Below are 60,948 nucleotides of genomic sequence, written 5' to 3'. Positions count from 1 at the left end.
AGCAGCATGCCGAAAACCAGCCCAGCCTCACACATTCAATTCGCGCATATATGTACAAAATGTATTTCAACAGAATTCGTGCGCTTTTGTTTATTTTTGTGTGGTTCAATTCGTTCAAAAATACACGAATTTATGTGCTACTTAATTCGTGCGAAAAAAACACGAATTTCACCAGTAGGCGACACACAAGCCTTTGCAACAACCGTACCTTTCAAAGCACCAAAATAACAAGGGTTACAAAAGCATCTCTCTCCACTGAATACAGGCGGTTGACGTCAACAACCCTTATTGAATATTCAAAAAACGATTACAATAATGACGTAACACCAATATAAAGAAATGATAGACTGGAGATGGATAGACAGCCGCTGTGCTGCTTTGCGGACATCGACTCCCATTGTTAGGGCAGAGAGACGTGTTCCTTGTCAATATATCCATAATCTTTGGTTTACCCTCTGATCATATCTGCTGTGGATTTTCTTTTTTCAATAGTTAAATGACTAGACAGACTGGACCATCGTAGAATTGTGTGCAAAAAGGTTTGTATTTTAGCCTTACTTTTCACTTAGCAGTTTTAAAATTTTGTTAGATTTTTCCGTTTGTATAGACTAGTAGGCGTAAATAGTTTTAAATGACTGTTTTGTATTGTCTGGAAACTCACTTAGAATTCGCTTGCAGTAGGTCTCTTACAAAAGAGAAGCCGTTAAACAGAGGTGCCTAGTTCTTCTTCTTTTGTTGATATCAAGTAACGTGCAACCTAACCCTGGCCCTGATATGCAATGTATCCAAACCCCCTCTGATTTTAAATCAAGATCTGGTTTTGGTATTTTTCATTTAAATGTACGCAGCCTGTTGTCAAATTGATGGGGTTAGGATTTTGGCTAAATCAACTATTGCAATTGTGTTTTCTGAAACCTGGCTGAGCAAGTCTGTTTTTGATAAGGATATTTGTATAAATGGTTACAATGTTTATCGCACTGATCGAGTTAAGAAAGGTGGGGGTGTGGCTATATATGTAAAAACTAAATTCCCTGTAAGTGTGGCAAAGTGTGAAACTATTTGTAAACAATTAGAATTTCTTGCTTTGAATATTGAGGTTTCAAATAGTCTCTCTATAACTGTGATTGGCTGTCTGACGTCTCTGTTCTCGGTGATGCATTTTCTTCTTTGACGCACCTTATGTCTAAATTTCTTTACAGTGAAATGATCTTGATTGGTGATCTCAACTGGTGTTGGTTAAAGCCGGTGTCTGATGATTTAAAAATGTTTTGTAATTCTATGAATCTTACCCAGTTGATTAACTCACCCACTCGCCCAAATCTTAAATGCCCAGATAAATCTACTCTGATTGATTTGATATTGACAAATGTTCCACAGTGACCAATGTGCTGTTGTTGCTGTTAGAGATACTACGGTTCCTAAAACAAACCCACGTTTTATTCGTAAGAGAAATTTGAAGTGTTTTAATGAGCAGGCTTTCTTTCATGATTTGTTTTATTTTGACTGGAGGAAGATTGAGTTTATCCCTGATGTGGAAACTGCCTGGAAATTCTTTCATGATGTTTTTTTCCAAATAGTAAACAAACATAACATTGAACCTGCGGAATGGGGTAAAGGGCGGGATAATCCATGGTTTTCTTCTGAGCTGTCTTGTATTATTCACGACCGTAATGTAGCCTGGGCTAAAGCAAGGAAATCATGTTCTGATGCTGATTGGCTTATTTTTAGGCAGTTACGAAACAAGTATTTTCTTCTCAGGAAGGCCAAGTCTGAATATTTTATGCCTGTTACCACTGATAACCTGAATGACCCTAGAGAGTTTTGGAAGGCTATTAAGTCTATTTCTGGTAACAGTAATGTTAATGAATTACCTTCATGTGTTTTGAAGGACTCTGTTGCTATATATGACAACTGAAATGCTGAATTGTTTCAATGAGCACTTTGTTTCATCTGGTAGGCTGCTTGATTCAGTGTCCTCTGTCTCTGTACAACCCTGTGTGGATGAAACAGTGAGAGCTGGTCAAACTTTTAGTTTTTTGCCATTCTCAGTGCAGGTGATACATAAAAGCCCTGAAATCCTTAGATCAGAGAGCCTGCAGGTCCTTATCTTTTGGATCCCTGCTTTTTAAATCTGGCAGTTGATTTCATAGCTGAACCACTTACATATCTGTTCAATATAACCCTGGAATGTAATGATATTCTGGAAATCAGCATTTGTCCTACCACTTTTAAAAGGGGGAGATCCAACTCTTTTAAATAATTATAGGCCAATCTCAAAGCTGTCACCACTGGTGAAAATACTTTAAACCCTTGTGAGTGAACAGCTAAAATAGTTTTTATTTACTAACTCTTTTATCAATAATCCAAGATGGCGTAGCAGTCAGACGTCTTTGTCCTGTCGTGTCCCTTGTATATATTGTTTTACATATTTTTCGTCACATATCCTTTAAAATATTTTGCTAAACCTCAACTTCTAAATACTCTCCTGCAACCCGCCTCACCCAATGTGGTGTGGATCTTTTTTCTAAAGTATTTATATTTACTTCGGATCTGGAATCCCTCAACTGAAGCTAGCCAGCTGACTACCAGCTATCAGTCAGCAAATCATTGCCAGCGGTCATCAGCTAACCTTCAGCTCGGAAAGCTCTGGCCAGTTCGAACAACGTGACTCTAACCAGAGCATAACGGACCTATTATTTTTATCCCCGGATTCCTACCGCAAACTGAACATTTTCATCTGGATCTTCACAACTAGCTGACCGCAATCCCGGATGACTACTCCTGGCTAGCGTTTCCATCCCAGAGCAAACACCAATTAGCTTGAAGCTAGCCCGGCCAGGGCTCCTGTGCTACCACCGAAGCATACTCCTGGACTACAATATCCGGACCCCTTCTACAGCCTGTACGGGGCATGGAACCCCACAGATCCCCTACGACTGGAATACCGACATAATCTGCCCGAGGACTCCAACAGGCCCCTCAGACGCGACGCCCGCTGAAGGCCCATTAGGCCTGCTAGCTACCTAGAGCTACTTGGAACCCTACTAATTCCACGACTGGTCTATCGACGTCACCGCACGAAGAGGCAAAAGAAAAACAGACTTACCCCCATCGCGACGTCCCCCAAAGGCTAACTTTTGAGCCCCTGCTATCTGCTTGCTTGCTAACCCGGTCTGCTAGCTGCTAGCTTGCCAGGCCCGGTCTGCTAACTGCTAGCTTGCCTGTCCGGTCTGCTAACTGCTAGCCCCTGCTAACTGCTTGCTTGCTAACCCGGCCTGCTAACTGCTAGCCTGCCCCGGTCTACACTCTGCCAACCCAGATGTCTTAGCCGTGTCTGAGACTTGGCTTAGGAAAACTACCAAAAACCCTGAAATAGCCCCCGTGATATGCAACTTTTCAGTGAAGTTAGGAACAAATATACACAGGCAGTTAGAAAAGCTAAGGCAAGCTTTTTTAAACAGACATTTTCATCCTGTAATAATAACTCAAAAAAAGTTCTGGGGCACTGTAAAGTCCATGGAGAATAAGTGCACCTCCTCCCAGCTGCCCACTGCTCTGAGGCTAGGAAACACTGTCACCACCGATAAATCCACCATAATTGAGAATTTCAATAAGCATTTCTCTACGGCTGGCCATGCTTTCCACATGGCTACCTCTACCCCGGTCAACTGCCCTGCACCCTCCACAGTAACCCGCCAAAGACCCCACCATTTCTCCTTTACCGAAATCCAGGTAGCTGATGTTCTGAAAGAGCTGCAAAATCTGGACCCCTACAAATCAGCCGCGCTAGACAATCTGGACCCTCTCTTTCTAAAATTATCTACCGAAATTGTTGCAACTCCTATTACTAGCCTGTTCAACCTCTCTTTCGTATCGTCTGAGATTCCCAAAGATTGGAAAGCTGCTGCGGTCATCCCCCTCTTCAAAGGGGGTGACACTCTAGACCCAAACTACTACAGACCTATATCTATCCTACCCTGTCTTTCTAAGGTCTTCGAAAGCCAAGTTAACAAACAGATTACTGACCATTTCGAATCCCACCATACCTTCTCCGCTATGCAATCTGGTTTCAGAGCTGGTCATGGGTGCACCTCAGCCACGCTCAAGGTTATAAACAACATCATAACCGCCATTGATAAGCGACATTACTGTGCAGCCGTATTCATCGACCTGGCCAAGGCTTTCGACTCTGTCAATCACAACATTCTTATTGGCAGACTCGACAGCGTTGGTTTCTCAAATGATTGCCTCGCCTGGTTTACCAACTACTCCTCTGATAGAGTTCAGTGTGTCAAATCGGAGGGCCAGTTGTCCGGACCTCTTACAGTCTCTATGGGGGTGCCACAGGGTTCAATTCTCGGGCCGACTCTCTTTTCTGTATACATCAATGATGTTGCTCTTGCTGCTGGTGATTCTCTGATCCACCTCTACGCAGACGACACCATTCTGTATACTTCTGGCCCCTCTTTGGACACTGTGTTAACTAACCTCCAGACGAGCTTCAATGCCATACAACTCTCCTTCTGTGGCCTCCAACTGCTCTTAAACGCAAGTAAAACTAAATGCATGCTATTCAATCGATCACTGCCCGCACCTGCTCGCCCATCCAGCATCACTACTCTGGACGGCTCTGACTTAGAATACGTGGACAACTACAAATACCTGGGTGTCTGGCTAGACTGTAAACTCTCCTTCCAGACTCACATTAAGCATCTCCAATCCAAAATTAAATCTACAATTGGCTTCCTATATCGCAACAAAGCATCCTTCACTCATGCTGCCAAACATACCCTCGTAAAACTGACCATCCTACCGATCCTTGACTTCGGTGATGTCATTTACAAAATAGCCTCCAACACTCTACTCAGCAAACTGGATGCAGTCTATCACAGTGCCATCCGTTTTGTCACCAAAGCCCCATACACTCCCACCATTGCGACCTGTACGCTCTCGTTGGTTGGCCCTCGCTTCATACTCGTCGCCAAACCCACTGGTTATCTACAAGTCTCTGCTAGGTAAAGCCCCGCCTTATCTCAGCTCACCATAGCAGCACCCACTCGTAGCATGCGCTCCAGCAGGTATATCTCACTGGTCACCCCCAAAGCCAATTCCTCCTTTGGTTGTCTTTCCTTCCAGTTCTCTGCTGCCCATGACTGGAACGAATTGCAAAAATCTCTGAAGCTGGAGACTCACATCTCCCTCACTTGCTTTAAGCACCAGCTGTCAGAACAGTTTACAGATCACTGCACCAGTACATAGCCCATCTGTAAACAGCCCATCTATCTACCTACCTACCTCATCCCCATACTGGTATTTAATTATTTATTTTGCTCCTTTGCACCCCAGTATCTGTACCTGCACATTCATCTTCTGCCGATCTACAATTGCAGTGTTTAATTGCTACAGTGCATTGCAAAAGTATTCGGCCCCCTTGAACTTTGCGACCTTTTGCCACATTTCAGGCTTCAAACATAAAGATATAAAACTGTATTTTTTTGTGAAGAATCAACAACAAGTGGGACACAATCATGAAGTGGAACGACATTTATTGGATATTTCAAACTTTTTTAACAAATCAAAAACTGAAAAATTGGGCGTGCAAAATTATTCAGCCCCTTTACTTTCAGTGCAGCAAACTCTCTCCAGAAGTTCAGTGAGGATCTCTGAATGATCCAATGTTGACCTAAATGACTAATGATGATAAATACAATCCACCTGTGTGTAATCAAGTCTCCGTATAAATGCACCTGCACTGTGATAGTCTCAGAGGTCCGTTAAAAGCGCAGAGAGCATCATGAAGAACAAGGAACACACCAGGCAGGTCCGAGATACTGTTGTGAAGAAGTTTAAAGCCGGATTTGGATACAAAAAGATTTCCCAAGTTTTAAACATCCCAATGAGCACTGTGCAAGCGATAATATTGAAATGGAAGGAGTATCAGACCACTGCAAATCTACCAAGACCTGGCCGTCCCTCTAAACTTTCAGCTCATACAAGGAGAAGACTGATCAGAGATGCAGCCAAGAGGCCCATGATCACTCTGGATGAACTGCAGAGATCTACAGCTGAGGTGGGAGACTCTGTCCATAGGACAACAATCAGTTGTATATTGCACAAATATGGCCTTTATGGAAGAGTGGTAAGAAGAAAGCCATTTCTTAAAGATATCCATAAAAAGTGTCGTTTAAAGTTTGCCACAAGCCACCTGGGAGACACACCAAACATGTGGAAGAAGGTGCTCTGGTCAGATGAAACCAAAATTGAACTTTTTGGCAACAATGCAAAACGTTATGTTTGGCGTAAAAGCAACACAGCTCATCACTCTGAACACACCATCCCCACTGTCAAACATGGTGGTGGCAGAATCATGGTTTGGGCCTGCTTTTCTTCAGCAGGGACAGGGAAGATGGTTAAAATTGATGGGAAGATGGATGGAGCCAAATACAGGACCATTCTGGAAGAGAACCTGATGGAGTCTGCAAAAGACCTGAGACTGGGACGGAGATTTGTCTTCCAACAAGACAATGATCCAAAACATAAAGCAAAATCTACAATGGAATGGTTCAAAAATAAACATATCCAGGTGTTAGAATGGCCATGTCAAAGTCCAGACCTGAATCCAATCGAGAATCTGTGGAAAGAACTGAAAACTGCTGTTCACAAATGCTCTCCATCCAACCTCACTGAGCTCAAGCTGTTTTGCAAGGAGGAATGGGAAAAAATGTCAGTCTCTCGATGTGCAAAACTGATAGAGACATACCCCAAGCGACTTACAGCTGTAATCGCAGCAAAAGGTGGCGCTACAAAGTATTAACTTAAGGGGGCTGAATAATTTTGCACGCCCAATTTTTCAGTTTTTGATTTGTTAAAAAAGTTTGAAATATCCAATAAATGTCGTTCCACTTCATGATTGTGTCCCACTTGTTGTTGATTCTTCACAAAAAAATACAGTTTTATATCTTTATGTTTGAAGCCTGAAATGTGGCAAAAGGTCGCAAAGTTCAAGGGGGCCGAATACTTTCGCAAGGCACTGTATATTGTAATTACTTCGCCACCATGGCCTATTTATTTCCTTAACTTACCTCATTTGCACTCACTGTACATAGACTTTTTGTTTTATTTTGTTCTACTGTATTATTGATAGAATGTTTTGTTTATTCCATGTGTAACTCTGTGTTGCATGTGTCGAATTGCTACGCTTTATCTTGGCCAGGTCGCAGTTGCAAATGAGAACTTGTTCTCAACTAGCTTACCTGGTTAAATAAAGGTGAAATAAAAATAAAAATGTACCAATCGGGCTTCAGGAAGAAGCATAGCACAATTACAGCAGCCATGAAGGTTTTAAATGATATCACTGAAGCCCTTGACAAAAAACAGCACTGTGTCTCACTTTTTATTTGTCTCTAGGGCTTTTGTTACAGTTGATCATGCTATACTAATGCAGAGATTGTCGAGTGTAGGTCTTTCAGAGCATGCAGTTGCATGGTTTGCTAACTATATGTCAGATAGAACTCAGTGCACTCAATTTGATGGGCTTATGTCTGTTAAATTGTCTGTTTAATGGTGTGCCCCAAGGCTCTGTACTTGGTCCTCTCTTATTCACAATTTATATAAATGATTTAGAAAAATGTTAAATGCGCAACTTCATTTTTATGCTGATGATACTGTTATTTACTGTTGTGCCTCGTCTCTTACAAAAGCTTTCCTGAACTTGTAAACAGCTTTTTATACTGTTCAACATATCTTGTGTCAATTGAAGCTTATCCTCAATACTGACAACTAAACTAATGATGTTTTCTAAAGCAAGAAATAGACCTCTGAACCTTTCACCTATTACTACCTGTCAGGGCAAGGAGATTGAGGTTGTAACCTCATAATAATATATTGGAATTTTAATTGATGACGGCCTCTCGTTTAAATTGTATATTCAACAATTTACAAAAAAATTTAAGCTGAAATTGGGATTTTATTTTAGGAATAAGGCCTGTTTTTCTTTTGAAGTCAGAAGGAGGCTAGTATCAGCTACATTTATGCCTTTACTAGACTATGGGGATATTTTACAGTGCCTTGCGACAGTATTCGGCCCCCTTGAACTTTGCAACCTTTTGCCACATTTCAGGCTTCAAACATAAAGATATAAAACTGTATTTTTTTGTGAAGAATCAACAACAAATGGGACACAATCATGAAGTGGAACAACATTTATTGGATATTTCAAACTTTTTTAACAAATCAAAAACTGAAAAATTGGACGTGCAAAATTATTCAGCCCCTTTACTTTCAGTGCAGCAAACTCTCTCCAGAAGTTCAGTGAGGATCTCTGAATGATCCAATGTTGACCTAAATGACTAATGATGATAAATACAATCCACCTGTGTGTAATCAAGTCTCCGTATAAATGCACCTGCACCCAGGGTCTGGGTGGGCATCTGTCCGCGGTGGCGGCTCTGGTGCTGGACGTGGCCCCCACTTCACCGTAGTCTTAGTCCCCCACCTTGTCCGCTTCCGTGGCCTCCTCACCATGGCAACTCTTCTCAATGGACAGAGGGGCGGCGGCTCGGGACAGAGGGGCAGGGGCTCTTGGCTGAGGGGCAGGGGCTCTTGGCTGAGGGGCTCTGGGCTGAGGGGCACTGGCGGCCCCTGGCTGACTGGCGGCACTGGCGGCCCCTGGCTGACTGGCGGCCCCTGGCTGACTGGCGGCACTGGCGGCCCCTGGCTGACTGGCGGCACTGGCGGCCCCTGGCTGACTGGCGGCAGTGGCGGCCCCTGGCTGACTGGCGGCACTGGCGGCCCCTGGCTGACTGGCGGCACTGGCGGCCCCTGGGCGGCGCTGGCGGCCCCTGGGCAGACGGGCGGCGCTGGGCAGACGGGCGGCGCTGGGCAGACGGGCGGCTCAGGCGGCGCTGGGCAGACGGGCGGCTCAGGCGGCGCTGGGCAGACGGGTGACTACGGCGACGCGGACAGACACCCACCCAGACCCTCCCCTATAGGTTAAGGTTCAAAGATCCCGGATGAGCCCCCACTTGTCCTAGACCCTGCGTCCCAAATTGACACAGCCACTGCGTCCCAAATTGACACAGCCTCTGCGTCCCAAATTGATGAGGGGTTATGTGTTCACACCTGCCTCTGATTGAGAACCATATCAGGCCAAACATAGAACTAGACAAACTAGACATGTAACATAGAATGCCCACTCAGATCACACCCTGACCAACCGAAACATACAAAGCAAACTATGGTCAGGGTGTGACAGTACCCCCCCCCCCCCCCCCCCCCCCCAAGGTGCGGACTCCGGCTGCAAAACCTGAACCTATAGGGGAGGGTCTGGGTGGGCATCTGTCCGCGGTGGCGGCTCTGGTGCTGGACGTGGCCCCCACTTCACCGTAGTCTTAGTCCCCCACCTTGTCCGCTTCTGTGGCCTCCTCACCATGGCAACTGTTCTCAATGGACAGAGGGGCGGCAGCTCTGGACAGAGGGGCGGCAGCTCTGGACAGAGGGGCGGCAGCTCTGGACAGAGGGGCGGCAGCTCTGGACAGAGGGGCGGCAGCTCTGGACAGAGGGGCGGCAGCTCTGGACAGAGGGGCGGCTCAGGCGGCGCTGGGCAGACGGGTGGCTACGGCGACGCGGACAGACGCCCACCCAGACCCTCCCCTATAGGTTAAAGTTCAAAGATCCCGGATGAGCCCCCACTTGTCCAAGCCCTGCGTCCCAAATTGACACAGCCTCTGCGTCCCAAATTGATGAGGGGTTATGTGTTCACACCTCCACCAACCAACCTCCTCCCCAGACCTCAGCAAACTTTGCGCATAGGAAGCAATATTTAACACACTGCATTATCGCATTCATGCAAAACACTCACTTACACTACTGATTACACACACCATTGTATATTTTCCTTAGTTGCTTTAGTTAATAAATATGTATTTTGTTACTCCTTATCTCCACGTTGTCTCCCTTTGTTACGGGCTTTGAGCCAGTTCGTGACACGACTATATCCCTGACAATAGGTGTAACCAGACCTCGCCTTCTTGTTTAAAAACTCAACCATAATTTAACTAGGCAAGTCAGTTAAGAACAAGTTCTTATTTATAATTAAGGCCTACTCGGGACAAACCCTATGTCATTTGCGCAACGCCCGTTTTGTGGTAATTTTACCTGATATGCAGCAACTATTGATATAATAACATCATATTAAACATGGAGTCACGCGATGGCATTGCGTGGTACCCCTAATATGACTCAGGAAAGCATGCAGTTTATTAGGCTACAGGTCAAATATGTTATGAACTTCACAGGGTGGTGAAAATGATGTGATGGGTTTCATACTACAATAAATATCGAGGGTCTTATTCTGGTGAAATCATGATGCAGTGCCTTTAACCACTGTGACACTCGGGAGCTACCCTTGAGGAATGTTTATCTCGTTACAATATCCCTGTCAATAGGTGTAACCAGACCTCACCTTTTTTTAAATGCAACCTTAATTTAACTTGGCAAGTCAGTTAAGAACAAGTTCTTATTTACAATGACGGCCTACTCGGGCCGAAACCTAACGACGCTGGGCCAATTGTGCGCTGCCCTTATGGGACTCCCAATCACGGCCGGATGTCATACAGTCTGGATTCAGTCTGGACCAATAACATTTGATTTGGTAGCATACAATTATAGTCCTACAAAGCTTTCCAGTTTCAATGACTCACCCAATGATGTGTAGCTCACTCACTGACCGTAGCCGACGCGCTCCTGCCAAAAGCCTATCTTTCTCGTTCTGTGTAGTTCGTAAAAAACAATGTTCGCACAATAGGCCTATTTGGACGTCTCTAAATTATTTTCGTTGCCTACAGACAGAAGTCTTTTTTAAATGTTTTATTATTGAAACTTTATTTAACTAGGCAAGTCAGTTAATAACAAATTCATATTTACAATGACAGCCTACCAAAAGGCAAAAGGCCTCATGCGGGCACCGGGATGGGATAAAAAATAAATGATATTAAAATATGGGACAAAACACACATCACGACAAGAGACAACACTACATAAAGAGAGACCTAAGACAACAACATGTCATGTTGTGTTGTTTAACATGCTAACAACATAGTAGCAACACAACATGGCAACACCACAAAACAGAGTGTAAACATGATTGGGCACAGACAACAGCACAAAGGGCAAGAATTTAGAGACAACACCATACATTAATGCAAAGCAGCCACAGCAGTCAGTAAGTGTCCATGATTGAGTCTTTGAATGAAGAAATGGAGATAAAACTGTCTAGTTTTAGTGTTTTCATGCAGCTTGTTCCAGTAGCTAGCTGCAGCGAACTGAAAAGACAGGTGACCCAGGGATGCGTGTGATTCAGGCCACCAGAGGTACCGAATCCTGGAAAATAGGTTCCGCAACGAAACAGTCCAAAACTGAAATTTATTTCGATATGATTACTATTATATCAATATTTCCGCATAAAGCCGTTTCCACCGCCATTTCTTGCATAATTACTTTTACAGACACACACAGATCCCACCATGTCAACGAACAAATTCGGTCGGCATTTATAAAATTGTACCGAAACTTCCTGTTTTCATCACAGCTGTCATTACTTTTTTTTAAATATATGGTATGCCTTTATTTGCATAAAAACTGTGGTTGGAAACGTGATTGAAACTTTTGGCAAAACAATTAATAATAAGCTGCTACTTTAACTTCACTTTTGTTTTTCATGACCCTGTCATTCAAAGATAATTCGTAAAAATCCAAATAACTTCAGATGTAATGGTTTTCTGTATAGGAAAGAGAGTCGGACCAAAATGCGGCGTGGCTATTGAGATTCATGTTTAATAAAACAAAGTAAACACGAATCAATACAAAAACAATAAACGTAACGTGAAAACCGAAACAGCCTAAACTGGTGCAAACTAACACAGCGACAGAACAAGGACAATCACCCCCAACACCAAACAGGCTACCTAAATATGGTTCCCAATCTGAGACAATGACGAACACCTGCCTCTGATTGAGAACCATATCAGGCCAAACATAGAACTAGACAAACTAGACATGTAACATAGAATGCCCACTCAGATCACACCCTGACCAACCGAAACATACAAAGCAAACTATGGTCAGGGTGTGACAGTACCCCCCCCCCCCCCCCCCCCCAAGGTGCGGACTCCGGCTGCAAAACCTGAACCTATAGGGGAGGGTCTGGGTGGGCATCTGTCCGCGGTGGCGGCTCTGGTGCTGGACGTGGCCCCCACTTCACCGTAGTCTTAGTCCCCCACCTTGTCCGCTTCTGTGGCCTCCTCACCATGGCAACTGTTCTCAATGGACAGAGGGGCGGCAGCTCTGGACAGAGGGGCGGCTCAGGCGGCGCTGGGCAGACGGGTGGCTACGGCGACGCGGACAGACGCCCACCCAGACCCTCCCCTATAGGTTAAAGTTCAAAGATCCCGGATGAGCCCCCACTTGTCCAAGCCCTGCGTCCCAAATTGACACAGCCTCTGCGTCCCAAATTGATGAGGGGTTATGTGTTCACACCTCCACCAACCAACCTCCTCCCCAGACCTCAGCAAACTTTGCGCATAGGAAGCAATATTTAACACACTGCATTATCGCATTCGTGCAAAACACTCACTTACACTACTGATTACATACACCATTGTATATTTTCCTTAGTTGCTTTAGTTAATAAATATGTATTTTGTTACTCCTTATCTCCACGTTGTCTCCCTTTGTTACGGGCTTTGAGCCAGTTCGTGACACGACTATATCCCTGACAATAGGTGTAACCAGACCTCGCCTTCTTGTTTAAAAACTCAACCATAATTTAACTAGGCAAGTCAGTTAAGAACAAGTTCTTATTTTTAATTAAGGCCTACTCGGGACAAACCCTATGTCATTTGTGCAACGCCCGTTTTGTGGTAATTTTACCTGATATGCAGCAACTATTGATATAATAACATCATATTAAACATGGAGTCACGCGATGGCATTGCGTGGTACCCCTAATATGACTCAGGAAAGCATGCAGTTTATTAGGCTACAGGTCAAATATGTTATGAACTTCACAGGGTGGTGAAAATGATGTGATGGGTTTCATACTACAATAAATATCGAGGGTCTTATTCTGGTGAAATCATGATGCAGTGCCTTTAACCACTGTGACACTCGGGAGCTACCCTTGAGGAATGTTTATCTCGTTACAATATCCCTGTCAATAGGTGTAACCAGACCTCACCTTTTTTAAAATGCAACCTTAATTTAACTTGGCAAGTCAGTTAAGAACAAGTTCTTATTTACAATGACGGCCTACTCGGGCCGAAACCTAACGACGCTGGGCCAATTGTGCGCTGCCCTTATGGGACTCCCAATCACGGCCGGATGTCATACAGTCTGGATTCAGTCTGGACCAATAACATTTGATTTGGTAGGATACAATTATAGTCCTACAAAGCTTTCCAGTTTCAATGACTCACCCAATGATGTGTAGCTCACTCACTGACCGTAGCCGACGCGCTCCTGCCAAAAGCCTATCTTTCTCGTTCTGTGTAGTTCGTAAAAAACAATGTTCGCACAATAGGCCTATTTGGACGTCTCTAAATTATTTTCGTTGCCTACAGACAGAAGTCTTTTTTAAATGTTTTATTATTGAAACTTTATTTAACTAGGCAAGTCAGTTAACAAATTCATATTTACAATGACAGCCTACCAAAAGGCAAAAGGCCTCATGCGGGCACCGGGATGGGATAAAAAATAAATGATATTAAAATATGGGACAAAACACACATCACGACAAGAGACAACACTACATAAAGAGAGACCTAAGACAACAACATGTCATGTTGTGTTGTTTAACATGCTAACAACATAGTAGCAACACAACATGGCAACACCACAAAACAGAGTGTAAACATGATTGGGCACAGACAACAGCACAAAGGGCAAGAATTTAGAGACAACACCATACATTAATGCAAAGCAGCCACAGCAGTCAGTAAGTGTCCATGATTGAGTCTTTGAATGAAGAAACGGAGATAAAACTGTCTAGTTTTAGTGTTTTCATGCAGCTTGTTCCAGTAGCTAGCTGCAGCGAACTGAAAAGACAGGTGACCCAGGGATGCGTGTGATTCAGGCCACCAGAGGTACCGAATCCTGGAAAATAGGTTCCGCAACGAAACAGTCCAAAACTGAAATTTATTTCGATATGATTACTATTATATCAATATTTCCGCATAAAGCCGTTTCCACCGCCATTTCTTGCATAATTACTTTTACAGACACACACAGATCCCACCATGTCAACGAACAAATTCGGTCGGCATTTATAAAATTGTACCGAAACTTCCTGTTTTCATCACAGCTGTCATTACTTTTTTTTAAATATATGGTATGCCTTTATTTGCATAAAAACTGTGGTTGGAAACGTGATTGAAACTTTTGGCAAAACAATTAATAATAAGCTGCTACTTTAACTTCACTTTTGTTTTTCATGACCCTGTCATTCAAAGATAATTCGTAAAAATCCAAATAACTTCAGATGTAATGGTTTTCTGTATAGGAAAGAGAGTCGGACCAAAATGCGGCGTGGCTATTGAGATTCATGTTTAATAAAACAAAGTAAACACGAATCAATACAAAAACAATAAACGTAACGTGAAAACCGAAACAGCCTAAACTGGTGCAAACTAACACAGCGACAGAACAAGGACAATCACCCCCAACACCAAACAGGCTACCTAAATATGGTTCCCAATCTGAGACAATGACGAACACCTGCCTCTGATTGAGAACCATATCAGACCAAACATAGAACTAGACAAACTAGACATGTAACATAGAATGCCCACTCAGATCACACCCTGACCAACCGAAACATACAAAGCAAACTATGGTCAGGGTGTGACAGTACCCCCCCCAAGGTGCGGACTCCGGCTGCAAAACCTGAACCTATAGGGGAGGGTCTGGGTGGGCATCTGTCCGCGGTGGCGGCTCTGGTGCTGGACGTGGCCCCCACTTCACCGTAGTCTTAGTCCCCCACCTTGTCCGCTTCTGTGGCCTCCTCACCATGGCAACTGTTCTCAATGGACAGAGGGGCGGCAGCTCTGGACAGAGGGGCGGCTCAGGCGGCGCTGGGCAGACGGGTGGCTACGGCGACGCGGACAGACGCCCACCCAGACCCTCCCCTATAGGTTAAAGTTCAAAGATCCCGGATGAGCCCCCACTTGTCCAAGCCCTGCGTCCCAAATTGACACAGCCTCTGCGTCCCAAATTGATGAGGGGTTATGTGTTCACACCTCCACCAACCAACCTCCTCCCCAGACCTCAGCAAACTTTGCGCATAGGAAGCAATATTTAACACACTGCATTATCGCATTCATGCAAAACACTCACTTACACTACTGATTACACACACCATTGTATATTTTCCTTAGTTGCTTTAGTTAATAAATATGTATTTTGTTACTCCTTATCTCCACGTTGTCTCCCTTTGTTACGGGCTTTGAGCCAGTTCGTGACACGACTATATCCCTGACAATAGGTGTAACCAGACCTCGCCTTCTTGTTTAAAAACTCAACCATAATTTAACTAGGCAAGTCAGTTAAGAACAAGTTCTTATTTATAATTAAGGCCTACTCGGGACAAACCCTATGTCATTTGCGCAACGCCCGTTTTGTGGTAATTTTACCTGATATGCAGCAACTATTGATATAATAACATCATATTAAACATGGAGTCACGCGATGGCATTGCGTGGTACCCCTAATATGACTCAGGAAAGCATGCAGTTTATTAGGCTACAGGTCAAATATGTTATGAACTTCACAGGGTGGTGAAAATGATGTGATGGGTTTCATACTACAATAAATATCGAGGGTCTTATTCTGGTGAAATCATGATGCAGTGCCTTTAACCACTGTGACACTCGGGAGCTACCCTTGAGGAATGTTTATCTCGTTACAATATCCCTGTCAATAGGTGTAACCAGACCTCACCTTTTTTTAAATGCAACCTTAATTTAACTTGTCAAGTCAGTTAAGAACAAGTTCTTATTTACAATGACGGCCTACTCGGGCCGAAACCTAACGACGCTGGGCCAATTGTGCGCTGCCCTTATGGGACTCCCAATCACGGCCGGATGTCATACAGTCTGGATTCAGTCTGGACCAATAACATTTGATTTGGTAGCATACAATTATAGTCCTACAAAGCTTTCCAGTTTCAATGACTCACCCAATGATGTGTAGCTCACTCACTGACCGTAGCCGACGCGCTCCTGCCAAAAGCCTATCTTTCTCGTTCTGTGTAGTTCGTAAAAAACAATGTTCGCACAATAGGCCTATTTGGACGTCTCTAAATTATTTTCGTTGCCTACAGACAGAAGTCTTTTTTAAATGTTTTATTATTGAAACTTTATTTAACTAGGCAAGTCAGTTAATAACAAATTCATATTTACAATGACAGCCTACCAAAAGGCAAAAGGCCTCATGCGGGCACCGGGATGGGATAAAAAATAAATGATATTAAAATATGGGACAAAACACACATCACGACAAGAGACAACACTACATAAAGAGAGACCTAAGACAACAACATGTCATGATGTTGTGTTGTTTAACATGCTAACAACATAGTAGCAACACAACATGGCAACACCACAAAACAGAGTGTAAACATGATTGGGCACAGACAACAGCACAAAGGGCAAGAATTTAGAGACAACACCATACATTAATGCAAAGCAGCCACAGCAGTCAGTAAGTGTCCATGATTGAGTCTTTGAATGAAGAAATGGAGATAAAACTGTCTAGTTTTAGTGTTTTCATGCAGCTTGTTCCAGTAGCTAGCTGCAGCGAACTGAAAAGACAGGTGACCCAGGGATGCGTGTGATTCAGGCCACCAGAGGTACCGAATCCTGGAAAATAGGTTCCACAACGAAACAGTCCAAAACTGAAATTTATTTCGATATGATTACTATTATATCAATATTTCCGCATAAAGCCGTTTCCACCGCCATTTCTTGCATAATTACAAACTAGACATGTAACATAGAATGCCCACTCAGATCACACCCTGACCAACCAAAACATAGAAACATACAAAGCAAACTATGGTCAGGGTGTGACAGTAAAACCTGCAAAACCTGAACCTATAGGGGAGGGTCTGGGTGGGACTCTGTCCGCGGTGGCGGCTCTGGTGCTGGACGTGGCCCCCACTTCACCGTAGTCTTAGTCCCCCACCTTGTCTGCTTCTGTGGCCTCCTCACCATGGAAACTCTTCTCAATGGACAGAGGGGCGGCAGCTCGGGACAGAGGGGCGGCAGCTCGGGACAGAGGGGCGGCAGCTCGGGACAGAGGGGCGGCAGCTCGGGACAGAGGGGCGGCAGCTCGGGACAGAGGGGCGGCAGCTCGGGACAGAGGGGCGGCAGCTCGGGACAGAGGGGCGGCAGCTCGGGACAGAGGGGCGGCAGCTCGGGACAGGGGCGGTAGCTCGGGACAGACGGGCAGTAGCTCGGGACAGACGGGCGGCAGCTCGGGACAGAGGGGCGGCAGCTCGGGACAGAGGGCCAGGGGCTCTTGGCTGAGGGGCTCTTGGCTGAGGGGCTCTGGCGGCCCCTGGCTTACTGGCGGCACTGGCGGCCCCTGGCTGACTGGCGGCACTGGCGGCCCCTGGCTGACTGGCGGCACTGGCGGCCCCTGGCTGACTGGCGGCACTGGCGGCCCCTGGCTGACTGGCGGCACTGGCGGCCCCTGGCTGACTGGAGGCACTGGCGGCCCCTGGCTGACTGGCGGCACTGGCGGCCCCTGGCTGACTGGCGGCCCCTGGCTGACTGGAGGCACTGGCGGCCCCTGGCGGCACTGGCGGCCCCTGGGCAGACGGGCGGCACTGGCGGCGCTGGGCAGACGGGCGGCACTGGCGGCGCTGGGCAGACGGGCGGCTCAGGCGGCGCTGGGCAGACGGGCGGCTCAGGCGGCGCTGGGCAGACGGGCGGCTACGGCGACGCAGACAGACGCCCACCCAGACCCTCCCCAATAGGTTAAGGTTTTGCGGCCGGAGTCCGCACCTTTGGGGGGGGGGGGGGGGGTGGGGGGGGGTACTGTCACGTTCTGACCTGTATTTCCTTTGTTTTGTATTTATTTAGTATGGTCAGGGCGTGAGTTGGGTGGGCAGTCTATGTTTGTTTTTCTATGTTTTGGGTTATTTCTATGTTTCGGCCTAGTATGGTTCTCAATCAGAGGCAGGTGTCATTAGTTGTCTCTGATTGAGAATCATGCTTAGGTAGCTTGGGTTTCACTGTGTGTTTGTGGGTGATTGTCCTTGTTCCTGTCTCTGTGTTACTTTGCACCGGTATTAGGCTGTTTCGGTTTTCGTGTTACGTTTATTGTTTTTGTATTTGATTCGTGTTTACTTTGTTTCATTAAACATGTATCGCAATAGCCACACCACATTTTGGTCTGACTCTCTTTCCCATACAGAAAACCGTGATAACAGATCTTCATTGTAAAGGGTTTAAACACTGTTTCCCATGCTTGTTCAATGAACCAAACAATTAATGAACATGAACCTGTGGAACGGTCATTAAGAAAGTAACAGCTTACAGATGGTAGGCAATTAAGGTTACAGTAATGAAAACTTAGGACACTAAAAGAGGCCTTTCTACTGACTCTGAAAAACACCAAAAGAAAGATGCCCAGGATCCCTGCTCATCTGCGTGAACATGCCTTAGGCATGCTGCAAGGAAGCATGAGGACTGCAGATGTGGCCAGGGCAGTCAATTGCAATGTCCGTACTGTAAGACAGAGCTATAGGGAGACAGGATGGACAGCTGATCGTCCTCGCAGTGGCAGACCACGTGTAACAACACCTGCACAGGATCGGTACATCCGCACATCACACCTGCGGGACAGGTACAGGATGGTAACAATAACTGCCCGAGTTACACCAGGAACGCACAATCCCTCCATCAGTGCTCAGACTGTCCGCAAAAAGCGGAGAGAGGCTGGACAGAGGGCTTGTAGGCCTGTTGTAAGGCAGGTCCTCACCAGACAACACCGGCAACAACGTCGCCTATGGGCACAAACCCACCGTCGCTGGACCAGACAGGACTGGCAAAGAGTGCTCTTCACTGACGATTTGTGGTTTTGTCTCACCAGGGTTGATGGTCGGATTCGCGTTTATCGTCGAAGGAATGAGCGTTACACCGAGGCCTGTACTCTGGAGCGGGATCGATTTGGAGGTGGAGGCTCCGTCATGGTCTGGGGCGGTGTGTCCCAGCATCATCAGACTGAGCTTGTTGTCAATGCAGGCAATCTCAATGCTGTGCATTACAGGGAAGACATCCTCCTCCCTCATGTGGTACCCTTCCTGCAGGCTCATCCTGACATGACCTTCCAGCATGACAATGCCACCAGCCATACTGCTCATTCTGTGCTTGATTTCCTGCATGACAGGAATGTCAGTGTTCTGCCATGGCCAGTGAAGAGCCCAGATCTCAATCCCATTGAGTACGTCTGGGACATGTTGGATCGGAGGGTGAGGGCTAGGGCCATTCCCTACAGAAATGTCAGGGAACCTGCAGGTTGGTGGAAGAGTGGGGTAACATCTCACAGCAAGAACGGGCAAATCTGGTGCAGTCCATGAGGAGGAGATGCACTGCGATACTTAATGCAGCTGGTGGCCACACCAGATACTGACTGTTACTTTTTATTTTGACCCCACCTTTTTAATGCAGCTGGTGGCCATACCAGATACTGACTGTTACTTTTGATTTTGTCTTCTACAGATGGGCAGTCTTCGACAGATGGGTAGAGGCGCGCAGATACTTGTCCTAGCTATTTTCTGTCTGTCAGCATCAGTGATGTACTCCTTCATATTCCACTATAGCACAACAGAGGAAGACACAGATCAATTAGTTCCTCAGCAAATAAGGTACATTTTTATTTTTCAGCAACTGTTTGTTTGAGCTAAGTTATCGTGAAGGCTGAAATCACTTAGACATTTCAAAATGTAAAGGTACAACATACTTGTCTTTAAGACAGTTCTGCCATCGTGAAAATCAATAAAGTACTATACCAGTTTTAAAATTGTATATATTCAGCAATGGAACCTGTCCAGTTCTTATAGATCATGTTCTATTTGTCCCTCTGAATCAATAGAGCCTTACCATCCAGCAGTCCCAGACAACCCAATTGCATCTGTCAGGGAAGCGGAGTGTTTGTACTGAAAGATCATATTCCAAAAGACCAGTATGATGACATAGCCCAACGAAGAGCTGAGGAGTACAGGAAGCATCATATCAGGTGGGTAAAATACTACAAATGTAACCTGGTGTTATGGAAATCAAGTAGCTTGATTAGCGAGTAACCCTTTTCACCCCGATTCGGCTCATACCAGGCTCGAACTCGGGACCTCTGCTTCGCAACACTCGTGACCGCCCTCCTTAATAACAACATTTCAAGCTAACTGTGGAGTTTGTTTATTGCACTTCTTAATGACGTTACACTGGCAACCAGGTCATTTCTGGACATGATATTCTTCCAGTTCAAGAAGAATATCCACTAAGTTGATTGTTATGTCTTAAATATGCACATGCATGCTGTCCTCAGGAAACATGTATGGGACCATTTGATCTTCTCCTAGGACAAGCTCCAGTCTGAACAGGCTTATCTTTGCTCCATCCAACTCCCCTCTTCAGTATCCAATCCAGGGGTTCACTGTTGTCCCACTTCGGAAGACATTGATACCAGGTAGTCAATGCAAGGACCGCTTGTTTACGCAGCCTCCATCATCAATAAAGAAAAACTGTATACAGTATGTTCTCTGCAAAGTAGTTACACAATAGATTAGTAACTCAATATTTAAATTGTGCTATAAAAAATATTATTTCAGGTTTAGCTCTCCATGCAGCAAAAAGACAAAATTACAAGGTTGGTTCGAAACGCTTTGAATGTATAATGGACTTGAGGGTCTTATGTTCTCCATGTTGTAATGAACAACTGTTTGTTGGTGTTTGATTGGAATCTTTGGTAAGCCTTTACAGTAAGGGTAAGGGCAGGACACAAACAATGTCAATTTTACCCTTAATGTTAAGAGTTACCTGCTCTTTTTGGTGGTGGTTCTTTACATCAGGTGTCATATCTATCATTTTCTGCTTAGCTTTTACTTCATGTAGGGAGGAACCGGGATGAAAGTAACACTTCGTTTTTTCCTATTTACTCAGAGATCGATAGTGCTAGAGAAACCATATTTTATGATAAGCAACTTACAGTATCCTCTACCATTAGCAACTGTAATTAAATGTCTAGGACTAATCACTTTTAACTACAGAACGAAACTAGCATAATGCTACTTTTGTACTAGCCAGGCGGGTCTAAACTAAAAACAGGTTTGGGTCAAAATTAACAGCTGGCCAAAGTGCACAATATCTGTCTTATTTAAATTGTTCTGGTTTGCAATGCCCCTTACTTTCAACAAAGGTACTATCAGCCATAGGTTCTTGTTTGTGTCGATTCAATAAATAAGTACATGGGTTCGAAATTCATTCAAATTAACCATGCGTCAACATCACAATGTTGCGCAAGCACTATTTTCATTTATTTAGCCTATTAATCGGACTAAAATTATCATATAATAGCAATATTAGCCATAATTTCTTTAATGGAAACGTTCAATTACTATTCATGTTTATCCCTACAAATCATGACTAAATGTTTAGCGCTACAAATCAATTGTCTTTGTCAAGTGTGCTCCTCGTGTCTTGATATAAATGTATATTCTATTCTCTTCACAAATGGTAAACTCATCTTGCTTATCACATTTCCATGGCTTGAGGTAATTTACCCCCAGAATCATAGCTCTATATTTTTTAAACCACTAACCTATCGATAAAAGCAAATGGTCAATTAAGGCATTATTTTAATGATGTCATATGCGATTTTTAAACATTTATAACATTATGAAAGCAATATGAACTATCAGAGACAATGGCCAGTGCTTAAACATGTATTTTATTTTATTCCAGGTCAACAATTTTGTCCCACCTGGCTCTCCTGTAACTTCTCCCAGGCTAACACCCAAGACTAGCTAGCATGATACTTAAAACCTATGCTGTTGTTTAGTCACTAGATGGGTTAAGACATATGTATGCACAACCGAAAAAACATTTTGTGGTCCGATGCAGGGAGGTCATCCTCCGCATTAGGGATGTGCTGATTTCACATTCTAGCTTCTGTGTCATCTGAGAAACTGGGCATGTTACTTTCGCCCTGTGTTACTTTCATCCAAGTGTTATGATACTCCTGATTTGTCCCACAGATGGTTTGTTTTATGTTTCTACCGTTGTGACTAGATGGAGTAAGCCTACACCAGCTTAATCTCGTGGACACATCTGTTGTTGACAACTGTAGCATTGTAGCAAACCCTAACCTATTCTCCTAACCTGCTGCGTTACTTCTCCTAACCTGCCATGTTAATTATCCAAACCTGCTATGTAAACAAACCATCTGTGATGACAAATCATCAGTACCATCACACCAGTTCTCCCTGTGTTCCTTTCCTTTTTGCAATGAAGTAAGCAGCCAATTGTTTTTTCCCCCACTGGTTCATTCCTCAGTTACGGTATGTCTGTTTGAGACTGCATTGATATGAACTGGATTGACAAGGTAAATATTTTATATAGCTAACTGCCTTCCACAGACAGTTGCACAAATATTAAAGGCACTAAATGCCCATGTTCAAATGAAAGTTTTACCATAAAGAACAAATGAATCCACCTATTTTTCACATTTGTTTACAATGAAAGAAATGCCTACAAGTGTTGTGCTTCAAAAGATACAAATACTTTTTGAACTATACATCTAAATTCTAAATATCAATTCACATGGTGTTGTTCTGCTTCAATCTAACTTCTAACAACAAAACTTAATTTGAATACACCTTTGAGGAACTCAATTGATTAGAGTGAGAGAAGTATGCAAATGCTAACAAGAACCACATTGATTCAACAACTGTACAATCACATAAGTTCCATAGAAGTGGAAAATGGTCCTTCTCAACCTTTGGCCTGAGTTTATGAAAACGCTATGGTGTTATGTACCTACAGGTGACTCTGAGTGTGTCCAGTGGTGTCCTGGCCATCGAGGCCCTTGGAGAGGGGGACAAAGACGGACAGGGAGAGAAAGAGATCACTGTCCAGTCTACCAGCCTATCTGACCTCAACAATCTTCTGGGACAAATTACCTACACCAGCACTGTGTACCGAATGAGGACTGGAGATCTGGGTAAGGCCGTAGATCCAGGTTTCCTACCATAACCATGGCTTCCTCTCTACATCTGAGACCATCATATGACACCACCCTTCCCTGCTCTTTCACCAGCTCACTTCACGTTTGAACACCATGAGGCTGTCTTCCCCATTGTCATCCAGCAGACATCAGTGCCTGTTTTATATGACATAGGAAATGGTGAGATCCCCTTTATTCCCTTGTAATGTAGCCAGTATCTGAATGTGAAATTGGGGAGAAGGAATCAACCATAGGGTGAGGATCAAGACTGGGGATCAGAGTAGTGGGATATAAATAAAGGCTACACAAAAGATAATGTGATTGTTAATTCATTGTTTTTGGTCACGAAGCTTCCACAGATATGAGCAAATGGCAGCGTCTTTAAACTGCAAAACTTAGGGCTATCATCAGGTACCAAGATTAGGTCATTTTGAAGAATTATGACATCACCATTCATAAACTCAGCAAAAAAAGAAACGTCCTCTCACTGTCGATTGCGTTAATTTTCAGCAAAGTTAGCATGTGTAAATATTTGTATGAACATAACAAGATTCAACAACTGAGACAAACTGAACAAGTTCTACAGACATGTGACTAACATAAATGGAATAATGTGTCCCTGAACAAAGGGGGGAACAAAATCAAAAGTAACAGTCGGTATCTGGTGTGGCCACCAGCTGCATTAAGTACTGCAGTGCATCTCGTCCTCATGGACTGCCCCACGTTTGCCAGTTCTTGCTGTGAGATGTTACCCCACTCTTCCACCAAGGCACCTGCAAGTTCCCGGACATTTCTGTGGGGAATGGCCCTAGCCCTCACCCTCCGATCCAGCAGGTCCCAGACGTGCTCAATGGGATTAAGATCCGGGCTCTTCGCCGGCCATGGCAGAACACTGACATTCCTGTCTTGCAGGAAATCACGCACAGAACAAGCAGTATGGGTTGTGGCATTGTCATGCTGGAGGGTCATGTCAGGATGAGCCTGCAGGAAGGGTACCACATGAGGGAGGAGGGTCTCTTCCCTGTAACACACAGCATTGAGATTGCCTGCATTGACAACAAGCTCAGTCCGATGATGCTGTGACACACCGCCCCAGACCATGACGGAGCCTCCACCTCCAAATCGATCCCGCTCCAGAGTACAGGCCTCGGTGTAACGCTCATTCCTTTGACGATAAATGCGAATCCGAAAAATCAACCCTGGTGAGACAACCGCGAATCGTCAGTCAAGAGCATCTTTTGGCAGTCCTGTCTGGTCCAGCGATGGTGGGTTTGTGCCCAACGTTGTTGTCGGTGATGTCTGGTGAGGACCTGCCTTACAACACGCCTACAAGCCCTCAGTCTAGCCTCTCTCAGCCTATTGCGGACAATCTGGGCACTGATGGAGGGATTGTGCGTTCCTGGTGTAACTCGGACAGTTATTGTTGCCATCCTGTACCTGTCCCGCAGGTGTGATGTTCAGATGTACCAATCCTGTGCAGGTGTTGTTACACGTGACCTGCCACTGCGAGGACGATCAGCTGTCCGTCCTGTCTCCCTGTAGCGTTGTTTTAGGCATCTTACATTGCAATTTATTGCCCTGGCCACATCTGCAGTCCTCATGCCTCCTTGCAGCATGCCTAAGGCACGTTCACGCGGATGAGCAGCGACCCAGGGCATCTTTCTTTTGGTGTTTTTCAGAGTCAGTAGAATGGCCTCTTTAGTGTCCTAAGTTTTCATAACTGTAACCTTAATTGCCTACCATATGTAAGCTGTTAGTGTCTTAATGACCGTTCCACAGGTGCATGTTCATTAATTGTTTATGGTTCATTGAACAAGCATGGGAAACAGTGTTTAAACCCTTTACAATGAAGATCTGTGAAGTTATTTGGATTTTTACGAATTATCTTTGAATGACAGGGTCCTGAAAATGGGACGAGTTTATAATGAAAATATGAAAGCAGAGCAAACATGCTGTCAGCTTGCCAACTTCAACATTCCATAACCCTACTTCCTCCATTCCTGAAAATTGGGCTTTAAGCATCTTCATCATGAGCTCCACAAACTCTGGTGGCTTACCAACTTCAACATGCCATCACCTAACTGCTATCAGCAAGGCTAGTGTATTGACATAGTCAGGTCATAAAAGTATTGGCACCCTTGATAAAGATGAGCTGAAAAGACTATAATATAAAAAACACTGAGTTGCTGTATATTGTATGCAAGAAAAGAGAGGTTATGTTATAGTAATACAATTGCTCAGAGAATGAGATTTTGTTTAAGAACTAACTCGGGTCAAAAGGATTATTTTCAACATTTCTCCATACAGCATATTTGATGTCCTGGTACTTGGTAAAGTTAATGATGCCGTTGACCTTAAGGGGCCCTGGACCAGTGGAAGCAAAAATAGCCCCATAATATCAAAGATCCACCACCATGCTCAATGGGTGATTCTGATATATGGGTGACATATGGTGAGTATGCAGGCCATGGAAGAACTGGGGCATTTTCAGCTTCCAGGAAGTGTACAGATCCTTGCGACATGGGGCTGTGCATTATCAAACATGAGGTAATGGTGGCAAGTGGCATGACAATGGGCCTCAGGATCTTGTTACGGTATCTCTGTGCATTAAATTGCCATCGATAAAATGCTATTGTGTTCGTAGCTTATGCCTGCCCATACCATAACCCCACCGCCACCATGGGGCACTTTGTTCAGTGTTGACATCAGCAAACTGCTCGCCAACACAACGCCATACACGCTGTCTGCCATCTGCCTGGTCCATTTGAAACCGGGATTTATCCATGAAGAGTATAATTCTCTAATGTGCCAGTAGCATTTGCCCACAGAAGTTGGTGACGACGCCAAACTGCAGTCAGGTCACCTGCTGCTTCCCTGAGGTGGTTTCTGACAGTTTGTGCAGAAATTCTTCGGTTGTGCAAACCCAGTTTCATCAGCTGTCCGGGTGGCTGGTCTCAGAAAGACAGATGTGGAGGTCTTGGGCTGGTGTGGTTGCATGTGTTCTGTGGTTGTGAAGCTGGTTGGATGTACTGCCAAATTCTCTAGAATGACATTGGAGGTGGCTTATGGTAGAGAAATTAACATTAAATTATTTGCCAACACCTCTGGTGGACATTCCTACAGTCAGCATGCCAATTACACGCTCCCTCAACTTGAGACATCTGTGAAATTGTGTTGTGTGATAAAACGGCACATTTTAGAGTGGCCTTTTATTGTCCCCAGCTCAAGGTGCACCTGTGGAATGATCATGCTGTTTAATCAGCTTCTTGATATGCCACACCTGTCTGGTGAATGGATTATCTTGGCAAAGGAGAAATGCTCACTAACAGGGATGTAAACAAATTTGTGCACAGCATTTGAGAGAAATAAGCTTTTTGTGCATATGGAACATTTCTGGGATCTTTTATTTGAGCTCATGAAACCAACACTTTACATGTTGTGTTTATATTTGTGTTAAGTATACAAATCAAACAGACACGTCCACCTCCAATTGCAGTAGGATCTAGGATGTCGCTGCGTTAAACCAGAGATGATTTCTCATTGCAGATATCAACTACCGGGTGACCATCGTCACCAAGACGTTTCTGAGATACACCGAGCTGCAGGCCCTCATCAGTAGCATAAGGACCTATTACAAGGACATCAAAATCATCATCGCCGATGACAGCCTGGAGCCACAGAAAGTGAACGGCTCCAACATTGAGCAGTACATCATGCCCCCAGCACAGGTACAAGCTGGTTTTCGTCAAATTGAAAACCTCAAAGTGGACATTCAATGTGAATTGATGATGAACATAACATACATATTGAGCATGTGTGATTGCATTTCTGAGTTGAAAGGAACAGAAATAAGATTTTATTGAATTGTTATTGTTAATTATTGTGATGTGCATGTCTTAAATAACCCAGGTATACAGTGGGGCAAAAAAGTATTTAGTCAGCCACCAATTGTGCAAGTTCTCCCACTTAAAAAGATGAGGCCTGTAATTTTCATCATAGCTACACTTCAACTATGACACAAAATGAGAAAAAAAATCCAGAAAATCACACTGTAGGATTTTTAATTAATTTTTCTGGATTTTTCTAATTTTGTCTGTCATAGTTGATGTGTACCTATGATGAAAATTACAGGCCTCTCTCATCTTTTTAAGTGGGAGAACATGCACAATTGGTGGCTGACTAAATACTTTTTTGCCCCACTGTATGTATTTGTCTCCAGGAACAGATCTGTGCAATAAGGGCAACCTGCCATAGACCTACACGTACAGATGTAGGATCTTAATTTGAGCCAGTTTGCTACAGCAGGAAAGTAATCCTGCAGCAACAGGAAACGTGGATTATAATAAATGGACATTTTATTAGGGGTTGGTGCTTTTTTCGTTAGGGAAAATTAAGTCTGAAGTTTTAAAGTGCACATTACAAGCGTTAGCTGTGCAAGAATTCTCTGCAACAAAAGAGTACATTTTATATCCTACATATTGTTAGGTTCTAATTCTGAGTAAAACACTCAATGGACATTATGAAAGCTTAACCAAGTTTATTCTTCCCAGAGGATCAATACAGCTGCATTAGACAAAACATGCTTCCACCACCACAAGTATATATATAAATACTCCTATTTAGGCCCTCCTCCTTTCCAATCTTTACATATTTTATAGTTTGACAGGAAGACTAAGTTATGGGGTAATAAAACATTCCTTCTCCCTTAAGGTGATCTAACCTGGAGTCAACCCCCTTGATGTCTAATCCAAAGATCTCCACGCGTATCACCTATAGCAAACCTGTGACTTCCACCTGTCTACCCATATTCCACAGCCACCTGGCTCGTACAGATAACCATTAACTTCTGATGTAAAAACCAGTCTCTATCACCCCTCAGATACTTACTTACTTCTGATGTATCATGTCTCTAGGATAGCAATGTTCCCAGTTTAACCCAGAATCCAACAATATGTAACAAACTCCAGTCGGCCACACTGGAATTGAATAAAAAAATACATTTGAGAAGAACGCAGACAACCACCAAAGCCTTGAGAAGTTTGAATTGTCACTATCAGTAGCAGCAGTCCAACAAATTAACAGGTTTAAGCAACAGCCTTCGCAAGCACGCACGTTTATCTCATTCACAGTGGCTATTGTTGAAGCAAAAGGTCTGTTTTAAATGGCTGCATTTACACAGGTCTTTTGACCAATCATATCAGCTCTGAAAAAGAGCTGATGTGAAAAGATCTAATGTGATTGGTCAAAAGACCAGCGAGTGGAAAAAAATATTACAATTTGGCAGCCGGCGTAAACACAGCCTACCTGGCTCTAACATGAGTCCTTTGCCCTGATCTTGTCCACATTCTTATTGTGCCCACATTTTTAGACAGGTGTAGACAATTAAGAGTCATTGTGATCTAATTGTTATCACATCTTCATGACCTCCTCCCGAGGTCGACACGCATTGTGGCTAGATATCTTACAAGTGTAGACGGATGTGGACAGTGAAATCGTTTAAATCATCATTATCCCGCCCTCTAAAATCATTGACAGGTGACGCCATTGACTTATGGCATCAATATGTCTTCAAATAAATATTATTTAGAAAGAATATCTGTCAAATATTTTGGACACAGGGAGGCACTAGAATATGGTCACAATGCAGACACAATGGAAGGTTTAGAGGCATTTTATTACCATGTGTAGATGCAAACGTTACAATGGGGACAGGTGCGTTGTCAGTGGGGTGGAACCCCCCTGAAATTTGATTGCCTCCCCATTCTCACTGGGTCAGAGCGCTGTCAAACTGGCTCAGATTGTAGGTAAATGTCCGCTATTAGCAGTTAAGTGGTTTTGGTTTTCTTCCTACACATTTCGCTCTAACTTTAATTATGACCCCATTCCTGAGCGGTAAGACTGTTTCCCTTCACAATGCTCACCAGCCACGCAGGAGACATTAGAAGGTACTGTGACAAAACCGCAATTGAAAGAAATTCAGATATTTTTCAATTATCAATATTTGTATGATGCATTTCAGTCACTTACTGATGCAAATACAAATTGTTACACCTTTGCCATTATTCAAGTCATTTTATGTATTTTCTTATTGGCCTTATCAACATAGAAAATTGTTGTAGTTTTTGTGCTACAATGGTTAAAATAAGCTATTCTGTAACAATATAGCTAAAACCACTATTGTTTGTCAGTGTCAGGGTAGCCTGTCATTTCGGTCATTTATGTGGTATTTAAAAAAGATTCCGCTAACTCCAGCAATGTTAATTGCTTTCACCAATCTAACCATATCAGATTTTAATTTGACTGTCAATATATATTGAGCAGTGGAGGGAGGAGCTGTAACAGGACAGGCTCTTTGTAATGGATTTTTTTATTTGACCTTTTAGGCATGTCAGTTAAGAACAAATTCTTATTTTCAATGACGGCCTAGGAACAGTGGGTTAACTGCCTGTTCAGGGGCAGAATGACAGATTTGTACCTTGTAACCTTCCGGTTACTAGTCCACCGCGCTAACCACTAGGCTACCCTGCAGGAATGAAATATTAAGAGAACACCTTCCTAATATTATTGAATTACCCCCCCCCTCCCCCTAATTAATATAATAGTTTGATTAAGACATTTGCATGCTTTGTAAAGAAGAACAATTTCCGTAACAATCCTGTTTACAGGGACACACCTGAAATCAGGCTACCTAATGCTACTTTGATAAATGCAGACAAACGTCAATTAAAATGAACGTTCTACCACAGCGATCATGCTATTTTTGGGAAGCATGTTTTATTCTGAGTTCGGACATATAAAGTATGAATGTGAACTACTTCTAAGAGGCAAACATGCAGTTGTTCCCGAAAACACTTCACTAGCGCTAAAGAGGGAGGCTCGCTGGGCTGGTGTTATCACATGCGCAAATCCAATACCTCTGGTACGCTGATTTAAGGTGTTTACATGTCCTAATCATTTGAAAGATTGCCCAGAAAACCAGGTGTTTTAATCAGCCTATGCTTACTTTATTTTGACCTTACGCCAATTAAGATAAACAGAGTAAGGTGTTTAGATGACTATTGCATAATCTGCCGACTGCCATAATCAGTTTAATATCCAATTATTCGTGTGCATGTAAACGTACTCACTGATTGAAGTGGATTTAACAAGTGACATCAATCGGGGATAATAGCTTTCACCCGGATTCACCTGGTCAATCTCTGTCATGGAAAGAGCAGGTGTCCGCCCATTTGTTAGACATCTGCAGCTGCTAAAGAATTTCCGTTAGTGCAGGGTTTCCTTTCCTATGTTATACGGGTGTAGGATCTTCATTTGATCACTGTTGCTGGGAATTTTCCTGCACCGCAGAAAATACAGATGAGCTACAGATGAGCTTTGAAAACCCATACTCACTGAAAACCCATACTAACACATGGCTATATTAACAGTATTGCACTTTTTATTTGGTGTAATTTTGGCCAGCTAATAGCCTAACCACCAATCAAGCAACATTATGTACTAAACATTCAAATTCCTTTGCTGCAGGACTATTTTGCAATGACAATGCTGGTCAAATTAAGATCCTACATCTGTATGCCTTTGAACATTCTGCAGTTACAATTCTTTTATAGGATAAAAAAAAAAATCACAGATGGGCACTGCTACAAAGTAATTTTGAGGACATTTTCCTTCCCAAAGGGCTGGTTTGCTGGCAGGAACCTGGCTGTCTCTCAGGTCACTACCAAATACTTCCTCTGGGTCGATGACGACTTCCTGTTCACAGACAAAACCAAGATTGAGAATCTGGTGGAGGTGATGGAGGCCACACCAGAACTAGATGTGGTGAGCAGAGTAACTGTAGCCTGATCCCCAATCTGTCACCAGGCTAGAACAAGTGTTACCTGTTTTGCTTAAACTTGGGCTGGAACACTTTCTCTTTACAATATTGATGGTGTCAAGGTCCTCCCCTCCAGTGAGGTTCGAAACCTTGGTGTGATACTTGACAGCCAGCTCTCGTTTGAGGCCCTCATCAAAAGTGTGACCAAAGCCCAATTTTTCAATCTATGGAACACTGGCAGGTTACGACCTCACAGTCTGCAGCTGAGCCACTCACCCACTCCTTTATCTCATCCTGTCTGGACTATTGTAATGTCCTGTTTATTGGTACATCTGCCAAGTGTTCAAAACTGTGCTGCACATGTTTCAAGGACCTCTGCTAATTCTATTTTAATGTCCTCTGGATCCGACAACACATGAATATAGCTTTGTTTGTTGTCTTTTTTTCCAGAATATTGGAAAAAAAGGGTTCCAAAAGGGTTCTACAGCTGTCCCCATAGGATAAACCAATTTGGTTCAAGTTCAAATATTTTGGTTACGGGTAGAACGCTTTTGGGTTCCATGTAGAACCGTCTGTGGAACAGTTATACTACATGGAAGCAAAAAGGGTTCTACCTAGAACTAAAAATAATTATTCAAAGGGTTCTCCTATGGGGACAGCAGAATAATAATTTTAGGTTCTAGATAGCACTTTTTTTTTCTACGAGTGTATGTGTTTTTCTGTGCTTTGGATTGTTTTTATTGTATTTGTTTCCTACGCATTGGGTCTGAGAAATGTGCTTTACAAATGAAATGAAGAATTATTATTATTTCTACTACATGTGGACCTGCTCTGTTCTCTGCCTCCTGTGATCAGGTGGGCGGCTCTGTGGCGGGTCACGGCCAGTTCTACTTCTCTTTGGTGTACGAGGAGGGTAATGGGGAGGACGGGGGTTGTCTGAACAGAAAGGGTGCAGTGACATACCAACCTGTTCCAGGCTTCCCTACCTGCTCCTTCACCAGCGGGGTGGTTAACTTATTCCTGGGTCGCACCGACGCCGTGCGCAAAGTGGGCTTTGACCCCCGGCTGAAGAGAGTGGCGCATTCAGGTGGGCTTTATTACATTTTTTATTTATTTAACCTCTATATATCCAGGAAGTCCCACTGAGGTTTGAAAATCTCAATTAGGAGGGATATGAAATAACACATATGGAATCCTGTAGTAACCAAAAAAGTGTTACACAAATCAAAGTACATTTTATATTTGAGATTCTTCAAAGTGGAAATCTGAGAGAATGCCAAGAGTGTAAAGCTGTCATCAAGGCAAAGGGTGGTTACTTTGAAGAATCTCAAATATAAAATATATTTTACTACATGATTCCATATGTGTTATTTCATAGTTTTGATGTCTTCACTATTATTATACATTGTAGAAAATAGTAAAAATAAAGAAATACACTTGAATGAGTAGGTGACCAAGCTTTTGACTGGTAATATATATATACAGTGCCTTGCGAAAGTATTCGGCCCCCTTGAACTTTGCGACCTTTTGCCACATTTCAGGCTTCAAACATAAAGATATAAAATTGTATTTTTTTGTGAAGAATCAACAACAAGTGGGACACAATCATGAAGTGGAACGACATTTGATATTTCAAACTTTTTGAACAAATCAAAAACTGAAAAATTGGGCGTGCAAAGTTCAAGGGGGCCGAATACTTTCGCAAGGCACTGTATATATCCTTTTTTATAATTTTAGGAGGGAGACTTGGCCGATATGTATTCTGTATGTAGATATACAGTATGAGAAGTGCACAATGTGTATGACAGAGGTATTGTGTAATATATGTACAATGTTGAGTGTGTAATGTACAGTCAGCTTATTTTGTACTGTACATAGCAGTACTTTGTGTCTTAAGACAATTTTCCTACCAGGGACATTAAAGTTCATCCTATGCTAAGAGGGCAGTTAAAAGCCCAGTAAAAACAGTTGCACACATTTCACATTTACATTTGAGTCATTTAGCAGACACACGCTTATCCAGAGTGACTTGCAGGAGCAATTAGGGTTAAGTGCCTTGCTCAACAGCACATCGACAGATTGCAGCAAGTCTGTAAACTATGTCAAGAGGAAATCTGGAAAGCTGCGTCAATAAGAAAGACAGATGGACACATTTGAGACTGATGTTCAGTTTCAGTGTTGTGTTAAGTTTTGAAGAAGTCAATTGTTTCTATAGATGATTATTATCATGTTGCTGATATTACGCTTAAGGCACTGCTCTGTCTTTGCTAATTCATCTTTGGTCCATTCCATTTTCCCTGTCCATATGTTTGTTTCAGAGTTCTTCATGGATGGGTTGGGCAGTTTGCTGGTTGCCAGCTGTAGTCATGTCAGCATCGACCACCAACCCAAAATTGAAAACGCAAAGTACTCGTCGTTCCGAAATCAACAATCAAAAGACGTAGAAGACAAACTAGCCCACCACTTCTTCAAGAACCACCTGAAATGTATCCATTATGGATAGTTTACAAAGAAGTAAACAGTGAAAATAGTGGCTCAATAGTGAGGTGCAATAGTCAAATATGTAGTCGTGGCATCCCATCTGTAGTGGCGCAGTTATCTTCAAAAAATGTAAAGCCACAGGTATCTGCAGGAAGCAAATGAGTATGAGGTGATCGTCGGTTTGGAAAATGTAACCGATATGGCTTTCACTCATATCAATCACACCATTAAAATAATCAGGCGCATCACAAAGAATGACATCAATGGTTTTGTCACTATAGCCCAAACATGAAGGACACAATACACCTTGAATTGGTATCTTTTTTTGACTGTTTATGATAAAATAATGGTTTTACAGAGTCACATTTAGAGCAGTCTAAAAACTGTGTTGCTCTAGGTACTTTCTCTACTGAGCTCTGTGGTCACAGGAGTGACAGAGAGAATATAGTAGACGGTTGCTGTCAAAAAGTGATTGAGTTATTCCTGTGTCCTGTGTTAATGCCCTTTTTAAGGACATTCTGTTTGGATGTTCTCACGCTATTTCGGGTGTGCTTATTTAAATTGATAGTGAAGCTGTCTCTTTGAAGTAAAGCACATGCTTGAAATAAAACGTAATGGCCTGGTGATTGATGTGTGGTGTACAGACCTTTTTAAAGAAAATGTGTTTGAAATTTGGAAACAGGTTTTGTAGTGAACTTATGGAGCTCCTATGTAGTGAGCTTGTGACCCCTTGCAGAATGAAAGAGTCATTTCCGGGTAGGTCTGCCTGAGTATAAGTAAGTGCTAGACTTGTCCTGTGATCACTATGAGTGACAAGAAACCTCAAAAGAGAGAAACTACAGAAAACCTGTATCCTAGACCAATTCTAGGTGTATTGTGTCATTCATGTCTGGGCCACAATGACAAAACCATTGATGCCATTATTTGTGATGCACCTGATTGAGGGGTGGGGGGGGGGGGGGGGTCTTGATTGCATTGGGAGGTGTCAGGTTACAAGCTATGGGTTTACAAGCAGAGGAAAATACTTAAGGACTTATTTCTAAGAAAAAATACATTTTACAACAAAAATAATAATTATACATTATCGTTCAAAAATTTGGGGTCACTTAGAAATGTCCTTTGTTTTTGAAAGAAAAGCTCATTTTTTTGTCCATTAAAATAACATCTAATTGATCAGAAATGCAGTGTAGACATTGTTAATGTAGTAAATGACTATTGTAGCTGGAAATAGCAGATTTTTATGGAATATCTACATAGGCGTACAGAGGCCCATTATCAGCAACCATCACTCCTGTGTTCCAATGGCACGTTGTGTTAGCTAATTCAAGTTTAAAATTTTAAAAGGCTAATTGATCATTAGAAAACCCCTTTGCAATTATGTTAGCACAGCTGAAAATATTTTTCTTTGCAACTCAGCCTAGAAGGACAGCATCCTGGAGTCGCCTCTTCACTGTTGACGTTGAGACTGGTTTCCTCTTGCTCAGTTGTGCACCGGGACCTCCCACTCCTCTTTCTATTCTGGTTAGAGCCAGTTTGCGCTGTTCTGTAGTACACAGTGTTGTACGAGGTCTTCAGTTTCTCTGCAATTTCTCGCATGGAATAGCCTTCATTTCTCAGAACAAGAATAGACAAACAAGTTTCAGAAGAAAGTCCTTTGTTTCTGGCCATTTTGAGCCTGTAATCTAACCCACAAATGCTGATCCTCCAGATACTCAACTAGCCTAAAAAAAGCCAGTTTTATTGCTTCAGCACAACAGCATAACAGTTTTCAGCTGTGCTAACATTATTGCAAAGGGGTTTTCTAATGATTAATTAGCGTTTTAAAATGATAAACTTGGATTAGCTAACACAACATGCCATTGGAACACAGGAGTGATGTTTGCTGATAATGGGCCTCTGTACACCTATGTAGATATTCCATAAAAAATCTGCTGTTTCCAGCTACAATAGTCATTTACTACATTAACAATGTCTACACTGTATTTCTGATCAATTTGATGTTATTTTAATGGACATAAAATGTGTTTTTCTTTCAAAAACAAGGACATTTCTAAGTGACCCCAAACTTTTGAACGGTAGTGTATAAACATTTATTGGGTATTAAAGTGTAGTATTGTATAATAATAATAATATGCATGATCTATATAAAGGTTTAGTAAAAACATTAAGGTTATAGTTTAACATTGCACAGTAAACGTTTTAATAATTGTAATATGTATGCATTTCTGTACTAAAGATTTTGAAGAAAATAAAGGTAAATTACATTTTCTTTTAATGAAATCTCAGAGAAAGACAGAAACAGCTTGGGGAGACTATCTCTTTCTCTACACAAGAGCACTTGGTTCTTGGGATGTGTGTGTAGTGTCTTTGAAGCAACTGTTTTACACAAAAAAAGAGTTCTCAGCTATCCAGATGTAATGGTCAACATGTTGTTAATCTAGGTGGTCCTAACACACAAGGGGCCAATATGTACACAAGGGGCACCCCAAATTGTCTTTGAAACAACTGTTTTAAACCTGTTTAACCTTTACCCTTATAAAAAGAGTTCTCAGGGTAGGCAAGATATTAAACCCTCTACTGCTGATCCTAATAAAATCCTAATAAAATACCAAACCTTTACCTTTAACTTTAGGGGGGCATCCGGGGATATGCGTGGAATGTCCGGTGGATCCCCCCCAAAATAATCCAGATGCCTCACACCATTATTGAAAGGGTTATTGTAATCTTAAAGATATACTGCTGACCTTAACAGATACAGATACATTACCCCCCCCCCCCCAAAGTTCTTTATTCATACTGTTTGTAGACAATAGATTCTGCCGTCTTACACGGAACCCAAACCGGCTGCGCGCGTGCGCCATCGTGCATAAATGTATTTTGTCCCCCTACACCAAAAGCGATCACGACACGCAGGTTAAAATATCAAAACAAACTCTGAACCAATGACATTAATTTGGGGACAGGTCGAAAAGCATGAAGCATTTATGGCAATTTAGCTAGTTAGCTTGCACCTGCTAGCTCATTTTTCCTATTTAGCTAGCTTGCTGTTGATAGCTAATTTGTCCTGGGATATAAACATTGAGTTGTTATTTTACCTGAAATGCAGAAGGTCCTCTACTCCACCACTTAATCCACACAAAACGGTCAACCGAATTGCTTATAGTCATCTCTCCTCCTTCCAGGCTTTTTCTTCTCTTGACTTTATATTGCGATTGGCAACTTTCATAAATTACGTTCATTACCGCCACCGGTCTATTCCGTCTTTCAGTACCTGCTTCTATAAACCAATGAGGAGATGGGAGAGGCAGGACTTGCACCGGCGATCTGCATCAGAAATATAACTGACTTCTATTTTGGACCTTGGCAATGCAGACGCTCGTTGGCGCACGCAAGCAGTGTGGGTGCAATAATTTAATAATATATATTTCTAAATGTATTTTGCAACACTCGCGCACGCGACGCGAGCGTTGTAGTCAGCCTGTAACGTATGTCAGTGGGTTTAGGAACAGCAGTAACATCAGGCAGGATTTAGGCTACCAACTGCCTCGCATGTTGTAGCTCACTCTTGGTTGCAATGATCACATTCCCGCACTGACTGTGTGGAGGCTCATTGATTTAACATTAAGTTAGCCTACATGATACACTAGTAAAGTAATAAAATATATAGCTGTCGGCTATATTATCTACAACTTATCGTTCTTTGTGCAGCTTCAAATGTCAAACAAAATTGGAAATTGTTGCACGTTGCACATCCGTCTGCATTTTTCTTCTCGCATATTTTGCAAGTTGCATCCGTTTTTTTGTTGATACAGCATCGTCTTTATATCCGGGTATCATCTTTTCAAGTCTTCAATCTGAATCTGAATTCACCCGCCGACGTTCCTCTGCACTGCCACACACTTTTTCTTAGCTGGCACAGTTTTATTGGCTGCTGTCCGTTTCAAACTGTATTCCGTTAAATGAAGAGTTGATGCACTGCACACTTTTTTTAAATAGCATAATTTAAATGACTTGGGCTTGGGGAGGGAATCAAGTCAGGTCGAGTCGTAAGGTTCAAGTCCAAGTCAAATCACAAGTCATTGGTGTTAAAGTCAAAGTTGAGTTGCAAGTCATCAATACCTCTGGTATTTGGTATTTTGGTATTTTATTAGGATCCCCATTAGCTGTTGCAAAAGCAGCAGCTGCTCTTCCTGGGGTCCACACAAAACATAAAACATGACACAATACAGACAAGACCATCTCAAGGACAGAACTACATAAAAAAATTGAAAGGCACACGTAGCCTACATATCAATGCATACACACAAACTATCTAGGTCAAATAGGGGAGAGGTGTTGTGAGGTGTTGCTTTATCAGTGTTTTGAAACCAGGTTTGCTGTTTATTTGAGCAGTATGAGATGGAAGGAAGTTCCATGTAATAAGTGCACTATATAATACTGTACACTTTCTTGAATTTGTTCTGGATTTGGGGTCTGTGAAAAGACCCCTGGTGGCATGCCAGTCGCGTAAGTGTGTGTGTCAGAGCTGTGTGTAAGTCGACTATGCAAACATTTTGCGATTTCCAACACAATGTTTCTTATCAAAAGAAGTGATGCAGTCAGTCTCTCCTCAACTCTTAGCCAAGAGACAAGCATGCATAGTATTAATATCAGCCCTCTGATTACAATGAAGAGCAAAACGTGCCACTCTGTTCTGGGCCAGCTGCAGCTTAACTAGATGTTTCCTTGCACCACTGGACCACACGACTAGACAATAATCAAGATTAGACAAAACTAGAGCCTGCGGGACTTGCATTTTGGAGTGTGGTGTCAAAAATCACAGCATCTCTTTACTATGGACAGACCTCTCCCTATCTTTACAACCATTGAATCTATATGTTTTGACCATGACAGTTTACAATCTAAGGTAACACCAAGTAATTGAATGTCCTCAACTTGCTCAACAGCCACAACATTCATTACCAGATTCAGCTGAGGTCTAGAACTTAAGGAATGATTTATACCAAATAAAATGCTTTAGAGATGTTCAGGACCAGTTTATTACTGGTCACCCATTTCAAAACAGACTGCAACTCTTTGTTAAGGGTTTCACTGACTTCATTAGCTGTGGTTGCTGATGCGTATATGGTTGAATCATCAGCATACATGAACACACATGCTTTGTTTAATGCCAGTGGCAGGTCATAGGTAAAAATAGAAAAGAGTAGAGGGACTAGAGAGCTGCCCTGCGGTACACCACACTTTACATTAGAGAAGCTTCCATCAAAGAAAACCCTTTGAGTTCTATTAGATAGATAGCTCTGAATCCACGATATGGCAGAGGTTGAAAGGCCATAACACATACATTTTTTCAACAACAGGTTATGGTCAGTAATATCAAAGGCTGCACTGAAATCTAACAGTACAGGTCCCACAATCATCTTATCACTTTCTTTCAACCAATCATCCGTCATTTGTGTCAGTGTTGAGTGCCCTTCTCTATAAGCATGCTGAAAGTCTGTTGTTATTTTGTTTACAGAGAAAGAGCATTGTATTTGGTCGAACACAATTTTTAGCAACAGTTTGCTAAGAGCTGGCAGCAAGCTTTTACAGGTCTGCTGTTAGAACCAGTAAAGGCCCCTTTACCACTCTTGGGTAGCGGAATTACTTCCTGGCTCAGGAAGGCCACCAAAAATTCTGAGATTTCCATACCCAACTATAACATCTTCCGTCAAGATAGAACTGCCAAAGGGGGAGGAGTTGCAGTCTACTGCAGAGATAGCCTGCAAAGTAATGTCATACTTTCCAGGTCCATACCCAAACAGTTCGAACTACTAATTTTGAAAATTACTCTCTCCAGAAATAAGTCTCTCACTGTTGCCGCCTGCTACCGACCCCCCTCAGCTCCCAGCTGTGCCCTGGACACCATTTGTGAATTGATCGCCCCCCATCTAGCTTCAGAGTTTGTTCTGTTAGGTGACCTAAACTGGGATATGCTTAACACCCCGGCAGTCCTACAATCTAAGCTAGATGCCCTCAATCTCACTCAAATCATCAAGGAACCCACCAGGTACAACCCTAACTCTGTAAACAAGGGCACCCTCATTGACGTCATCCTGACCAACTGGCCCTCCAAATACACCTCCGCTGTCTACAACCAGGATCTCAGCGATCACTGCCTCATTGCCTGTATCCGCTACGGAGCCGCAGTCAAACGACCACCCCTCATCACTCTCAAACGCTCCCTAAAACACTTCTGTGAGCAGGCCTTTCTAATCGACCTGGCCCGGGTATCCTGGAAGGACATTGACCTCATCCCGTCAGTTGAGGATGCCTGGTCTTTCTTTAAAAGTAACTTCCTCACCATTTCAGATAAGCATGCTCCGTTCAAAAAATGCAGAACTAAGAACAGATATAGCCCCTGGTTCACTCCAGACCTGACTGCCCTCGACCAGCACAAAAACATCCTGTGGCGGACTGCACTAACATCGAATAGTCCCCGCGATATGCAACTGTTCAGGGAAGTCAGGAACCAATACACACAGTCAGTCAGGAAAGCTAAAGCCAACTTCTTCAGGCAGAAGTTTGCATCCTGTAGCTCCAACTCCAAAAAGTTCTGGGACACTGTGAAGTCCATGGAGAACAAGAGCACCTCCTCCCAGCTGCCCACTGCACTGAGGCTAGGTAACACGGTCACCACCGATAAATCCATGATTATCGAAAACTTCAACAAGCATTTCTCAACGGCTGGCCATGTCTTCCGCCTGGCTACTCCAACCTCGGCCAACAGCTCCCCCCCCCCCCCCCCCCCGCAGCTACTCGCCCAAGCCTCTCCAGGTTCTCCTTTACCCAAATCCAGATAGCAGATGTTCTGAAAGAGCTGCAAAACCTGGACCCGTACAAATCAGCTGGGCTTGACAATCTGGACCCTCTATTCCTGAAACTATCCGCCGCCATTGTCGCAACCCCTATTACCAGCCTGTTCAACCTCTCTTTCATATTGTCTGAGATCCCCAAGGATTGGAAAGCTGCCGCAGTCATCCCCCTCTTCAAAGGGGGCGACACCCTGGACCCAAACTGTTACAGACCTATATCCATCCTGCCCTGCCTATCTAAGGTCTTCGAAAGCCAAGTCAACAAACAGGTCACTGACCATCTTGAATCCCACCGTACCTTCTCCGCTGTGCAATCTGGTTTCCGAGCCGGTCACGGGTGTACCTCAGCCACACTCAAGGTACTAAACGATATCATAACCGCCATCGATAAAAGACAGTACTGTGCAGCCGTCTTCATAGACCTTGCCAAGGCTTTCGACTCTGTCAATCACCGTATTCTTATCGGCAGACTCAGTAGCCTCGGTTTTTCGGATGACTGCCTTGCCTGGTTCACCAATTACTTTGCAGACAGAGTTCAGTGTGTCAAATCGGAGGGCATGCTGTCCGGTCCTCTGGCAGTCTCTATGGGGGTGCCACAGGGTTCAATTCTCGGGCCGACTCTTTTCTCTGTATATATCAATGATGTTTCTCATGCTGCGGGCGATTCCCTGATCCACCTCTACGCAGACGACACCATTCTATATACTTCCGGCCCGTCCTTGGACACTGTGCTATCTAACCTCCAAACGAGCTTCAATGCCATACAGCACTCCTTCCGTGGCCTCCAACTGCTCTTAAACGCTAGTAAAACCAAATGCATGCTTTTCAACCGTTCGCTGCCTGCACCCGCACGCCTGACCAGCATCACCACCCTGGATGGTTCCGACCTTGAATATGTGGACATCTATAAGTACCTAGGTGTCTGGCTAGACTCTAAACTCTCCTTCCAGACCCATATCAAACATCTCCAATCGAAAATCAAATCAAGAGTCGGCTTTCTATTCCGCAACAAAGCCTCCTTCACTCACGCCGCCAAACTTACCCTAGTAAAACTGACTATCCTACCGATCCTCGACTTCGGCGATGTCATCTACAAAATTGCTTCCAACACTCTACTCAGCAAACTGGATGCAGTTTATCACAGTGCCATCCGTTTTGTCACTAAAGCACCTTATACCACCCACCACTGCGACTTGTATGCTCTAGTCGGCTGGCCCTCGCTACATATTCGTCGCCAGACCCACTGGCTCCAGGTCATCTACAAGTCCATGCTAGGTAAAGCTCCGCCTTATCTCAGTTCACTGGTTACGATGGCAACACCCATCCGTAGCACGCGCTCCAGCAGGTGTATCTCACTGATCATCCCTAAAGCCAACACCTCATTTGGCCGCCTTTCGTTCCAGTTCTCTGCTGCCTGTGACTGGAACGAATTGCAAAAATTGCTGAAGTTGGAGACTTTTATCTCCCTCACCAACTTCAAACATCTGCTATCTGAGCAGCTAACCGATCGCTGCAGCTGTACATAGTCTATTGGTAAATAGCCCACCCATTTTCACCTACCTCATCCCCATACTGTTTTTATTTATTTATTTTTCTGCTCTTTTGCACACCAATATCTCTACCTGTACATAACCATCTGATCATTTATCACTCCAGTGTTAATCTGCATAATTGTAATTATTTGCCTACCTTCTCATGCCTTTTGCACACAATGTATATATAGACTCCCCTTTTTTCTACTGTGTTATTGACTTGTTAATTGTTTACTCCATGTGTAACTCTGTGTTGTCTGTTCACACTGCTATGCCTTATCTTGGCCAGGTCGCAGTTGCAAATGAGAACTTGTTCTCAACTAGCCTACCTGGTTAAATAAAGGTGAAATAAAAAAAATTTAAAAAAACTTGGCTTCCCTCCAGCCCTGAGGACAAAGACTTTCCTTCAGGATTCAGATGAAAAATATGACAGATAGGAGGGTCTATATAGTCTCTCAATTTGCAGTAAACATGCTAGTCAGATATGCAGCCAGACTTATTAGCCACTCCTTTTTACCCCATCTCTTTCAACCACACAGTTTTTCAATTCCTCATCAACCCATGGAGCCTTAACAGTTCTAACAGTCAGTTTCTTAACAGGTGCATGTTTATCAATAATTGGAAGAAGCAATTTCATAAATCCATCAAGTGCAGCGTCTGGATGCTCCTCATTAATCACATCAGACCAACAAATATGTTTAACATCGTCCACATAATAGTCACAGCAAAATATTTTGCATGATCTCTTACACACTTTAGGCCCAGCTGTTGGAACTTTGATTTCCTGGATATAGCCACTATATTGTGACCACTGCATCCAATGGGTACAGACACAGCTTTAGAACAAAGTTCTACAATATTAGTAAAAAATGTGATCAATACATGTGGATGATCTTGTTCCTGTAGTGTTTGTAAACACCGTGGTAGGTTGATTAATAACCTGAACCAGATTACAGGCACTGGTTACAGTGAAAATCTTCCTCTTGAGCGGACAGCGTGATGAAAACCAGTCAATATTCAGGTCCCCAAGAAGGTAGACCTCTCTGTTTACATCACAGACACTATCAAGCATTTCACACATATTATTTAGATACTGACTGTTAGCACTTGTTGGCCTATAGCAACACCCCAAAAGAAAAGGCTTTAGATGTGCCAAATCAACCTGCAACCACAACACTTCAATAACACTTGACATAAGATCTTCTCTAAGCATTACAAGGATATGGCTCTGAATATATACAGCAACCCCTGTCCCATAAGCATTTCTGTCTCTTCTATAGATGTTATATCCTTGTATTGCTATTGCTGTATCATCAAATGAATTATCTAGGTGAGTCTCAGAAATGGCTAATATATGAATGTCATATGAATATGAATATTATCTGATGTTATCAAGTTATTGATTTCATTAACCTCATTTCTAAGGCTACATATATTAATATTGGCTATGTTCAGCCCTTTCCTGGAAAGATTATCAGAGATAGACATAATATTGAAAAGAGCAGACAAAGCAAGATAAAAAAAAATATACATTCAGCAGTCCATTAATCAATTGGTGTGTGTGTGTGCTGCAGGGTTGAAGTGGCTCTTTCCAGAACAGCTACCTTGTCCTTGAACCTCAGGAACTTGACTACTATCGGCCTATCACCTGGTCCGGTGGTGGGTTTTCCAGTCCTGTGGGTGTGCTCTACCTCAATCTTCCTGTGGTCCATCTTCAATTTCTCAGAGATCATTTCCCTCACTTTGTCCTCAGACTCCGTCCAGGTCTCATGGAGATTCTGCAATTCCGTCCACAACCATGTTGTTCCGCCTTGATTGTACCTCGAGATAGTCTGATTTATCCGTCAATGTTATCATGGATTCACACACAGAACTGATGTCCTCTCTCAATGACTACAGATTGCTGTCATCTTTCCGTTCTCCTGTTTCAACTCATCAGGGTGACCCTGGGAGAACTGAAAACTGTTCTTCAGGTTCTGGACCTCTCTGGGCAAGTCGTCCATTCCTTTATTAGTTGAATCCACACTTGAAGCTATTTTGTTGTTGTTGTAACAATTGCTTGTGGGACTTTTTGATCATTTAAAAGATCCTTCACGTGCGTCCTCAACGGTACTGCCACCGGTTTTGGTCTTTGTCATGGTAGCTAGCGACATAGGTCACGCTGTTACTCCTCGCAGCTCCAGACATGGCAGGGCAGCGTGTCCAGTCCCGCTTCAGGACAGGAGCCTTCCCCTGCGCCGGTGCCCAGTCCAGGCAAGGCGTCCAGTCCCGCTCCAAGGTCGGAGCCGTCCTCTGTGCCGAGGCCAAGTCCGGGCACGGCATTCTACCCGGCTCCATGGCCGGACCCGTGGTCTGGGCATGGGCAAAGTCCCGCACCAGAGCCGCCACCAATGCTGGTGGATCCGCGAGTGGAGTGGGTACTTCCCCCCCGCACCGGAGCCGCCACCAACGCTAGATGCCCACCTGGACCCTCCCCTATAGAGTCAGGTTTTGCGGCTGGAGTCTGCACCTTTTGGGGGGGGGGGGGGGGGGGGGGGGGGGGATACTGTCATGCCCTGACCATAGAGAGCCTTTTATTCTCTATGTTGGTTAGGTCAGGGTGTGACTAGGGTGGGTTATCTAGGTTGTTTTATGTCTATGTTGGCCTGTTATGGTTCCCAATCAGAGGCAGCTGTTTATCATTGTCTCTGATTGGGGATCATATTTAGGCAGCCATTTCCCCACTGGGTTTTTGTGGGATCTTGTTTTTGAGTTAGTGCATGTAGCACCTCTTATGTTACGGTTCGTTGTTTGTTTCTTTTGTTTTTGTAAGTTTCACAAAAATAAAGATGTGGAACTCAGAGCACGCTGCGCCTTGGTCCGTCTCTACACACAACCCGTGACACCAAGCGCTCTTGTGTAGAGAGAGAGAGAGAGAAACAGCTTGGGAACAGCTTGACAGAGATTTCATTAAAGGTATAAATTATATTTTCTTTCAAACCTTTTATTTTCTTTAAAATCTTTAGTACAGAAATGCATACATATTACAGTTTTTATTATATATTTTTTACTAAAGCTTTATATAGATCATACATATCTTTATTACACATACATATTATTATTACACAACACTTTTGCCAATAAATATTTCTATGTATAATTATTATTATTTTTTAAGTATTTTTTCTTATAAAGAAGTCCTTTAGTATTTTCCTCTGCTTGTAAACCCATAGATTGTAACGTGACACTGCCTTATGCAACCAAGACACACACACACACACACACACACACACACACACACACACACACACACACACACACACACACACATACTTGGGGGGGGGGGGGGGGACAGAGGTCAGGAGGAAGAGCTATTTAATTAATGGAAGGTACATTACTTTTTCTTATAAACCTTTTATTTTCTTAAAAAACTTTAGTACAAAATGCATACATATTACAATTATTCAAAAAGTTAATGTTAATGTTAATTAAGTTAATGTTAATGTCAGCCTAATGTTGTTTTAATAAACCTTTGTATAAAGCATACATATTATTATTACATGTACATATTATTATTATTACACAACACTTTTACCCAATAAATATTTATATGTATAATTATAACTTTTTTTATGTTTTTTTTTAAAGAAGTCCTTGAGTATTTTCCTCAGCTTGTAAACCCACACCTTGTAACCTGACAGCTCCCCATGCAAACAAGACCCACACAGATTTGGCTAAGGATTAGGTTAATGGGTACGGTTAGGGTTAGGTTTAAACTATTTTTACGCCCCTCCCAAAAAATACCGCCCAAAAAGTCCTGAAATTTAATTGGAAAAAAGCTGTGTGTATGTGTGTGTCCGGTGTTTTCTTGTGTGTGTATGTCAGCTTGTCAGCTGCAATGTGTATTGTAACACAGTGGTCAGGCAATATTCTATTTTAGTTTACCCCTCCCCCCACACACACGAACACATACAAGAGGAAGTTACAGGATTCAGTCATTGATCTAATGGATTAAGACGGACAAGACTCTGAAATGGGATTGGGAGGATTTGACTCAGGAAGCGTTCTGTCTCTGGGCTAAAAGGGTTGGTCTGGGGCAATCTGGGATTGATACACAATTTTGGATTGTTGATATATAGCCATTGATTTTTGAAGAATATCAATAATAAATGCCTCATGAGATTAGTTCAACTGTCTTTCTCCATCACAATCCCAAATATTAGATTTTTAACTAAATTATTGTAAGCTTCAAAACATGGTTAAAACATGAATTTTTATCAAATAGATCAAGAAAATACCATCTATACATGTGACATTGTTACATTTCTCCAGCCCTACAGATGCAGGATCTTCATTTGAGCCAGTTTGCTACAGCAAGAAAATAAGAGTGGTTGATACAATTTCCGTTAGGGCAAATCAAGTCGGACATTTTAAAGTGAAAATTATAAACTTTAGAAGCCTTTTTTAACATTGAATACACTATAAGTTTGCATTTCCGGGCTGTGCAGGAAAATTCTCAACAACAAAAGACTGATCAAATTAAGATACTACATCTGTATTCATCGATCCTACATCTCTATCTGTCTGAGATTGCTCCTTTAATAAGAGATGACAGATATCAAATGGGACAGGCCTCAGGTCCAGGTGGGACAGAAGCAGACGACCAGCAAGGTCACTGTTAAGAGGCAAAACATGTGAGGGATTGGAATTGTTTGAGCAAGTGAAGTCCTGAAGGATTTAGAAAAGTTTGAATGGGGCTTGCCTAGAAACCAACTCATAAGATGCCTGACAATTAAACAATATGTCTTTGTTACTTTGTTATACTGTATAGGTCTTATACTGTAAATGTTCCCCCCCCCCCCCCCCCCCCCCCCAATTCAATCCATCCCAAGGTCTGTAAGTGGACAGTTTTAAAATGATTTCCTGGTCAATCAGAATGCTCATATCCGTGTTCCATTTCAAACTTTTTTCTCCTGTTTCGACCTCTGAGAGTGACCCAGGTGAGAGTGGAAGTTGCTCATAATCAGCACAGATCTAGGGCCAGTTTAAACTTTGAAACCCCATGATTTTTTATTTATTTATTTTATTTTACCTTTATTTAACCAGGTAGGCAAGTTGAGAACAAGTTCTCATTTACAATTGCGACCTGGCCAAGATAAAGCAAAGCAGTTCGACAGATACAACAACACAGAGTTACACATGGAGTAAAACAAACATACAGTCAATAATAAAGTATAAACAAGTCTATATACAATGTGAGCAAATGAGGTGAGAAGGGAGGTAAAGGCAAAAAAAAGGCCTTGGTGGCAAGGTAAATACAATATAGCAAGTAAAACACTGGAATGGTAGTTTTGCAATGGAAGAATGTGCAAAGTAGAAATAAAAATAATGGGGTGCAAAGGAGCAAAATAAATAAATAAATTAAATACAGTTGGGAAAGAGGTAGTTGATAGGGCTAAATTATATGTGGGCTATGTACAGGTGCAGTAATCTGTGAGCTGCTCTGACAGTTGGTGCTTAAAGCTAGTGAGGGAGATAAGAGTTTCCAGTTTCAGAGATTTTTGTAGTTCGTTCCAGTCATTGGCAGCAGAGAACTGGAAAGAGAGGCGGCCAAAGAAAGAATTGGTTTTGGGGGTGACTAGAGAGATATACCTGCTGGAGCGTGTGCTACAGGTGGGAGATGCTATGGTGACCAGCGAGCTGAGATAAGGGGGGACTTTACCTAGCAGGGTCTTGTAGATGACATGGAGCCAGTGGGTTTGGCGACGAGTATGAAGCGAGGGCCAGCCAACGAGAGCGTACAGGTCGCAATGGTGGGTAGTGTATGGGGCTTTGGTGACAAAACGGATTGCACTGTGATAGACTGCATCCAGTTTGTTGAGTAGGGTATTGGAGGCTATTTTGTAAATTACATCGCCAAAGTCGAGGATTGGTAGGATGGTCAGTTTTACAAGGGTATGTTTGGCAGCATGAGTGAAGGATGCTTTGTTGCGAAATAGGAAGCCAATTCTAGATTTAACTTTGGATTGGAGATGTTTGATATGGGTCTGGAAGGAGAGTTTACAGTCTAACCAGAAACCTAAGTATTTGTAGTTGTCCACGTATTCTAAGTCAGAACCGTCCAGAGTAGTGATGTTGGACAGGCGGGTAGGTGCAGGTAGTGATCGGTTGAAGAGCATGCATTTAGTTTTACTTGTATTTAAGAGCAGTTGGAGGCCACGGAAGGAGAGTTGTATGGCATTGAAGCTTGCCTGGAGGGTTGTTAACACAGTGTCCAAAGAAGGGCCGGAAGTATACAGAATGGTGTCGTCTGCGTAGAGGTGGATCAGAGACTCACCAGCAGCAAGAGCGACCTCATTGATGTATACAGAGAAGAGAGTTGGTCCAAGAATTGAACCCTGTGGCACCCCCATAGAGACTGCCAGAGGTCCGGACAACAGACCCTCAGATTTGACACACTGAACTCTATCAGAGAAGTAGTTGGTGAACCAGGCGAGGCAATCATTTGAGAAACCAAGGCTGTTGAGTCTGCCGATGAGGATGTGGTGATTGACAGAGTCGAAAGCCTTGGCCAGATCAATGAATACGGCTGCACAGTAATGTTTCTTATCGATGGCGGTTAAGATATCGTTTAGGACCTTGAGCGTGGCTGAGGTGCACCCATGACCAGCTCTGAAACCAGATTGCATAGCAGAGAAGGTATGGTGAGATTCAAAATGGTCGGTAATCTGTTTGTTGACTTGGCTTTCGAAGACCTTAGAAAGGCATGGTAGGATAGATATAGGTCTGTAGCAGTTTGGGTCAAGAGTGTCCCCCCCTTTGAAGAGGGGGATGACCGCAGCTGCTTTCCAATCTTTGGGAATCTCAGACGACACGAAAGAGAGGTTGAACAGGCTAGTAATAGGGGTGGCAACAATTTCGGCAGATAATTTTAGAAAGAAAGGGTCCAGATTGTCTAGCCCGGCTGATTTGTAGGGGTCCAGATTTTGCAGCTCTTTCAGAACATCAGCTGAATGGATTTGGGAGAAGGAGAAATGGGGAAGGCTTGGGCGAGTTGCTGTTGGGGGTGCAGTGCTGTTGACAGGGGTAGGAGTAGCCAGGTGGAAAGCATGGCCAGCAGTAGAAAAATGCTTATTGAAATTTTCAATTATGGTGGATTTATCAGTGGTGACAGTGTTTCCTATCTTCAGTGCAGTGGGCAGCTGGGAGGAGGTGTTCTTATTCTCCATGGACTTTACAGTGTCCCAGAACTTTTTTGAGTTAGTGTTGCAAGAAGCAAATTTCTGCTTGAAAAAGCTAGCCTTGGCTTTTCTAACTGCCTGTGTATAATGGTTTCTAGCTTCCCTGAACAGCTGCATATCACGGGGGCTGTTCGATGCTAATGCAGAACGCCATAGGACGTTTTTGTGTTGATTAAGGGCAGTCAGGTCTGGGGAGAACCAAGGGCTATATCTGTTCCTGGTTCTAAATTTCTTGAATGGGGCATGTTTATTTAAGATGGTTAGGAAGGCATTTTAAAAAAATATCCAGGCATCCTCTACTGACGGGATGAGGTCAATATCCTTCCAGGATACCCCGGCCAGGTCGATTAGAAAGGCCTGCTCGCTGAAGTGTTTCAGGGAGCGTTTTACAGTGATGAGAGGAGGTCGTTTGACCGCTGACCCATTACGGATGCAGGCAATGAGGCAGTGATCGCTGAGATCTTGGTTGAAGACAGCAGAGGTGTATTTAGAGGGGAAGTTGGTTAGGATGATATCTATGAGGGTGCCCGTGTTTAAGGCTTTGGGGAGGTACCTGGTAGGTTCATTGATAATTTGTGTGAGATTGAGGGCATCAAGTTTAGATTGTAGGATGGCTGGGGTGTTAAGCATGTTCCAGTTTAGGTCGCCTAGCAGCACGAGCTCTGAAGATAGATGGGGGGCAATCAGTTCACATATGGTGTCCAGAGCACAGCTGGGGGCAGAGGGTGGTCTATAGCAGGCGGCAACGGTGAGAGACTTGTTTTTAGAAAGGTGGATTTTTAAAAGTAGAAGTTCAAATTGTTTGGGTACAGACCTGGATAGTAGGACAGAACTCTGCAGGCTATCTTTGCAGTAAATTGCAACACCGCCCCCTTTGGCAGTTCTATCTTGTCTGAAAATGTTGTAGTTTGGAATTAAAATGTCTGAATTTTTGGTGGTCTTCCTAAGCCAGGATTCAGACACAGCTAGAACATCCGGGTTGGCAGAGTGTGCTAAAGCAGTGAAAAGAACAAACTTAGGGAGGAGGCTTCTAATGTTAACATGCATGAAACCAAGGCTATTACGGTTACAGAAGTCGTCAAAAGAGAGCGCCTGGGGAATAGGAGTGGAGCTAGGCACTGCAGGGCCTGGATTCACCTCTACATCGCCAGAGGAACATAGGAGGAGTAGAATAAGGGTGCGACTGAAAGCAATAAGAATTGGTCGTCTAGAACGTCTGGAACAGAGAGTAAAAGGAGGTTTCTGGGGGCGATAAAATAGCATCAAGGTATAATGTACAGACAAAGGTAAGGTAGGATGTGAATACAGTGGAGGTAAACCTAGGTATTGAGTGATGAAGAGAGAGATATTGTCTCTAGAAACATCATTGAAACCAGGAGATGTCATTGCATGTGTGGGTGGTGGAACTAATAGGTTGGATAAGGTATAGTGAGCAGGACTAGAGGCTCTACAGTGAAATAAGCCAATAAACACTAACCAGAACAGCAATGGACAAGACATATTGACATTAAGGAGAGGCATGCTTAGTCGAGTGATCAAAAGGGTCCAGTGAGTGGAGAGGTTGGTTTAGGGTCACGGCGATTTAGACAGCTAGCCAAGCCAACCGGTAGCAAGCTAGCATAGGATGGAGTCTGTTGTTAGCCACCTCTTGCGTTCGGTCAGTAGATTAGTGGGGTTCCGTGTGGTAGAGGGGATTAATCCAAATCACACAACAACAAAAATAAGAACAATAGATATAGTTATAGAGGCCCGAGAAGAAAACATAATAATTCAAATAAATAAATTGTCCGATTGTCTATTCAGATAGCAGCCGGAAAGACAGCTAACGGTTAGCGGGCCGCAGATGGGCGTTCCGGTAACGTCGCGACAGAGGAGCCAGCCGGATCTCCTTCAGGTAGATAACGTCGGCAGTCCGGTTGTGAAGGCCCGGTGGGGCTCCGCGTAGGCAGTGAAACGGGTCCGGATAGGTGACTGCAGCCCAGGAGTGAATGATGGAACTCAGGCGTGATTGACGGAGCTGGCTAGCACCGGAACAATCGATGTTTGCTCCGGAATCGACGAAAGCCGACTGTCACACGGATAGCAGCTAGCTAGCTGTGAGATCCGGGTATGAACGTCCAGAGAGCAGTTGAAAAAGCAGATGATAAAGGTCAGGATTGGCATTGTGAGAGCTGATCCAGGACCTGTGGTTTAGGAGCATTTGGCTGGAGCTGATACTCTCTCTCTATGTCCTCCTGTGATACTCAAAGGTAATTTGTGATTTGAGGTTGACATTTGGCGCAGCTAATTATAATAGACTAATCTGATTAGGAAAGGGGTGGGGGTCTGTACAAGAGTCTCCTCCCAATCTCAAATCAAATCAAATCAAATTTTATTTGTCACACATACACATGGTTAGCAGATGTTAATGCGAGTGTAGCGAAATGCTTGTGCTTCTAGTTCCGACAATGCAGTAATAACAAGTAATCTAACTAACAATTCCAAAACTACTGTCTTGTACACAGTGTAAGGGGATAAAGAATATGTACATAAGGATATATGAATGAGTGATGGTACAGAGCAGCATAGGCATCTGTCATCGTGCCACCTGGAGAACGTCCTGAAGAGGAGAGTTGAGGAACAGGGTAATCCAGTTGGACAACCCGAACACTGCGGTCCCATAGAGGGCGAGAGACTACACTTTCCCTGCATCGACTGTCCCCACAACCAATAGGTGAGTGTCGGCCCGAGGAGAGGATGTAGCGACTAACTTCAGTCTTGGCCAATAGCCTGGACCAGTGTTCAGGGAGATTCTAGTTCAACTGAGCATTTCACTCAGTTAAATGAATGCATTTAAAAGGTATTTTTTTATTTTTTTATTGAGGGATGGATTTTTTTTTATTGACGGAAGTCAACAAAGCCATACTACTACATTTCATGTAGTATCAAAATTCGAATAGGATCAATTAATCGATGTGTTTGTATAATTGACTACTCTGAGTTGTTTTCACTATTGTTAGACATGACTCAGAGGTCTCTTTCTAGACTCATAGGCCATATCAATGGCCTTTTTGGGACAGAAATAAATGGATGAATGCAGTGTGTGTTTCCTCAGTGTGGCCAGAAGTCACAATGTAATAAATCTGTTGTTTGCACAACCCACTGTCACAGTTGCTTCCTTACCTGTTATAATTGTTCATGTGACATAAATGCTCGTTTTGGGTTTGGCTGGTTGCCTGATTATGTAGGCACAGCGTGTTGGTAGAGGGTAGGACTGAAGTAGTACCCAAAAAAGAACACCAACCACGTAGCCTTCATGTTTTTCCAAAGTTCAGTTGTATGACATATTCTTTTAGGATAGGGAAGAGTCAACAAGCACAAGGCCATGGAAACAGACATGTCAATAGTTCATTGGTTTGTTCATACAGTCGGATGTCTAAGGCTCCCATTTTGTAGGCCAGCGGATTCATTTCCCCCCCCCCCCCCAAAATATAATATGTACTGTATATATTTTGGAACTCAGTCGGGGTATTCTCACATCCCCGTGGCAAAACGGGTAGAATTGCAGGAAATGAACTCTACAACTTAAAAAATGTCTCTCTGCTGTCAAGTGACCAGCGAGCCACTGCGGCCCCTCATGATCAGTTCAGTTCAGTTTTTTTGTAGCCCCCACCCCATCAAAGTTGCCCATCCCTGACCTGACATGTCTTTTACTGTGTAGAGATCAACTCTACTTAAAAACAAGATGTTATTAGACTAGAATTCCTGGCGACTAGCCATACAAACCTACACAATGTATAGGGTGTGGTCTTACTGGGTAATCCTGTCCCACAACATTCTTTAGCTTGCTGTGACATCCTACAGTTATTTTACCACACATGACAAGGTAAAGATTCAGGTCTGGGTTCAACCCACTAAAGCGCGTTGTTGAAGACTGATACAAGAATATCAAACAAGTATGCCAATCTGTTCAATAAGTGAATCCAGAAGGATTTAGATTCATTTGGATCTTTACTGACGAGCAGCAAGATAAGAGTTACTTGTTATAGCGTGGTGAATGTTTGATGTTTATTTTGTGTGCCCTCTCTCACTGATCCCCTCCCACTCCTTCCTTCTCAGGGAAAGATGGCTCGGGATATGTCAGACATTGACATCCTGAAGATGGAGCTGGAACAGCTGAAGAAAGAAGTCTCGACACCCAGGGAGCCTGTACGTAAAACCAATGGGTCCATAAAGAGAAGCTCTGTAGCATTACAAAGGCATTACAATCTAAGGTAACACCAAGTAATTGAATGTCCTCAACTTGCTCAACAGCCACAACATTCATTACCAGATTCAGCTGAGGTCTAGAACTTAAGGAATGATTTATACCAAATAAAATGCTCTAAGTTTTAGAGATGTTCAGGACCAGTTTATTACTGGTCACCCATTTCAAAACAGACTGCAACTCTTTGTTAAGGGTTTCACTGACTTCATTAGCTGTGGTTGCTGATGCGTATATGGTTGAATCATCAGCATACATGAACACACATGCTTTGTTTAATGCCAGTGGCAGGTCATAGGTAAAAATAGAAAAGAGTAGAGGGACTAGAGAGCTGCCCTGCGGTACACCACACTTTACATTAGAGAAGCTTCCATCAAAGAAAACCCTTTGAGTTCTATTAGATAGATAGCTCTGAATCCACGATATGGCAGAGGTTGAAAGGCCATAACACATACATTTTTTCAACAACAGGTTATGGTCAGTAATATCAAAGGCTGCACTGAAATCTAACAGTACAGGTCCCACAATCATCTTATCACTTTCTTTCAACCAATCATCCGTCATTTGTGTCAGTGTTGAGTGCCCTTCTCTATAAGCATGCTGAAAGTCTGTTGTTATTTTGTTTACAGAGAAAGAGCATTGTATTTGGTCGAACACAATTTTTAGCAACAGTTTGCTAAGAGCTGGCAGCAAGCTTTTACAGGTCGGCCCCTTTACCACTCTTGGGTAGCGGAATTACTTGGCTTCCCTCCAGCCCTGAGGACAAAGACTTTCCTTCAGGATTCAGATGAAAAATATGACAGATAGGAGGGTCTATATAGTCTCTCAATTTGCAGTAAACATGCTAGTCAGATATGCAGCCAGACTTATTAGCCACTCCTTTTGCCCCATCTCTTTCAACCACACAGTTTTTCAATTCCTCATCAAAAATGTGATCAATACATGTGGATGATCTTGTTCCTGTAGTGTTTGTAAACACCATGGTAGGTTGATTAATAACCTGAACCAGATTACAGGCACTGGTTACAGTGAAAATCTTCCTCTTGAGCGGACAGCGTGATGAAAACCAGTCAATATTCAGGTCCCCAAGAAGGTAGACCTCTCTGTTTACATCACAGACACTATCAAGCATTTCACACATATTATTTAGATACTGACTGTTAGCACTTGTTGGCCTATAGCAACACCCCAAAAGAAAAGGCTTTAGATGTGCCAAATCAACCTGCAACCACAACACTTCAATAACACTTGACATAAGATCTTCTCTAAGCATTACAAGGATATGGCTCTGAATATATACAGCAACCCCTGTCCCATAAGCATTTCTGTCTCTTCTATAGATGTTATATCCTTGTATTGCTATTGCTGTATCATCAAATGAATTATCTAGGTGAGTCTCAGAAATGGCTAATATATGATTGTCATATGAATATGAATATTATCTGATGTTATCAAGTTATTGATTTCATTAACCTAATTTCTAAGGCTACATATATTAATATTGGCTATGTTCAGCCCTTTCCTGGAAAGATTATCAGAGATAGACATAATATTGAAAAGAGCAGACAAAGCAAGATAAAAAAAATATACATTCAGCAGTCCATTAATCAATTGGTGTGTGTGTGTGCTGCAGGGTTGAAGTGGCTCTTTCCAGAACAGCTACCTTGTCCTTGATCCTCAGGAACTTGACTACTATCGGCCTATCACCTGGTCCGGTGGTGGGTTTTCCAGTCCTGTGGGTGTGCTCTACCTCAATCTTCCTGTGGTCCATCTTCAATTTCTCAGAGATCATTTCCCTCACTTTGTCCTCAGACTCCGTCCAGGTCTCATGGAGATTCTGCAATTCCATCCACAACCATGTTGTTCCGCCTTGATTGTACCTCGAGATAGTCTGATTTATCCGTCAATGTTATCATGGATTCACACACAGAACTGATGTCCTCTCTCAATGACTACAGATTGCTGTCATCTTTCGGTTCTCCTGTTTCAACTCATCAGGGTGACCCTGGGAGAACTGAAAACTGTTCTTCAGGTTCTGGACCTCTCTGGGCAGGTCGTCCATTCCTTTATTAGTTGAATCCACACTTGAAGCTATTTTGTTGTTGTTGTAACAATTGCTTGTGGGACTTTTTGATCATTTAAAAGATCCTTCACGTGCGTCCTCAACGGTACTGCCACCGGTTTTGGTCTTTGTCATGGTAGCTAGCGACGTAGGTCACGCTGTTACTCCTCGCAGCTCCAGACATGGCAGGGCAGCGTGTCCAGTCCCGCTTCAGGACAGGAGCCTTCCCCTGCGCCGGTGCCCAGTCCAGGCAAGGCGTCCAGTCCCGCTCCAAGGTCGGAGCCGTCCTCTGTGCCGAGGCCAAGTCCGGGCACGGCATTCTACCCGGCTCCATGGCCGGACCCGTGGTCTGGGCATGGGCAAAGTCCCGCACCAGAGCCGCCACCAATGCTGGTGGATCCGCGAGTGGAGTGGGTACTTCCCCCCCGCACCGGAGCCGCCACCAACGCTAGATGCCCACCTGGACCCTCCCCTATAGAGTCAGGTTTTGCGGCTGGAGTCTGCACCTTTTGGGGGGGGGGGGGGGGGATACTGTCATGCCCTGACCATAGAGAGCCTTTTATTCTCTATGTTGGTTAGGTCAGGGTGTGACTAGGGTGGGTTATCTAGGTTGTTTTATGTCTATGTTGGCCTGTTATGGTTCCCAATCAGAGGCAGCTGTTTATCATTGTCTCTGATTGGGGATCATATTTAGGCAGCCATTTCCCCACTAGGTTTTTGTGGGATCTTGTTTTTGAGTTAGTGCATGTAGCACCTCTTATGTTACGGTTCGTTGTTTGTTTCTTTTGTTTTTGTAAGTTTCACAAAAATAAAGATGTGGAACTCAGAGCACGCTGCGCCTTGGTCCGTCTCTACACACAACCCGTGACACCAAGCGCTCTTGTGTAGAGAGAGAGAGAGAGAAACAGCTTGGGAACAGCTTGACAGAGATTTCATTAAAGGTATAAATTATATTTTCTTTCAAACCTTTTATTTTCTTTAAAATCTTTAGTACAGAAATGCATACATATTACAGTTTTTATTATATATTTTTTACTAAAGCTTTATATAGATCATACATATCTTTATTACACATACATATTATTATTACACAACACTTTTGCCAATAAATATTTCTATGTATAATTATTATTATTTTTTAAGTATTTTTTCTTATAAAGAAGTCCTTTAGTATTTTCCTCTGCTTGTAAACCCATAGATTGTAACGTGACACTGCCTTATGCAACCAAGACACACACACACGCACACACACACACACACACACACACACACACACACACACACACACACACACACACACACACACACACACACATACTTGGGGGGGGGGGGGGGGGACAGAGGTCAGGAGGAAGAGCTATTTAATTAATGGAAGGTACATTACTTTTTCTTATAAACCTTTTATTTTCTTAAAAAACTTTAGTACAAAATGCATACATATTACAATTATTCAAAAAGTTAATGTTAATGTTAATTAAGTTAATGTTAATGTCAGCCTAATGTTGTTTTAATAAACCTTTGTATAAAGCATACATATTATTATTACATGTACATATTATTATTATTACACAACACTTTTACCCAATAAATATTTATATGTATAATTATAACTTTTTTTATGTTTTTTTTTAAAGAAGTCCTTGAGTATTTTCCTCAGCTTGTAAACCCACACCTTGTAACCTGACAGCTCCCCATGCAAACAAGACCCACACAGATTTGGCTAAGGATTAGGTTAATGGGTACGGTTAGGGTTAGGTTTAAACTATTTTTACGCCCCTCCCAAAAAATACCGCCCAAAAAGTCCTGAAATTTAATTGGAAAAAAGCTGTGTGTATGTGTGTGTCCGGTGTTTTCTTGTGTGTGTATGTCAGCTTGTCAGCTGCAATGTGTATTGTAACACAGTGGTCAGGCAATATTCTATTTTAGTTTACCCCTCCCCCCACACACACGAACACATACAAGAGGAAGTTACAGGATTCAGTCATTGATCTAATGGATTAAGACGGACAAGACTCTGAAATGGGATTGGGAGGATTTGACTCAGGAAGCGTTCTGTCTCTGGGCTAAAAGGGTTGGTCTGGGGCAATCTGGGATTGATACACAATTTTGGATTGTTGATATATAGCCATTGATTTTTGAAGAATATCAATAATAAATGCCTCATGAGATTAGTTCAACTGTCTTTCTCCATCACAATCCCAAATATTAGATTTTTAACTAAATTATTGTAAGCTTCAAAACATGGTTAAAACATGAATTTTTATCAAATAGATCAAGAAAATACCATCTATACATGTGACATTGTTACATTTCTCCAGCCCTACAGATGCAGGATCTTCATTTGAGCCAGTTTGCTACAGCAAGAAAATAAGAGTGGTTGATACAATTTCCGTTAGGGCAAATCAAGTCGGACATTTTAAAGTGAAAATTATAAACTTTAGAAGCCTTTTTTAACATTGAATACACTATAAGTTTGCATTTCCGGGCTGTGCAGGAAAATTCTCAACAACAAAAGACTGATCAAATTAAGATACTACATCTGTATTCATCGATCCTACATCTCTATCTGTCTGAGATTGCTCCTTTAATAAGAGATGACAGATATCAAATGGGACAGGCCTCAGGTCCAGGTGGGACAGAAGCAGACGACCAGCAAGGTCACTGTTAAGAGGCAAAACATGTGAGGGATTGGAATTGTTTGAGCAAGTGAAGTCCTGAAGGATTTAGAAAAGTTTGAATGGGGCTTGCCTAGAAACCAACTCATAAGATGCCTGACAATTAAACAATATGTCTTTGTTACTTTGTTATACTGTATAGGTCTTATACTGTAAATGTTCCCCCCCCCCCAATTCAATCCATCACAAGGTCTGTAAGTGGACAGTTTTAAAATGATTTCCTGGTCAATCAGAATGCTCATATCCGTGTTCCATTTCAAACTTTTTTCTCCTGTTTCGACCTCTGAGAGTGACCCAGGTGAGAGTGGAAGTTGCTCATAATCAGCACAGATCTAGGGCCAGTTTAAACTTTGAAACCCCATGATAAAGGTCAGGATTGGCATTGTGAGAGCTGATCCAGGACCTGTGGTTTAGGAGCATTTGGCTGGAGCTGATACTCTCTCTCTATGTCCTCCTGTGATACTCAAAGGTAATTTGTGATTTGAGGTTGACATTTGGCGCAGCTAATTATAATAGACTAATCTGATTAGGAAAGGGGTGGGGGTCTGTACAAGAGTCTCCTCCCAATCTGTCATCGTGCCACCTGGAGAACGTCCTGAAGAGGAGAGTTGAGGAACAGGGTAATCCAGTTGGACAACCCGAACACTGCGGTCCCATAGAGGGCGAGAGACTACACTTTCCCTGCATCGACTGTCCCCACAACCAATAGGTGAGTGTCGGCCCGAGGAGAGGATGTAGCGACTAACTTCAGTCTTGGCCAATAGCCTGGACCAGTGTTCAGGGAGATTCTAGTTCAACTGAGCATTTCACTCAGTTAAATGAATGCATTTAAAAGGTATTTTTTTATTTTTTTATTGAGGGATGGATTTGTTTTTATTGACGGAAGTCAACAAAGCCATACTACTACATTTCATGTAGTATCAAAATTCGAATAGGATCAATTAATCGATGTGTTTGTATAATTGACTACTCTGAGTTGTTTTCACTATTGTTAGACATGACTCAGAGGTCTCTTTCTAGACTCATAGGCCATATCAATGGCCTTTTTGGGACAGAAATAAATGGATGACTGCAGTGTGTGTTTCCTCAGTGTGGCCAGAAGTCACAATGTAATAAATCTGTTGTTTGCACAACCCACTGTCACAGTTGCTTCCTTACCTGTTATAATTGTTCATGTGACATAAATGCTCGTTTTGGGTTTGGCTGGTTGCCTGATTATGTCGGCACAGCGTGTTGGTAGAGGGTAGGACTGAAGTAGTACCCAAAAAAGAACACCAACCACGTAGCCTTCATGTTTTTCCAAAGTTCAGTTGTATGACATATTCTTTTAGGATAGGGAAGAGTCAACAAGCACAAGGCCATGGAAACAGACATGTCAGTAGTTCATTGGTTTGTTCATACAGTCGGATGTCTAAGGCTCCCATTTTGTAGGCCAGCGGATTCATTCCCCCCCCCCCCCCCCAAAATATAATATGTACTGTATATATTTTGGAACTCAGTCGGGGTATTCTCACATCCCCGTGGCAAAACGGGTAGAATTGCAGGAAATGAACTCTACAACTTAAAAAATGTCTCTCTGCTGTCAAGTGACCAGCGAGCCACTGCGGCCCCTCATGATCAGTTCAGTTCAGTTTTTTTGTGGCCCCCACCCCATCAAAGTTGCCCATCCCTGACCTGACATGTCTTTTACTGTGTAGAGATCAACTCTACTTAAAAACAAGATGTTATTAGACTAGAATTCCTGGCGACTAGCCATACAAACCTACACAATGTATAGGGTGTGGTCTTACTGGGTAATCCTGTCCCACAACATTCTTTAGCTTGCTGTGACATCCTACAGTTATTTTACCACACATGACAAGGTAAAGATTCAGGTCTGGGTTCAACCCACTAAAGCGCGTTGTTGAAGACTGATACAAGAATATCAAACAAGTATGCCAATCTGTTCAATAAGTGAATCCAGAAGGATCTAGATTCATTTGGATCTTTACTGACGAGCAGCAAGATACATAAGAGTTACTTGTTATAGCGTGGTGAATGTTTGATGTTTATTTTGTGTGCCCTCTCTCACTGATCCCCTCCCACTCCTTCCTTCTCAGGGAAAGATGGCTCGGGATATGTCAGACATTGACATCCTGAAGATGGAGCTGGAACAGCTGAAGAAAGAAGTCTCGACACCCAGGGAGCCTGTACGTAAAACCAATGGGTCCATAAAGAGAAGCTCTGTAGCATTACAAAGGCATCACCGTGCACTGATACAGTCCCATTGAACTGAATTAGAATGCTTCCATTGACCCCTCTCCGTTTCTCTTAGGTGTCCAAGACATCCAAGGACACCATGGACTGGTGTGAGGCTGCGTCTGGTACCGACCTCCTGATAACAGGAGTACCAGATGATAAGAACCCCTATAAGCCTGAGAAGGGAGGCTGCATAATCACCTAGCCCTCCCGGGGGACAAACAGCCCCAGGTGGGACACAGGGAAAAACATAATGTTGTACTTACATAGGAACACATGGCAAACGTATTGCAGCTATGTATCACTCTTTACAGGGCTGAAGAGGCTGAAACTGGAGAGAAAAAATCGGAGAGACATCCACTAAGTTAGCCAGTTTAGGACAACACAACATGTCACACTGACTAGGCTACACAAAGTCACCTGAGGCCACTGGGAGCTGAGGAGGAGATTTATCCAGGGATGATTCAGGGGATTAGAGGGATCACTTGGTTACAATGGTGTCCTTCCTTTCTCCTTGAAGACCTATGACCCTATCCCCCTCACCTGTCAG

The 60,948-nt window shown here is 43.1% G+C and overlaps 2 protein-coding genes across 2 annotated transcripts in view; both read left to right on the top strand.

Moving 5' to 3' along the window:
• The first annotated feature begins 344 nt into the window (after positions 1 to 344).
• Positions 345 to 34,723, top strand: LOC110486154 (beta-1,4 N-acetylgalactosaminyltransferase 1). Its single transcript, XM_036938113.1, has 11 exons — positions 345 to 539; positions 19,779 to 19,924; positions 20,152 to 20,295; positions 20,636 to 20,742; positions 20,885 to 20,922; positions 23,097 to 23,274; positions 23,371 to 23,457; positions 26,824 to 27,005; positions 30,955 to 31,098; positions 31,949 to 32,180; positions 33,412 to 34,723. Exons 2-11 carry the CDS (start codon positions 19,779 to 19,781, stop codon positions 33,594 to 33,596), a joined length of 1,443 nt encoding a protein of 480 aa, XP_036794008.1. The 5' UTR covers positions 345 to 539; the 3' UTR covers positions 33,597 to 34,723.
• A 22,100-nt stretch (positions 34,724 to 56,823) lies between these two features.
• LOC110539163 (guanine nucleotide-binding protein G(I)/G(S)/G(O) subunit gamma-T2-like) overlaps positions 56,824 to 60,948 on the top strand; it is a 4,447-nt gene continuing 322 nt past the window's right edge. Inside the window, exons 1-3 of the mRNA XM_021626123.2 lie at positions 56,824 to 58,869; positions 60,260 to 60,349; positions 60,475 to 60,948. The exon at positions 60,475 to 60,948 is cut by the window's right edge and continues 322 nt beyond it. Of these exons, the coding sequence (XP_021481798.1) occupies positions 60,266 to 60,349; positions 60,475 to 60,603 (213 nt within the window). The 5' untranslated portion in view covers positions 56,824 to 58,869; positions 60,260 to 60,265 and the 3' untranslated portion in view covers positions 60,604 to 60,948. The remainder of the gene's footprint in view (positions 58,870 to 60,259; positions 60,350 to 60,474) is intronic.

This window comes from Oncorhynchus mykiss, chromosome 12, assembly GCF_013265735.2.
Source record: "Oncorhynchus mykiss isolate Arlee chromosome 12, USDA_OmykA_1.1, whole genome shotgun sequence".
NCBI lineage: Eukaryota > Metazoa > Chordata > Actinopteri > Salmoniformes > Salmonidae > Oncorhynchus > Oncorhynchus mykiss.
This window is presented reverse-complemented; position numbering and strand designations above follow the sequence as displayed.

Bases quoted from the DNA above. Each gene is read 5' to 3' on its own strand.
- LOC110486154 (XM_036938113.1), top strand. From the start codon at position 19,779: ATGGGCAGTCTTCGACAGATGGGTAGAGGCGCGCAGATACTTGTCCTA. The intron at 19,925-20,151 runs GTACATTTTTAT...CTGAATCAATAG, and splicing joins TTAGTTCCTCAGCAAATAAG to AGCCTTACCATCCAGCAGTC. The intron at 27,006-30,954 runs GTACAAGCTGGT...TCCTTCCCAAAG, and splicing joins ACATCATGCCCCCAGCACAG to GGCTGGTTTGCTGGCAGGAA.